The sequence below is a fragment of the Salvelinus alpinus genome, chromosome 15 (genome assembly GCF_045679555.1).
Source record: "Salvelinus alpinus chromosome 15, SLU_Salpinus.1, whole genome shotgun sequence".
NCBI classification, from domain to species: domain Eukaryota; kingdom Metazoa; phylum Chordata; class Actinopteri; order Salmoniformes; family Salmonidae; genus Salvelinus; species Salvelinus alpinus.
This window is the reverse complement of record NC_092100.1, coordinates 40,498,037-40,556,237: the sequence shown is the minus strand read 5'-3', so window position 1 is coordinate 40,556,237 and position 58,201 is coordinate 40,498,037. Positions and strand designations below refer to the sequence as shown.

The window sequence follows — 58,201 nt, the reverse complement described above, 5'->3', positions numbered from 1 at the left end:
CTACAATTTCTCCAGAATTAAGATCATGGTCGACATTAAAAACCAAGCGCCTACTACTGGCACTGCGGTCAGATGCCATAGTCCAATCGAAATTTGATAGTCTATTTATGAGCGATGTCTTCCCAAATGAGAGAGAAATGGTTCTCCTGATCCCACGTCCAATGCCAGTGCAAAATAAAATATTTGAAAACATTGTACAGAAAGGCCAAGGACTGTAATAGCAGGCGTGGGAACTAGAAACCCAATTCCCATTTAATTCGGAGCTGGATGCGGTATTGGTGACAATTCCACCACCTGCTCACCTTCATCCTGGACATCAGGCTGGGGAGCGCTGTGAACGATGGAGATATTGGGGGGGTGGGGTTAGGACATACAGGTGATTGTCAGTCACCGACCAAGAACTCAGCCTGGTCTCAGATCAAAACACCCCCCCCCCCCTGGGGCACCTAATGCCATAGTCCTGCCCTGAACTCAGATCAAAACACCCCCCCCCCCCCCCCCCGGGGCACCTAATGCCATAGTCCTGCCCTGAAATCAGCTATCCCTGGTTAATGATTGATCTCATTGAATCTAGCCCTAAAGCTCTACAAAGAACAGTTGAACAGAGTAAACATGAGACACAGGGTGAAATTCGTGAGTAAGCAAACTGACTGATAACACAGCTCACACTGTTCCAATAGGAGTCTTTATTATTACCACCTTTTCATCTCATGTCAAGCTCTTCACAGCAACAACAGTTATGCTGACAAACACACAGTTACGAGAGAATTCCACAACACCTGATCAGAACAATCTCCACCTCTTTTCCCTTTTACCTCACAATTATGAATCTCAACAGGCATGAAGTAGGGATACAAACAGGTATACAGTCGGTGGGTTAAGCTGCACAAAGTTCTTGAGCAGTGGTTCCCAACTCCAGTCATTGAGTACCCAACAGCACACTTTTTTGTTGTAGCCCCGGACAAAAACCACCGGACTCAACTCATTGAGGGCCTGATGATTAGCTGACAAGTTGATTCAGGTGTACTTGTCTGGGACTACAATAAAAATGTGTACTGTTGGGGGTGCTGGAGGACTGGAATTGGAAACCACTACTCGAGTGAAAGTGATCACACTTTAGACTTGCAGCATAATTGCAACCAGGGTTGGATGAAATTAAAACACGTTAGGTGGTCATGTAACTTAAAAGCAGAACACGGACACTGGCTAGACTGAAGTATGAGAAGTCAGATCATCATTAGACAAGAGACATGAACAGTCATGACAAAGGGGATGTGGTAAACGTACTACACTGATGGTTTGTCAAGGCACACTTGAGAAATTCACAATAACTGATAACTCCCATCTCATATTTCAACATGGATATTAATGAGTTAATGACAAATAATGTGTGTGGAGAGCATGAGTGTGATATTTTGCCACATTAAAGTTAACATTTTCAACTAGTATTTTCAAATGAATATGTAGTCATTCAAAAAGTTCAACTAAGCAATAGATCAAGCCAAATAAGAGCGCTTGACCTTGGAACATGAAACCAGACAACCACAATGAAACAATGTATTTCCACACATGTACAATGCACTGAACATTCAAGATTAGGCTACCTCAAATATTTCCTCTAAAAACAGTACATATCGTATAAAGTTACATTCATCACACAGAGGAGATACTCAGAGGTTGGCTTTTTCTGTTTGTATGGCTTAGTGAGGCATCATGTGCTCTTGAAAATCCCCAATAAAAATGTAATGGAACGCTTGGACATCAGTAATGGAGGCGATCATCTATTGTGTTTAGGCCTAATTGATATTGAATGGGTGAAACCAAACGGGAGGTTCAAAATAGTTGACGTTTTCTGTGGGTGGTCTCAAAAAGTATGTGCCACCATCTTTGACAAGCTGTATCTCATATGGAATTATACAATTACAACTCATTCTAAGTCTATGCTTGGAATGGTGTCCCTTGCATAAATTCCATTTATATGGTTTGCACAGAATGAGAGTAATCTTGACTATTGGCCCACGTTCTACATGAAGAGATCTGGTAGTATACACACCCCAAACTGTACACTGGATTTCAGTCCGACGTTTGAAAAATGATATACTGCATGGTATATAAAACTGAACATCTGTTATAAAAATACTATGTAATCTGACTCATGGGTAAGAAACTTTCTAAATTACATTTTTAAATGGAGTAATCCTACTTTTTCAAGACAGAATGTAAACATGAGTATATGGGAATCTAAGCAACAACCAAATGGTTCTCATTCCATCCGTTTGTGTCAATGGCTGCACTTAGACAGGCATCCCATTTGATGTCTTTTGACCAATCAGATTAGCTCTGGAATGATTGGTCAAAAGACCAATTAGTGGGGGCGGGGGGGGGGGGGGGGGGAATCTCAGAATTGGGCTGCTTGCATCTAAAGCAAAGTAGAGCAACATGGTTTAAAATGCATATTCACTTGGATGGATATGACAGAGGCAAAACTGTTGGGAGGAGAGTACCTTACACATGTACAGTGCTTTCCAATATTTGTATTATTTAAAGTTTGTAATTTGTACAAAAACAATGTTAATATTATCCATGAAAGCTGCATGAATTAAAATGAGTAAACCAATTACAAATGAGTAAACAAACATCTGGATATTTTAAAAATTGAACAAATATGACAAGTTTGAAAACAGGATACACTCCCCTCACACTGCCTGCTCACAGTTATCACTCCAGAAACACAATTCAGACTTTACCACAATATTAATATCAGTACTGTTGATGTGACATGAGTATAAATGTAAGTATAAACATCACATTAGAAGTGTCCATCACTGCTGCACATAGCACCATAGATAACTTGCCATAGAGATGGCTATTCTCATGTTTACACAGGCATCCAATTCTGACATTTTTTCCACTCACATCAGATCTTTTTCAGAGCTGATTGTTCAAAAGACCAATTACTGAAAAAAAATAGATTTGGGCTGCCTGTGTAAACGCAGCCTAAGTAACAGATTTTAGGCCAGATTCCAATGTCCATACTAGCATACCACAGAGTACATGCCCAAACCCAAAACATTGCTTTATAGTAAGTGGTATGGTAGTGTGGTTATTGTAGCAGAGTTTTTGTGTAGCAGTGAGTCCCTGGTGACAATGCACAGGACAGGTACTGTGTCCATTTCACACAGCTCTGCCCTGAACGCTGACAGTAGTGGTTCAACATCTGTCAGTACATGAACCAGAAACCAACCAAAAACTACACACACAAGACAAGGTAAAACACCAGCTGTTAACTTACACAGATTGTAAAATACAAGGTAAATAGTAGGCTACAGATAGCAATGTGCTGTACATTCTTCATAAAAATAACACGCATAAATGTACACACACAATGTATCAGACCAAAATAAAATTGTGTGTGGGGGTGTAGGCAGAGATATGAAAGCCTATGAATAGTAGCTAGTTACAATCAGACACACACCAAAACGAACAATGTATACTCGCTATGGGAATGACGGTATTGACAGAGACACTGAATGGACCACTCAGTATAAATAGGCTTCAGATGAACACTTAACAAACAATCTCATATATAACTCCAAAAATATAGTTAACGAAAAATGTATGAATGCATGGGTCAATGTGTTTAAATGGATACCTTGACAACTTAAATTTTTTTTTTTTTTTTTTTTTAAATGGACATCAACAAGTACAATGTGACTAACCATAGAAAGCCTATGGATGGATATAAGGATTTGCTGGTCACACAAAACAGTTTATAAAGTGCTTAATGTTTAAAACCACCATTCTATTCACAATGAACTGGAAAGACTTCCAAGTCCAACTCTAAAATCCCCCCAAACGAAAGTCGCACGACATATGCAAATAATTCAAAAACATGGAGAGCCTCTGTAACAATAAGAGATCACACGGAGAGGAGACTGAAATGTCAAAGCAACAGATATGACACTGACTGCTGTGTGACCAGATACACACACACACAGACTGCTGTGTGACCAGATACACACACACACACACAGACTGCTGTGTGACCAGATACACACACACACACACAGACTGCTGTGTGACCAGATACACACACACACAGACTGCTGTGTGACCAGATACACACACACACACAGACTGCTGTGTGACCAGATACACACACACACACAGACTGCTGTGTGACCAGATACACACACACACAGACTGCTGTGTGACCAGATACACACACACACACACAGACTGCTGTGTGACCAGATACACACACACACAGACTGCTGTGTGACCAGATACACACACACACACAGAGTGCTGTGTGACCAGATACACACACACACAGACTGCTGTGTGACCAGATACACACACACACACAGACTGCTGTGTGACCAGATACACACACAGGCTGCTGTATGACCGGATTGAAGCCTTGCAATCACAAACAAGACCAGGGCAGACACCTTTCTCTGGCCGCCCCTTTCCCTCAATAAAATCTCACCATCTCTTCTGTCTTTCTCTCTAGGTCCAACTTTCTGTATCCCTCTCTCCTTCTCCCTCCCTCCACTCTTAGGCCAGCAATAACACAGTACAGCATGAAAAAGAAGAACCACTGTATAAGTTAGACTGATGGATACAGGAGTTACTTTCCTCTGATTGAGCAAAAGGCGCAGTCACTCAACCAACTCATCATCACAGCGCCTGTCCGTCTGTATGAATGCATGTACAATCACATCAAAATATGAGCCAAGGGCACAAGAGTACATTTGATAAAAATCTTTAAAAACATCATGACATGTTCTTAGCTTAGGGGGCTCATAGCATAGTCAGACACCTCTATCCCATTCTCTGCATCTGTGGGGGGTTGTACTGTAAGCAGAAGACACAACCTGTCCCAGTCTAAGAGTGGGCAGACGTCACTAGAACCCCCAGCAATGTGTCTGTGGTCCCAGTAATGATCACTGCTTCTGTAGACTCTCCAGCAGGTCCTCCATCTTCTGGGAGGTGCTCATGGACGTCTGCATGTTGGTCTGTATGGCGTTCTGTAAGCTGGTCTGCATAAGGGTCGGCAGGCTAGTTTCTATGGCAGTCTGTATATTGGTCTGCATTGCAGTATGTGTGTTTGTCTGCATTGGGGTCTGTAGGTTGGTCTGCATGGGTGTGGCTGTCTGGGCCATGTCTGAGTCCAGTAAAGACTGGATGTGGCTTGCCTGCACAGGGTTGGCGTTCTGGGGTTGGCTCTGGGCTGACAGTGTTGGACCAGCGGACGTCATCAGCTGGGAGGAATCTGAGGAGAAAGAGGAGGATGTCACAAAGAATATTTTAACATTTAAAACAATTTATACAGTATATATACGTAAATATTCCTCCATTACAGTCCATGATGAGTACTGATCCTGTCAGGTAAAGCAGTCTCACCGTTCTGGAGGCCGAACACAAACAGGTTGGGTTGTCCTCCTGGCTGGCCGACATTCCTACTCACTCCCGTCTGGAACAGCTGCTCTGGGGGTCTCTGACCGGGGGAGGAGGCGGTACTCTGCAGCTCCACCACCCCCAGTCCGCTCTGCATCACAAAGATGGTCGCAGCTGCTGCAGCCTGGTGTTCTAGTTCCTGCGTAGCCATGTTGCTCTGCAGACCAGACAGAGAACCCTGTGGCAGGTACAGCTCCACCTGCTGGCTGTCAGGGCCACTGCCTGAGCTGGAGCTCACCTGCATAGGCTGCTGGCCCTGGAACAGGCCCTGCTGAGGGGGATTGATGGAGGCAGTGGTCCCCCCTACTGTGGAGCTCTGGTCCTGGAAGGACATGGGCTCTGCTGGGTCAGACTGGGCCACCCCTACCCTGATCCCAACCATGGTGGGCTGGGAGAACAGGAGGGGAGCAGGGGTGTCCTGGGGGTGAGGGGTGCTGCTGCCCATGGAGGGGCCCTGGGTACTGAAGAGGAGGGTTGGAGGCAGAGCCTGGGGGTTGAGGGAGGCGGTGCAGAGGAGCAGGTCTGTGGGCTGGGGCTGAGGGTGCTGGCTGGAGGACAGAGTGTTAGTTTGGAACAAGGAGCCTTGCTGAGCCATGGGACGCTGCTGCTGGGTTTGCTGTGGTTGTGTCTGCTGGGGGGACTGCTGTTGGTCCATGGGGGTGCTCTGCTGCTGCCGGGTCTGAGGCTGGAACACTGACACAGTCTGGGGCTCACTGGCTGAAGTCTCCATGGAGGACAGGAATGCTAGCTGCTGCCGACTACCCTGGCTAGAGAGTGTGTTGTGAGAGAGGAACAGGGTGGACCCCGTGACCTGCTGCTCATGATCTAGGCTACCACTGGTCAGCACAGTCAGAGTGTTCTGGAGCAGGGCGGCCTGGACCTGGAGCTGCGGGCTGGGGGATTCCGACAGAGGCCTGGGGGACTGGAGGAGCTGCTGGGGGGGGGGGGTGTGGGAGGGCGGCTGGTGGGGGAAGCTGGAGGTCTGGATGGTGAGCAGCTCCCCAGCCTGCTGGAGGAGAGACACAGGCTGCTGCTGGGGATGAGACGAGGAGTGGATCTGGGGCTGGAGGAGAGACACAGGCTGCTGCTGGGGATGAGACGAGGAGTGGATCTGGGGCTGGAGGAGAGACACAGGCTGCTGCTGGGGATGAGACGAGGAGTAGATCTGGGGCTGGAGGAGAGACACAGGCTGCTGCTGGGGATGAGACGAGGAGTGGATCTGGGGCTGGAGGAGAGACACAGGCTGCTGCTGGGGATGAGACGAGGAGTGGATCTGGGGCTGGAGGAGAGACACAGGCTGCTGCTGGGGATGAGACGAGGAGTGGATCTGGGGCTGGAGGAGTTCAGCCTGGAGCTGCTGCTGAAAGTTCTCCAACACCTGCTGTTGTTGTTGCTGTAAGTGTTGCATGTTGCCTACTGCTTGGTTTTGTTGTTGTAGGTTGCCCAGTACTTGTTGTTGTTGCTGAAGATGTTGATCCTGTAGCTGTATGTTTCCTAGGACCTGCTGCTGCTGTTGTTGAAACTGTTGATGTTGTAATTGTTGTAGGTTCCCCAGTATCTGTTGTTGCTGTTGCAGTTGTTGATCCTGTGGCTGTATTAATAATTGTGGTTGTAGCTGTATGTTGCCGAGGACTTGATGCTGCTGTATCTGCTGTATCTGTTGTTGCTGCTGTTGCTGTATCTGTTGTTGTTGCTGTATCTGTTGCATGTTGCCAAGGATCTGCTGTTGTTGCAACTGCTGTTGTAGCTGCTGCTGTTGTGTGGCCAGAGAGCCCTCAGCTCCCCCCAGTCTCAGGCTGTTCATGGTGTCCTGTACGTTTTGCTGCAGGGAGTCAGTGGAGGACGTGGGGCTGTACAACACTGAGTTGAGTTGCTGCTGAGCCACTGCTGCCTCTAGGACCTGCTGTACCAGGCTGCTGCCCCCCGCCTGGAGCTCCCTTACTGCCCTCTCCAGCTGGGCCACCCCGTCCTGGGGAAACTGGGGAACTTGGGGGGCCTGGGAGGGGGGCGCCATCTGGGACATTCCTACTACCATCACCCTGCCGCAGGAGTTGGAGGCCTCTTGAGGCAGACTCTCCTGGGGGTCCCGGAGGAACTGCTGGGGTACCTCTGGGGGGACAGGGGGGAGAGTGGTAGTGTCGCTGGAGACGGGGAAGGAGGTGATGGGGGCGATGTCCTGCTTCTGGATGGTGCTGAAGGGCTCCAGGGAGGGAAAGACAGGGGCATGGGGGAGGTCCACGTCCCCAGGCTGGAGGGGCATGGGGCCGGGGAACGACTCATTCCTAGGCGGGGTGCTGGAGCTCAGCTCAAGGGTCTGCTGGACTAAGATAAGGGCGTCAGAGGGTGGCTGAGGGAGGAGACAAAAAGAGAATAATGAAATAATTTTGAATAGAGGTATTTTCTAGAATCTACACACTTCCCTGCAAGTTGGCCAATGACTCTGGATCAAGATGTCTTCTTTGATTGATACAACTAATGGGTGATGTCCCAGCCAAACCATCTGATCTAAATGTACATACAAGGACCCTTGGTTAAATATGACCTGTATATTGCTCCTACCTTGAAGAGTACTGTGGATGGGGTATTGCTGGAGACCTCCATAGGGGTGACCTCCTGTCGTTTAACCAGTTCGCCAGCAGACTGGGCAGGGTCAGAGACCAGATAATTGATCTGGTCATGGAAGGTGCAGGCCTTGGCCAGAGAAGAACCCTCTATCTTCACAGACATGTTCAGGGACTTATCTGCTGTGGGATAAAACAGAAACACACACACAGTGTACTATATATACACACCACGCCATTACTGAAACCCATCTCTTACTCCCTTCTATCCAAACACTGAAGGAAAGTATCAGCACACACACCTGAGTCTGGGGTATACATGAAGGGCTGGTTGTCATGTGACCTCCCGGCATTGGTCGTGATGTAGACGCCCACAGAGACAGGAGAGGAGACAGACAGGCTGTGGTACGGCGGAACCTTCACCACCACATGGTTCTGGAGGAAGCAGAACATTGTCAGGATTAGAACAGTCAGCGCAGGGCCCGTATGCATTCCTCATGCATCAATATCAATCTGTTACCTGATGGAACAGCTCCATGTCAATCTCTGCCTCGGCCTGCCACGAGTCATCATCTGGAAAGAAAAGGAATCATTGTCTTCTCAACATGGTCACTATGAGGAGACGTCACAGACACCACCGAGAGAGGCAGAAAAGGATGCGAACAAAAGGAAAAGAGGACTGGGAAGAAAGGAGGAAGACTGGCAGGTTAGTGCTGGTACCTGCTGGGTTCTCCTGGAAGATGACCTTGGTTCCTTTGAGGAAGTTCTTCCCTATGATGAACAGCTCCTCTCCTCCTCTCACTGAACAGCTGTGGAGACTCTTCTTCAGGATCTCTGGCACCCCTGCTGGCTGGGCTGGGGAAGGACACGCACACAGCAGAGTGTGAAGAATTGCTGTTCACAAAACCCTACCATTGACACTACGTGGTTGGCCAGCTTTTGTTCCAGTCTGACAAGAACATACAGAATTTAATGAACATCAAACAAACACATACACATTGACATTCAAATGTACTTTTGACTGGGTAACCAGTTATTTGTGTTTGTATGAATAGGGCGATAGTTGGTTGACTCACTGCAGAGGATGGGTGACGAGGTGGTCTGTAGGGCTAGGACAGACCCATCAGGCTGGGGGATGTTGACCCTGAATGCCAGCCTGGCCCGGGTGCTCTTCTTCTTGGACCCGGCCACTCCTATACGAGCCTCCACGTCTGCGTTACGCAGCTTCAGGATCCCCACACAATCAACCCTGTCAAGATTCAACGTTACAGAACGTTCAAGATGATGAAACAAACAACATCACACTGATATTTCAATGTTCTTTAACTCAATGGATGAGTCCCTTACGCAAGTGACATGGCGCTGCTGGGCTCCAGAGGGACCTCTATGACGGTGGTTCCCTCAATGTCCACCTCCTTGCAGGCCGTGGTGTTGCGTCCTGTCACCCTGCAGGCCTGGTAGAACCCATGAGGCTTCACTCTGCCTGTGTCACTGGCCACAAACACCTGCAGCACCACCGGCTCACTGACGCCCTCTAACTGGAGAGAAAGGGGAGAAGATGGTGAGTAGAGGGCAACACAGCTCAACCCAACATAGCACAATTGTCTACGACTAACCAATGGTATATTTATATATATTTTATTAAGTGTCTCTCACCTTGACCGTGGGGAAGCCCTGTTGGGTGCGGTCTTTGACAGAGCCGCGGCTGCCCTCGGTCAGGTAGCGTGCCCGGTGCTGGGTCTCTGGCTGCACCAGGATCTTCAGCTCCTTGCCCTCACTCTTCTGGGGACACTGACCTGACAGCAGGCCTCCCTTCAGCAGACACCCAGCCTCCAGAGAACTGAAGAGCACACAACATACTTCACTCAGAGGACCTCTTTATTAGCTTTGCTGTGTGTGCAACAGAGTCAATGGTATGGCAACTTAAATCCTCATGCTCTTAGTAAAAGGCACCTAAAAAGGAGACTAGCATTCTATTCAACCAACCTGGGCTTGGGGCTGGCCTTGTCTGGGCCCAGCTGAGACAGTACAAAGTGTGGGGCCGTGGCGCTGTCTGCATCAAACACGTCCATGCTGTCCTCTGGGGGTGCAGGCTTGGCCCCGGGCCGCTGGCGGGGGGTGCGTTTACGGGACTTGCGGGGCACCTCTGTGTTGTCGTTGTAGGAGCTGGAGCTGATCAGGCTGAAGTTGGAGGCCGAGTCGTCAGCCCAGATGCTGCTGCTATGTTCTGAGTCTGGACCTGCTGGCCCGGCCGGGGCTGGATCCTCCTGGCAGGACATACTGCTGTCATCAAACAGGTCCTCTGGAGGGGGGGAGATGCTCAACACTGGCCTCCGCTTAGAGGGGGTGTTCTGGGGCTGCTGCTGGGATCCCACCCCCCCTGCCTCTCCTGGGTCTCCTCCTCCTGTTCCAGAGCTGGTCCCATTGCCGCCTCCACCTTCAGAGGCAGGCAGAGCTCCCTCCACCCCTTCCCTCTCTGATCCTTCTGGGGCTCCTGACCCCTCTCTGGCACCCCCACTGGGATGGTGGTGGAGAAGAGGAGGCTGGGACTGGTCCATGGCTGAGATAGAGGGGTCCGAGCTGGGGCCTCCCGTGGCCAAAGAGGATGGAGAAGGGCTGGATGAGGTGGCTGTATGGCGTGTGGACAGATCACATTGTTAGTATGGATGTCAATACAGAGCAGGCTATTCACGCAGCTGAATTTGTGCATGATTTGTCCAATGTTTTCCCTCTTCCCAACTCTAAATTCATTTTACGTTATTTGTGTGGCTAAATGCCCTCACTGTGCATGCCAGAGTTCTCTGGTGTCAGGCAAATTTTCTGAAGTTAAAGTTGAGAATGGTACAAATAGGCCCCAATTGAATGTTCCTTAATCAAAACTTTTTTTAAGTGACAAAACGGACATGCTTTGTTTACAAAAAACTAAAGCAAGCTTTTAAAATTGTTACATACATTGCCACAAAAAATAAAAACATCTGGTCAGTCAGACTTTCCTCTTAACAAATTTGCAGATTAATGATACGGTGCCAAATTAAATGTAGAGGGGGTCTAGAGCAGTTTGTGCATACAATAGTAGGCCTATACAGCAGCTGGTGCATACAGCATTGGGCCTATACAGCAGTCTGAGCATGCCAATTGGAGGATTGGGTTGGGACTGAGCGTAGCCATGGCAACAGAATAAACAAGGCTCTGACCTATGGAGCAGTGACCTGCAGGCCATTTTATATGCAGATGCCCCCTGCCTCAGAGGGAGGGAACTTCCTGCAATACAAATGAGACAGCCAATGAGCAACAAGAGAGCTGATCAGTCATGACTCAATTTCCTGGCAATCAGCAAATTGGGTCAATTAAATACTGTGTGAGGATAGCTGATCCTTTTTATTTTAAGTGTCTTTGGATAAAACGATGATGCATGTAGTGCTTGCTTGGGCTAGCATGAAGCCAGCTCTCCAACTCTGAAAATTAGCTTGTGGTAGAAGCTGCCCCTAACCACAGATCTATAATAAGATTACCCTAGCCTGGTACATGTATGGCATGACAAGAGTCAGAGGAGCTGGCTAAAACACATATAGATCTGGGACCAGTCTACCCTACACCCCAATCCTAACAGTAACCATTTAAGGGGTTGAGAATTATCTGAGCCTCTACCAGTGGTTATAGGGTCAACTTCAACCTAATCCTGTGTTACTGTGCACAATGACAGCAGCCACATGACTACTATGTTCAGTCAGTCAGCTTCCTCTGCTAAATGGTATGAATACTTTATCTACTTCCTCAGATGAACTCGTGGATACCATTTTTATGCCTCTATGTCCAGTATGAAGGAAGTTAGAGGTAGTTTTGCAAGCCAACACTAGCTAACTACTGTTAGAACAATGACTGGAAGTCTATGGTATCTGCTAGCATGCTTGTAAATACCCATGGACTTCGTCATTGCGCTAACGCTAGTTAGCAACTTCCTTCAAATCGCATGCTGATGGAACACTACATATTGTTTTTCTGATCTAATATAAATGACATCTCTTGAGATATTTTCTTTATGCTGGTCTACATGGTGTGTGCAATCTCATCTTCACAGAATGTCCATTGCAGACAGTTCAGATTCAGACAGGCGTGCTAATTCAGAAGTGCTAAAATGACACAATAATTGCTTTGCTAATTATAGCCTAGCTCTTTTCACCTCTTCTCATCATCTAAGAATAAAATTAAAACTAACAATAGAAACTGACAGTGAAGGTTGTCTCTAGTGGTGGGGCTAATTTACATCGCTCCATCTAAGAGAGATGAAAACGTAGGACAATGGAAAGAACACAAAACCATTTTTAATCCAATTTTGATTAGACACACGAGACAGATTGCAAGCAATACTAGCCTAATATGACTTTAGCTATAGGCTAATGCAAATAAAATTATATATATACACTGCTCAAAAAAATAAAGGGAACACTTAAACAACACAATGTAACTCCAAGTCAATCACACTTCTGTGAAATCAAACTGTCCACTTAGGAAGCAACACTGATTGACAATAAATTTCACATGCTGTTGTGCAAATGGAATAGACAACAGGTGGAAATTATAGGCAATTAGCAAGACACCCCCAATAAAGGAGTGGTTCTGCAGGTGGTGACCACAGACCACTTCTCAGTTCCTATGCTTCCTGGCTGATGTTTTGGTCACTTTTGAATGCTGGCGGTGCTTTCACTCTAGTGGTAGCATGAGACGGAGTCTACAACCCACACAAGTGGCTCAGGTAGTGCAGCTCATCCAGGATGCCACATCAATGCGAGCTGTGGCAAGAAGGTTTGCTGTGTCTGTCAGCGTAGTGTCCAGAGCATGGAGGCGCTACCAGGAGACAGGCCAGTACATCAGGAGACGTGGAGGAGGCCGTAGGAGGGCAACATCCCAGCAGCAGGACCGCTACCTCCGCCTTTGTGCAAGGAGGAGCAGGAGGAGCACTGCCAGAGCCCTGCAAAATGACCTCCAGCAGGCCACAAATGTGCATGTGTCTGCTCAAACGGTCAGAAACAGACTCCATGAGGGTGGTATGAGGGCCCGACGTCCACAGGTGGGGGTTGTGCTTACAGCCCAACACCGTGCAGGACGTTTGGCACTTGCCAGAGAACACCAAGATTGGCAAATTCGCCACTGGCGCCCTGTGCTCTTCACAGATGAAAGCAGGTTCACACTGAGCACATGTGACAGACGTGACAGTCTGGAGACGCCGTGGAGAACGTTCTGCTGCCTGCAACATCCTCCAGCATGACCGGTTTGGCGGTGGGTCAGTCATGGTGTGGGGTGGCATTTCTTTGGGGGGCCGCACAGCTCTCCATGTGCTCGCCAGAGGTAGCCTGACTGCCATTAGGTACCGAGATGAGATCCTCAGACCCCTTGTGAGACCATATGCTGGTGCGGTTGGCCCTGGGTTCCTCCTAATGCAAGACCTCATGTGGCTGGAGTGTGTCAGCAGTTCCTGCAAGAGGAAGACATTAATGCTATGGACTGGCCCGCCCATTCCCCAAACCTGAATCCAATTGAGCACATCTGGGACATCATGTCTCGCTCCATCCACCAACGCCACGTTGCACCACAGACTGTCCAGGAGTTGGCGGATGCTTTAGTCCAGGTCTGGGAGGAGATCCCTCAGGAGACCATCCGCAACCTCATCAGGAGCATGCCCAGGCGTTGTAGGGAGGTCATACAGGCACATGGAGGCCACACACACTACTGAGCCTCATTTTGACTTGTTTTAAGGACATTACATCAAAGTTGGATCAGCCTGTAGTGTGGTTTTCCACTTTAATTTTGAGTGTGACTCCAAATCCAGACCTCCATGGGTTGATAAATTTGATTTCCATTGATAATTTGTGTGATTTTGTTGTCAGCACATTCAACTATGTAAAGAAAAAAGTATTTAATAAGAATATTTCATTCATTCAGATCTAGGATGTGTTATTTTAGTGTTCCCTTTATTTTTGTGAGCAGTGTATATAAACCAGGGCCATGTTCGTTCATTCAAACAAAACAATATTTATTCCCAATCTCTCGCACCTGTCCTGTCTACAGTAACCATGGCCCACAATTGAAGACTCAATTTCCCAGAATACACCACCACTAGCACTAACTGCCCCACAGGCACTCAGCAGGAACGGTGGAAGTAGACTAGCGTGAAGTTGTCCACTAGACACTGAACTAAGGTCAGTCTTATGTTCTGCTCCCTAATGATCTAGGTGAGGATACAGACAGAGTGAAGAGCTTACCTGAGGCCATGGCTGCAGAAGGGGGCGGTCCGGCCTCTCCCCCACTCTTCTGGCTCATGGTGGGTGTGTCTGTCTGGGAGGAGGATGACTGCAGCTGGAGCTCCTTAGGGAGCAGGTCATACACAGACTCTGGTGAGGAGGAGAGAAATCATGGGGTTTGTTAGTGCACCAAAAACCACCAGCAACCAACTAGTTACTGATTTAATAGTGGTAGGTCACCTGGTTGCTAAGAAACACAACCCATAGACACCCTGACATAGATATATCTGTCGTGAATGTGCAGTTTATCCATCCATCATATGCAGCCTATCAAGCAGTCATCTAATCTGCCTGTGATACAGTCAACGCCAGCAGCATAGTGAGACGGACACAATCTCTGGCTCTGGGATGCTAGAGAGACACACACACACACACAAAGAGCTGCACTACAACCACTGCGGGAGGGGGGGGGGGGGGGGCGAGGACTTCCAGCCAGCATATGGTACAGTACAGCACTCATGTTCTGCTTCATCCAATTCATTTTTAAAATGTCTCGACTACGCTCACGAGACGTACAATGGCCTACATTAGGATTAGCCTGTCTGCTGCCGGTCAAGTGGGACTTTTTTGTAACACCACCCTCTGTGGTCATGGTCTCTGTTGGTATGTGTCTTTTGTAGAGGTCGACCGATTAATCGGAATGGCTGATTAATTAGGGCCGATTTCAAGTTTTTATAACAATCGGAAATCTGAATTTTTGGACACCGATTTTTAAAAATAAGATTTTTTTTCTCCCACCTTTATTTAACTAGGCAAGTCAGTTAAGAACACATTCTTATTTTCAATGACATTGACAATTATTTTCAAAACAATCCATCTTCACATAATCACTAGTTAACTACACATGGTTGATGATATTACTAGTTTATCTAGCGTGTCCTGCGTTGCATATAATCGATGCGGTGCCTGTTAATTTCTCATCGAATCACAGCCTACTTCGCCAAACGGGTAATGATTTAGCACTGTCGTTGCACCAAACCTAACCATAAATATCAATGCCTTTCTTTAAAAATCAATACACAAGTATATATTTTTTTAAACCTGCATATTTAGTTAATATTGCCTGCTAACATGAATTTCTTATAATTAGGTAAATTGTGTCACTTCTCTTGCGTTCCCTGCAAGCAGTCAGGGTATATGCAGCAGTTTGGGCCGCCTGGCTCGTTGCGAACTGTGTGAAGACCATTTATTCCTAACAAAGACCGTAATTAATTTGCCAGATTGTACATAATTATGACATAACATTGGAGGTTGTACAATGTAACAGCAATATTTAGACTTAGGGATGCCACCAGTTAGATAAAATACGGAACGGTTCCGTATTTCACTGAAAGAATAAACGTTTTCGAAATTATAGTTTCCGGATTTGACCATATTAATGACCAAAGGCTGGTATTTCTGTGTGTTATGTTATAATTAAGTCTATGATTTGATATTTGATAGAGCAGTCTGACTGAGCGATGGTAGGCACCACGAGGCTCGTAAGCATTCATTCAAACAGCACTTTCGTTCGTTTGCCAGCAGCTCTTCGCTGTGCTTCAAGCATTGAGCTGTTTATGACTTCAAGCCTATCAACTCCCGAGATTAGGCTGGTGTAACCGATGTGAAACGGCTAGCTAGTTAGCGGGGTGCGCGCTAATATCGTTTCAAACGTCACTTGCTCTGAGACTTGGCGTAGTTGTTCCCCTTCTGCAAGGGCCGCGGCTTTTGTGGAGCGATGGGTAACGATGGGTAACGATGCTGTTGTCGATGTGTTCCTGGTTCGAGCCCAGGTAGGGGCGAGGAGAGGGACGGAAGCTATACTGTTACACTGGCAATACTAAAGTGCCTATAAGAACATCCAATAGTCAAAGGTATATGAAATACAAATGGTAGAGAGAAATAGTCCTATAATTCCTATATAATAACCTCAACCTAAAACTTCTTACCTGGGAATATTGAAGACTCATGTTAAAAAGAACCACCAGCTTTCATATGTTCTGATGTTCTGAGCAAGAAATGTAAACTTTAGCTTTTTTACATGGCACATATTGCACTTTTACTTTCTTCTCCAACATTATTTGCATTATTTAAACCAAATTGAACATGCTTCATTATTTATTTGAGGCTAAATAGATTTTATTGATGTATTATATTAAGTTAAAATGGGTGTTCATTCAGTATTGTTGTAATTGTCATTATTACAAATACTTTAAAAAATTGTTTTATTTATTTTTTATTAATATTTTTAAATCGGCATCGGCTTTTTTTGGCCCTCCAATAATCGGTATCGGTTGAAAAATCATAATCGGTCGTTCTCTAGTCTATTGTGTTCTGTTCCACTGAGTTAAGAGTGAGAGAGTGGGCCTTTGTGAATGCTGATGGAGGGATGACGATCTAGCATGACCTCAGCCTTGTGTGAGTCACACTAACGACTGTCAGGTCAGGGCCCAGTGCAGGAGCTGCTCCACTGGCTCTCTCTCTCATTTACTCTCGCCTACACTTCCACACTCACCTCTCTCCTTTTCCATAGTAGCTGGAGTCTGCTAATTTTCTATGGAAATTAGACATTTGTAAAAGCCACACTGTTTGCATAAGACATCAACAGGAAAAAAATGTGATTGGTGAAGATTTTGAAAGAGAGAGATCGGCTAAGCCTATTAATACACTACCCTACGTATTTATTTGGACAGTGAAGCTAAAATGTTTAATTTGGCTCTACTCCAGCATTTTGGATTTGAGGTCAAATTTTTCAAATGAGGCGACAGTACAGAATGTCATACATATTTTGTTTTACTATTTAGAAATGACATCACTTTATGTATCTAGTCCACCCATTTGCAAGTGTCTTAAGTATTTGGACAGATTTACTTAGTGTACTAAAATATCAAAAGTTTAGCATTTGGTCCCATATTCCTAGAACGCAATGACTACTTCAAGCTTGTGACTACAAACCTATTGGATGCATCTGCAGTTTGTTTTGGTTGCGTTTCGAATGATCTTGTGCCTAATAGAAATTAATGGTAAATAATGTATTGTGACACACCATGGGACCACGCAGCCGTCATACCGCTCAGGAAGGAGACGCATTCTGTCTCCTAGAGATGAACATATTTTGATGCGAAAAGTGCAAATCAATCCCAGAACAACAGTGAAGGATCTTGTGAAGATGCTGGAGAAAATGTATACAAAAGTATCTATATCCACAGTAAAACGAGTCCTATATCGACATAACCTGAAAGGCCGCTCAGCAAGGATGAAGCCACTGCTCCAAAACCGCCATAAAAAAGACAGACTACAGTTTGCAACTGCACACGGGGACAAAGATGGTACTTTTTTGAGAAATGTCCTCTGGTCTGATGAAACAAAAATAGAACTGTTTGACCATAATGACCATCGTTATGTTTGGAGGAAAAGGGGGGATGCTTGCAAGCCGAAGAACACCTTCCCAACCGTGAAGGACGGGGGTGACAGCATCACGTTGTGGGGGTGCTTTGCTGCAGGAGGGACTGGTGCACTTCACAAAATAGATGGCATCCTGAGGCAGGAAAATTATGTGGATATATTGAAGGAACATCAGTCAGGAAGTTAAAGCTTGGTCGCAAATGGGTCTTCCAAATGGACAATGACCACAAGCAAACTTCCAAAATTGTGGCAAAATGGTCAACAATGGACAACAAAGTCAAGGTATTGGAGTGGCCATCACAAAGCCCTGACCTCAATCCCATAGCAAATTTCTGGGCAGAACTGAAAAAGTGTGTGCGAGCAAGGAGGCCTACAAATCTGACTCAGTTACACCAGCTCTGTCAGGAGGAATGGGACAGAAATCACCCAACTTATTGTGGGAAGCTTGTGGAAGGCTACCTGAAACATTTGACCAAAGTTAAACAATTTGAAGGCAATGCTACCAAATACTAATTGAGTGTATGTAAACTTTTGACCCACTGGGAATGTGATGAAATAAATAAAATCAGAAATAAATCATTCTCTCTACTATCATTCTGACATGTCACATTCTTAAAATAAAGTGGTGATCCTAACTGACCTAAGACAGGGCATTTTTACCATGATTAAATGTCAGGAATTGTGAAAAACTGAGTTTAAATGTATTTGGCTAAGGTGTATGTTAACTTTCGACTTCAACTGTGTGTGTCTAAAGTTCTCTCATCATTATTCACATTCCTTCATGACTGATTATCTGTAATCATGATAGCATCCACATTAATGTAGAAGTGTTCAGGAACATATTCTATTTGTATTTACAATTAAAGTGACTCAAATGACAATACATTACCATTAATTTATATTGGGCACAATAATAAATAAGAAGAGGCATAAATATTAGAGGCATAAATTAGAGGCATAAATATCATTACCCCCCCAAAAATGCTAACCTCCCCTGTTATTGGTAACGTGAAGAGGTTAGCATGTTTTAGGGATATGATCTTTGTGCCTTTAACTTTCTCACTCATCATTATTATTCACGATTCATTCATGATTATCTGTAACCATCGTAGCATCTCGATTAACGTTCAAAAACATATTATATTACAATAAAAGTGACTCCAAAATGACAATACATTATTACCATTCATGTGTTTTGGGCACAACATAATCCGACACACAACCAAAACAAACTGCATATGAATCCAACAAGTTAGCAGAGTCACACGCTTGACGTAGTCCTTGTGTGCTAGGAATATGGGACCAAATACTAAACTTTTGACCAAACTTAATACACTATATGTGAATTTGTCCAAATACTTATGACGCCTTGGAGACTAGACACATAAAGTGCTGTCATTTCTAAACGCTTCACCCCATAAGAATGAAAATTCACTCAAATTAAAGCTGACAGTCTGCACTTAACCTCATAGTCATTGTATCATTTCAAATGAAACTGTTGGAGTACAGAGCCAAAAACAACAACAAACTGTCAAAATACTTTTGGACCTCAATGTATTTAGGGGAGTCTACTCTATGTGAAGCAGTACGTTATAACACTTCTCTGATTAGCCTAGGCCTACAAGTCAGCCAAGTCCTGCATACATCCCCTATTACAATCCGATTACCTCACCACATACTTACTGTATGTTATGTAGTTGGCTACACACTGCTCACATTACGTTAGCTTTGAAGCTGTGCCAAGCCAATGGTCAGACTTTATTGTTCACAGCTGGCCCTTTGCTTTGATGACACAGAAATATGTTGGCCCACAAGCAGACGCCAAGAATCCACCACAGTCTCTTGCAATGCCCCGGCTTCTAACATGCATCTTAAACTATTAGGTAATCTTGCATGCTAGACTTCACAGCTACAGAGTATGCAATATTTAGACACACGTCTGGATCTATGAGATTAACGCAGAGTAAAGACAAAGATCCTATCCACTCCGCAGTTTATACTTACATGGCAAAATCAAAGCCAGACATTGAAATACAAAAGGCTGCCTATGTCATGGATAGCATAGCCTTGATCAATCCGTGATGATGATATAAGATGTAGCCAGTCTACAAACAGTAAACCACTTGAGATGTGTTCATTAGAAGTGTTTAAGAAGCAGCAACACTGCTATCGGCCTCAGCCAATTACTGTCATATAAATAGGCTACACACACCTCATCACGTCAGACAGCAGCACCATATGGCCAGCTCCTGTTAGCATGGCCACTAATAAACTGGCTCATTAGTGTAACACACAGTGTCCGGGCAGATGTCTGAACCATTGTCAGGAGGCAGGTAGTCAATGCACAGAGCATCTGTGAACTCTGGTGAGGGACCAAGTTCAGAGAAAACAAAAATAAACATTTTGAGTTAAGCCTGTCAGCCTACATGTGTGGAAAGAAAACAGCAGTAGTGCGTCGCTGCAAGCCCAGCTAGGCTGAGATGACTAGCCAACGACTAATTAGAGAGCGTTCCAAAACCACTAGCAAACCTCATGCACTAAGACAGCGCAGTGTACATTTTTACTGAAAAGTTTTGCATGGCAGCCATATCTGCCACCTGTAGAAGGTCTTTAAACTGAAACCCCCCAGGCTTTGATCACTTCCAGACACAGCTGGACTGAAAGAGTAGTGGACTGAGCAGAGAGGACAATGGAGCCTGTTCATAGCAGTGTTATCACAAGAGCAGCCATGACTCAGTCAGCACCAACCAGCCACCACATCAACTGGCCAAGTAGCTAGATAATATGGCTACTGTATCATGTTTCATATAACTCATTCTGGGTAGATCATGATTTAAACATTCCATCCACGTCACTCTACTTCACTTGGCAAAAACACACCCACCCACACGACATGTGTAAGCACACAAAGATGATTCTTTTTTAGATGTGATACGTTTTATGACTGCTGCAAGATTAATTGCATCTGAGGACATTCAAGTTTTCTGAATCTGATAAGGCCACTTTCACTCATCTGAAACAATCAGAACCTGCTTATAACCTGCTATGTGCCCAAATGCTTGCCAAAGTTCTAGTTTGATTCTCAGTATTTGGTTTGCCTAAGGCAATGGGGGTGGCTAAGGATAGCAGCTAGCCTGCAGATCCAACCCGCTTGCTTACAACTGCACTAGGGTCGGACAGACTTCCTGAGTAGATTAAGACACCATAGAGCTGACGGGAGATGTATCGGAAAATGTACACCAATCCAGGGATGAAAATGCATTGTGCTGTAGCATTATCCTAACTGTTACATACTGTCCTTCTCGTCCTCATACTAGGCGGGAGAGGCTATATGGACACGCCTGGCTCCCAAAATGAATGGTGTATGTTGCGAAGCTGAGAGTTGAGTTTGGAGACGAATAGATTCAGATCAGTCAATCGTCCTGATAGTCTCTTCTCAAGCTAATGTATGTTGACTAGCTGACAACAGCAGCAGCATGGCGCTAGTTAAAACTTGTAAAAGAAAGTGATGTTTATTTTGATGGGCGAGGAAGAAATAACTAAATTCACCATCTGGATTTGGTCACCATCTCCAATGTTCCATCCCACTTGATTTTATTTCAAATAGGATAGCAGACTACACGAGAAATAACCTGTAATATTGGTAGTAGTCATCTAGAAGTCACCGCGATACAGTCTACACTGCTCAATGGGGAGTTTGCGCTGCAAGCCGACAACACTGGGCACCGTCCTTCGCTCCCGCTTTTTGCTGTAAGGAGAGGGAAGTAGCTAGATATTGTAGCCAATATCAGGCCAGGGTGACAGGTAAAGCACGTGTATTGTAGTGATCGTCACCGAAAATGTATAACTACGGCATTAATGTCTAACATCGCTGATAAAAACGATTCTGAACACTCTCAAGTCCCAATTTCGGCAGACAAGTTTCAAATTCTTGATGTTTCTAGACACAAGCCTAAACTAGCTAGCTGGGAAGGGCTCATGAGGATGACTGACTGAACTGACTGGACCGAATCCGTTCGTCTCCACTCTCGCTGTGCAACAAACGCCATCAATCTAGGCACCAGGCATGTCCGTGTAGCAGCAGCCACAGCAGAGATTTTGGAATGGCAGTGTCAGCCAAATCAGCTCCTTTGTTGTTCAACGCCATGTGCCATTCAAAATGGCTGCTATGGTTTCTGCCATCTAGCACGAGGACGAAAACGGCAGTTTAATTAAACTAGCAGTCGTTCAGTCTTGGTGTAACAGTTGGGATAATGGGACAATTCAGAACACAACGCATTTCTCAACTTTTTCCAAGACATATCTCACGATGGCTCTGTGGTGTCTTGGTGTTTTCACACTTGGTCCTTTTCAGCTAAATCGGTTCCCTTTTTAGTGCGATGTGAACACAAAACTGTCCAGGTTCACTTGTCATTATTTCCACACCAAACACTATAGGCTACTGCAGAACCATTTCCCCTGCCACAGGCCCTCACATTAGTCCCACAAACTAAAAACTAAAATGTTCAATTAAAGCATTATTAATTATGTTTATCCGGTTACCAGTCATTTATACATGTAAATATTATAAGTTTATTCTAATTAGTATGTCTTATTTTGCAACTAAATGTAAACTATTAGCTATTAACTACATCCCTGGTTGTCCGATAACAGGTTGTGATGGTATGGCTTGTCCAGCACTGTGCATTTACCCAGAGTGCATTGAGTGAATGTTGGAAAAAGATCTTGGTTCCTTTCGAAACATAGCAACGTGAATGCAAAGAGGACTGTCCACAAAAATGTTGAACTGTCAAGAAAGTCCTAATTCAAAGGCAAGAGCAGTATGGATATAAAGAGTTATTTCGCTTTTTTTTCACACTTGAGTTCACTTTAAACAGGACTGAGATCAGTTATTTTAAAAAAGAGGACTATATCTGAAAACACCCTAATTTACACAGAAAGCCTGTCCGACGCTAGTGCAGCTGTATTCAAGCGGGCCGGATCTGCTGACTAGATAGCTAACTAAACAGCTTAACTAAAGACTGCTAGCTAAATAGCTAGCTAACGTTCGCGAACAATCGTGACAAATTCAGCAAGCAATCGAGGGGTTTGTGACAATGCAACCTGTACCTAACGTTCAGATACTGTAACCATGGCATAGTCATGGGGGACCGAACCACGAGTGTACCGGGGGAAAACAATAACACAACACGCCTCCTGCTGCTCCCTAACGTTAGCTGCTAGTTGGTCCATCATGCACTCATTAGTTAACTAGCTAGCTATAAGCAAAACTAGCTGCTAGCTAACGTGAGCTATCTAGCCAACTAACGTGATCTATCCGTTCATCAGTCCTAGTCAAAAACAATGGCAATACAATACAAAGGCAGCCATGTCATAACATGTATAGAAGTCTTACCTTTAGAGTAAAGGGATTTGGGGGAATTAAGGTCGAGATCAGCGCTGAGGAGGGATATAAAATCAGAGGGCATCGCAGCGCTTCATGGAGGGATGCGTAGCGGACGCCCTCTAACAGTACTATGGATCAGAACGAAGCCAGCTAACGTTAGTGAGCAATGAATAAAAAATTAAAAAATGTCTACAAACAGGCAATATTGCGTATGGGGGGGAAATTGTGTTAAGCAATAAAAGTTTAATAGCCCCAAATAACCGTTTATTAGCTCGAAACACGTTTGTTATGTTGTTTTTTATGCCTAGACTCACAATTGCTATGCTAATGCCGCGTTCACGTGTTATCAGAAATTCTTAGTTCCTACTGAGAAGGGGGAAGCTGAAGCCCAATATGGCGACCGGAGTACAGATACAAGGCGAGGCGTGGCTTAACATGGTCACGCCCCCAAGAAGGGAACAGAGATGAGTACTCCCTTTACTCCCATGTAATTAATAATGTAATTACTTTAGGCATCATCCGAAGCAAACTACCAAAACTTTTGTCGTTTCAATAAACGTTTTCAGCAGCATCACGTGTCGTTATTAACATACTTGGCTGTCACAACACATTATTTGCATGATACTTATCCTGCCACTCTGTGTTACCCGACCTGCTGACACTGACAGTAAAGCTGTCACATTTAACTTATGTCACTGTTTGTTTACCCCTAGCTTTTTCGCTGGTTAACTTATGTTAGATGGCTGGCTAGCGAGATAAGTTAGTCTCGATCTAATTCACAAGTCTTTGATATGTCACGTAATTACTTCCATTCTTTGCCTACCCTTGAACAGTCATTTAGAAAACTTGATTCTTGTTGGCATGCCTATATGTCCTTTCAACTTGCCGGAAACCAGTTGTGCAGACAACCCTACCAAATTGTCCAAAGTAGCCTGTGGCGATATCTACACTTACTTAGTAGAATCTCCAGGTTTATACGGTCAATTCACATAGCGAGTTAGATATAAACAAGTGTTAGCTTGCAATTTACTCTGAATTCAGTGCTTCGAACACACAAATGTATATTTTATTTAATTTCATCTTTATTTAACCAGGTAGGCTAGTTGAGAACAAGTTCTCATTTACAACTGCGACCTGGCCAAGAATAAAGCAAAGCAGTTCAACACATACAACACAGAGTTACACATGGAATAAACAAACATACAGTCAATAATACAATAGAAAAAGTATACATACAGTGTGTGCAAATGAGGTAGGATAAGGGAGGTAAGGCAATAAATACGCCATAGTGGCGAAATAATTACAATATAGCAATTAAACACTGGAGTGATAGATGTGCAGAAGATGAATGTGCAAGTAGAGATACTGGGGTGCAAAGGAGCAAAATAAATAAAATAAATAACAGTATGGCGATGAGGTAGTTGGATGGGCTATTTACAGATTGGCTATGTACAGGTGCAGTGATCTGTGAGCTGCTCTGACAGCTGGTGCTTAAAGCTAGTGAGGGGAATATGAGTCTCCAGCTTCAGTGATTTTTGCTGTTCGTTCCAGTCATTTGCAGCAGAGAACTGGAAGGAAAGGCGGCCAAAGGAGGAATTGGCTTTGGGGGTGACCAGTGAAATATACCTGCTGGAGCGCGTGCTATGGGTGGGTGCTGCTATGGTGACCAGTGAGCTGAGATAAGGCGGGGCTTTACCTAGCAACGACTTATAGATAAACCGGAGCTTTCCATCATCATCATCATCATATCATCATCACGGGGTATAGCCTGAAACCATGAGGTTTGCTTAACCTGGTCCTTGTGTAGTTTAAACTTAATTTGGCGGTCTTTTCTCCTACTATTGTTCAAACAAAACGGTATGCAACATCTTTTCAGTATCTTGGATATAAAAGCGGGGTTAGATAGCTAATGTTAGCTAGCTGAAGAAAGCCCATTGGAATCGTCTCTTTGGCTGATAATCGTGACATACATTCCATGAGACAGTCTCTGTTCATGCTAACATTTTTACCTTTAGAATCAAGTGATTTTAGGTATGATGTTGACTGAATAAAAAGAAATGCAACGTGTTGGTCCCATGTGTCCTGAGCTGAAATAGAAGATCCCAGAAATGTTCCATACACACAAAAAGCTTATTTCTGTCAAATTTTGTGCAAACATTTGTTTACATACCTGTTAGTGAGCATATCTCCTTAGCCTAAATAATCCATCCACCTGACAGGTGTGGCATATCAAGAAGCTGATTAAACAGCATGATCATTACACAGGAGCACCTTGTGGTGTGAACAATAAAAGGCCACTCCAAAATGTGAAGTTTTGTCACACAACGCCACAGATGTCTCAAGTTGAGGGAAAGTGCAATTGGCATGCTGACTGCAGGAATGTCCACCAGAGCTATTGCCAGAGAATGTAATGTTAAATTCTCTACCATAAGCCGCCTCCAACGTCATTTTAGGGAATTTGGCAGTATGTCCAACCGGCCTCACAACCGCAGACCACGTGTAACCACGCCAGCTCAGGACCTCCACATCAGGCTTCTTCACCTGCGGGATCATCTGAGACCAGCCACCCGGACTGCTGATGAACCTGAGGATTATTTCTGTCTGTAATAAAGCCCTTTTGTGGGGAAAAACTCATTCTGGTTGGCTGGCCTGGCTCCCCAGTGGGTAGATTAGGGCCTAATGAATTTATTTCAATTGACTGATTTCCTTATATGAACTGTAACTCAGTAAAACCGTTGAATTTGTTGCATGTTGCGTTTATATTTTTGTTCAGTATAGTTTGTTGATTTAAATGACATGGAAGTATGTTAACGACCAACCAAGCATATCCAAAATGTTTATCGAATGATAAAAAAAAAAGAATACAGCCATTGTCGGGTTATGAGTAAAGTAGGAAATTTAACATGGGAGTAAAGGGAGTACCCTACGGCTGTACCCTACTCGTGGTGTGGTCATGTTAAGCCATGCCTTGCCATGTGTATCTATGGGCGAGTGGGTGTGTCGAAAGGAAAGGAGTGGGTTTGTCAAAAGTAAAGCAATGGGGTGTGGAAAGGAGTGGGTGTGTCAAAAGGAAAGTAATGGGGTGTGGAAAGGAGTGGGTGTGTCAAAAGGAAAGTAATGGGGTGTGGAAAGGAGTGGGTGTGTCAAAAGGAAAGTAATGGGGTGTGGAAAGGAGTGGGTGTGTCAAAAGGAAAGTAATGGGGTGTGGAAAGGAGTGGGTGTGTCAAAAGCCACTGCTATTGCCAATGTTTAAAGGGTAGGTAGCATATACTTAACCATATGTAACTTATGGATTTGCATTAGTATATGCAACAAAAAGTCGCAACTCAAAGTTATACCTCGCTTTTGTATCTTTTGAGTTATTACATGAAACTGATCAGAATTCCGAATATTTTTATATATTTATTTTCGGGATGTGATGTAATATGGAGGACTCTGCAAGCCAGCCTATTCCCTATAATGTAAACTCCAACAGATTTTTACTTCAAATACAGTGCATTCGGAAAGTATTCAGACCCCTTCCCTTTTACCACATTTTGTTACATTACAGCCTTGTTCTAAAGTGGATTATCATCAATCTACACACAATACCTCATAATGACAAAGCTAACAGATTTTTAGAAAAGTTTGCAAATTTATTAAAAATACATTATTTACATAAGTATTCAGACCCTTTGCTATGAGACTCGAAATTGAGCTCAGGTGCATCCTATTTCCATTTATCATCTTTGAGATGTTTCTACAACTTGATTGGAGCCCACCTGTGGTAAATTCAATTGATTGGACATGATTTGGAAAAGCACACATTTACATTTACATTTAAGTCATTTAGCAGACGCTCTTATCCAGAGCGACTTACAAATTGGTGCATTCACCTTATGATATCCAGTGGAACAACCACTTTACAATAGTGCATCTCAGTCTTTTAAGGGGGAGGGGGGGGTTAGAAGGATTACTTTATCCTATCCTAGGTATTCCTTAAAGAGGTGGGGTTTCAGGTGTCTCCGGAAGGTGGTGATTGACTCCGCTGACCTGGCGTCGTGAGGGAGTTTGTTCCACCATTGGGGTGCCAGAGCAGCGAACAGTTTTGACTGGGCTGAGCGGGAACTGTACTTCCTCAGAGGTAGGGAGGCGAGCAGGCCAGAGGTGGATGAACGCAGTGCCCTTGTTTGGGTGTAGGGCCTGATCAGAGCCTGAAGGTACGGAGGTGCCGTTCCCCTCACAGCTCCGTAGGCAAGCACCATGGTCTTGTAGCGGATGCGAGCTTCAACTGGAAGCCAGTGGAGAGAGCGGAGGAGCGGGGTGACGTGAGAGAACTTGGGAAGGTTGAACACCAGACGGGCTGCGGCGTTCTGGATGAGTTGTAGGGGTTTAATGGCACAGGCAGGGAGCCCAGCCAACAGCGAGTTGCAGTAATCCAGACGGGAGATGACAAGTGCCTGGATTAGGACCTGCGCCGCTTCCTGTGTGAGGCAGGGTCGTACTCTGCGAATGTTGTAGAGCATGAACCTACAGGAACGGGTCACCACCTTGATGTGAGTTGAGAACGACAGGGTGTTGTCCATGATCACGCCAAGGTTCTTAGCACTCTGGGAGGAGGACACAATGGAGTTGTCAACCGTGATGGCGAGATCATGGAACGGGCAGTCCTTCCCCGGGAGGAAGAGCAGCTCCGTCTTGCCGAGGTTCAGCTTGAGGTGGTGATCCGTCATCCACACTGATATGTCTGCCAGACATGCAGAGATGCGATTCGCCACCTGGTTATCAGAGGGGGGAAAGGAGAAGATTAATTGTGTGTCGTCTGCATAGCAATGATAGGAGAGACCATGTGAGGATATGACAGAGCCAAGTGACTTGGTGTATAGCGAGAATAGGAGAGGGCCTAGAACAGAGCCCTGGGGGACACCAGTGGTGAGAGCACGTGGTGCGGAGACAGATTCTCGCCACGCCACCTGGTAGGAGCGACCTGTCAGGTAGGACGCAATCCAAGCGTGGGCCGCGCCGGAGATGCCCAGCTCGGAGAGGGTGGAGAGGAGGATCTGATGGTTCACAGTATCAAAGGCAGCCGATAGGTCTAGAAGGATGAGAGCAGAGGAGAGAGAGTTAGCTTTAGCAGTGCGGAGCGCCTCCGTGACACAGAGAAGAGCAGTCTCAGTTGAATGACTAGTCTTGAAACCTGACTGATTTGGATCAAGAAGGTCATTCTGAGAGAGATAGCAGGAGAGCTGGCCAAGGACGGCACGTTCAAGAGTTTTGGAGAGAAAAGAAAGAAGGGATACTGGTCTGTAGTTGTTGACATCGGAGGGATCGAGTGTAGGTTTTTTCAGAAGGGGTGCAACTCTCGCTCTCTTGAAGACGGAAGGGACGTAGCCAGCGGTCAAGGATGAGTTGATGAGCGAGGTGAGGTAAGGGAGAAGGTCTCCGGAAATGGTCTGGAGAAGAGAGGAGGGGATAGGGTCAAGCGGGCAGGTTGTTGGGCGGCCGGCCGTCACAAGACGCGAGATTTCATCTGGAGAGAGAGGGGAGAAAGAGGTCAAAGCACAGGGTAGGGCAGTGTGAGCAGAACCAGCGGTGTCGTTTGACTTAGCAAACGAGGATCGGATGTCGTCGACCTTCTTTTCAAAATGGTTGACGAAGTCATCCGCAGAGAGGGAGGAGGGGGGAGGAGGGGGAGGAGGATTCAGGAGGGAGGAGAAGGTGGCAAAGAGCTTCCTAGGGTTAGAGGCAGATGCTTGGAATTTAGAGTGGTAGAAAGTGGCTTTAGCAGCAGAGACAGAAGAGGAGAATGTAGAGAGGAGGGAGTGAAAGGATGCCAGGTCCGCAGGGAGGCGAGTTTTCCTCCATTTCCGCTCGGCTGCCCGGAGCCCTGTTCTGTGAGCTCGCAGTGAGTCGTCGAGCCACGGAGCAGGAGGGGAGGACCGAGCCGGCCTGGAGGATAGGGGACATAGAGAGTCAAAGGATGCAGAAAGGGAGGAGAGGAGGGTTGAGGAGGCAGAATCAGGAGATAGGTTGGAGAAGGTTTGAGCAGAGGGAAGAGATGATAGGATGGAAGAGGAGAGAGTAGCGGGGGAGAGAGAGCGAAGGTTGGGACGGCGCGATACCATCCGAGAAGGGGCAGTGTGGGAAGTGTTAGATGAGAGCGAGAGGGAAAAGGATACAAGGTAGTGGTCGGAGACTTGGAGGGGAGTTGCAGTGAGATTAGTGGAAGAACAGCATCTAGTAAAGATGAGGTCAAGCGTATTGCCTGCCTTGTGAGTAGGGGGGGAAGGTGAGAGGGTGAGGTCAAAAGAGGAGAGGAGTGGAAAGAAGGAGGCAGAGAGGAATGAGTCAAAGGTAGACGTGGGGAGGTTAAAGTCACCCAGAACTGTGAGAGGTGAGCCATCCTCAGGAAAGGAACTTATCAGGGCGTCAAGCTCATTGATGAACTCTCCAAGGGAACCTGGAGGGCGATAAATGATAAGGATGTTAAGCTTGAAAGGGCTGGTAACTGTGACAGCATGAAATTCAAAGGAGGCGATAGACAGATGGGTCAGGGGAGAAAGAGAGAATGTCCACTTGGGAGAGATGAGGATCCCAGTGCCACCGCCCCGCTGACCAGAAGCTCTCGGGGTGTGCGAGAAATCATGTAGTAACCAAAAAAGTGTTAAAAATCAAAATATATTTTATATTCTTCAAAGCAGCCACCCTTTGCCTTGATGACAGCTTTGCACACTCTTGGCCAACTAGTGGTTCACTATGCTTTAGGTGCCTTTTGGCAAACTCCAATCGGGCTGTCATGTGACTTTTACTGAGGAGTGGCTTCTGTCTGGCCACTAAAATAAAGGTGTGATTGGTAGAGTGCTGCAGAGATGATTGTCATACTGGAAGGTTCTCCCATCTCCACAGAGGAACTCTGGAGTTCTGTCAGAGTAACCTTTGGGTTCTTGGCCAAATCCCTGACCAAGGCCCTGGTCAGGGATCAACCTTTGGGGGTAGAAGCTGTTCAGGGTCCTGCTGGTTCCAGACTTGGTGTATTGGTATGGTTTGTCGTGCGGGAGCAGAGAGAACAGTTATGACTTGGCTGGCTGGAGTCTTGGAACATTTTTGAGCTTGGAAGGCACTATGGTGTTGAACGCTGAGCTGTAGTCAAAGAACAGCATTCTGACGTTGGCGTTCCTTTTGTCCAACTGGGAAAAGGCAGTGTGGAGTGCAATAGAGATTGCGTCATCTGTGCATCTGTTGGAGCGGTATGCGAATTGGAGTGGGTTTAGTGTGTCTGGGATGTGGTGTTGATGTGAGCCATGACCAGCCATTCAAAGCTTCAAAGAAAAATTGCAATCTTTTATAAAACATTTTTAGAAGACAATCATGGTACCAATAACTGCTTTTAATACACCAGATGTATGTCTTTGAACCGATTATTCAGAATTAAAAAAAATTCACACAGAAGAAGTATAAGGATAATTAATTTAGTTGCTAATGGCAGCCTGCATTAACCCGGTCGGCCTTTAACTTGAGTTACTCAATGAGAGGGGGCAGCGCTGAGCTAGACTGCAACGTCACTTCCTGGAGTAGCTCAAACTGTGCATGTTATGGGAGATTCTCGTTTGACAAAAGACCATCTTCTCTCCTCTGTGACCCAGAAACCGATGAGTGTGTCAATTCATCAGTAGGCAAACAGAAGAGTGTCCTCCCCTCCTTGAAAGCCACCTTTCATTGAGGATACTTATCTGTATCCTAATAGCAAAGAGTTTAAAAATCTGCCACCCCCCCTTTGAATCAGTGTTTGTTTTGTCAGAGAAAAACATGCACACGTTTAAAAACAATATGCTTTTGTTTTGAGCCGACTTCCCCGTGGGCTTTGAACGGGTCACCTGGCTCACCCCTAGGAGGCAGCCAATTCCAAAACGAATGCAATCACCCTTCCCTTAAGAAACTCCTCACAAAATTGGTAACCCGGGGCAGATAATCGAATCACCTCACTTCACTCTTGCAGGACTTCATTACCCAAACACTTCGCAGACATGAGAATCGTCACAGTATTGATGCGGAAGTGCTGAGGCAGGCTTATAATAACGTGTATTTTGGTTTTCAAGGCTCCTTCGCTTCTGCAAAAATATAGATTTGCATTTCTTTTGGAATTTTTTCTGTAGCTCTGTATTCGTAAGGAACACGGGCGATGACAGCTTTAAAGTATGCTGGAATGGATGATACAGACAGTGAAGATGAGTTGCCTCCAGGATGGGAAGAGAGATCTTCGAGGGATGGATGGGTTTACTATGCGAAGTAAGGGAAAATTAACTATTGCGTAGAGTTTCAATGAACCATTCTATTTCTACGGTCTCAACCACCACCAGCGCCGCTTGCTTTTATGGCAGTGTTATCCTTGCCATAAACCAGTCCTTGAACATACTAGCCTTATCTATTCAATATCGCCCACAACAATAGGGCAGAGAAGCTTTGTTTTGATGCAGTTAATTACTAACGGCAACAGTTAGATAGTTTGATGGACCCCCCCTCTACATGTCTCCCTCTCAGTTACTACACAGCAACAGTTAGATAGTTTGATGGACCCCCCCTCTACATGTCTCCCTCTCAGTTACTACACAGCAACAGTTAGATAGTTTGATGGACCCCCCCTCTACATGTCTCCCTCCCAGTTGCTAACAGCAACAGTTAGATAGTTTGATGGACCCCCCCTCTACATGTCTCCCTCCCAGTTGCTAACAGTAACAGTTAGCAAGTTTGATGCCCCCCCCCCCCCCCTCTACATGTTTCCCTCTCTACACAGTCATGAGGAAATGAAGACTGTGGGATCATCCCAAGACAGGGCAGAAGAGGCACTGTGCTGGAGGTTTCGGGTAACTGTCCAGTCTGACCCCATTCCCAACTGTTCTCTTATACCCACCCACCTCTTACTGTACATCCCACCTTCAATAAGCCTTTTTGCAAGCGTGTGTGTAATGGTCATTACTTGTGCACATTGGACCCAACTAAGGATGTTAACGGTTAACCGTTAATGTATTAGCAACCGAAAATAAATTTGACCCGTAATGCTTATCGGTCTATAGGTTAATTTCCACAATTGTGTAGAATGAAATTGGCGCGTGGGTATTTTCGTTAATCGTCACGCATTTCAGGTATCACGCGCACAGCATACAGAGCATAGTTTGCTACCATCTGTCAGACAGCGTGAGAGTAACTACTCAAAAAGTCTGTAGGCTACTGGAGTGAAACCTGCTTTTGTAAGACCAGCCATTGCGCAACAAATAACAATTTCGAATGCCATGATTAAAAATTTGTTATTTTTATTTCTCAACTCGTAAAGCGCGCCTCCCATTCGGATGCATATGCTATAGCCTGCCAACCGTTGACTATCAGCACGTCACCCACCACTTTGCAATGTGAGTTTGAGGCAGTATAATTGTTTCAAACCTGAACGCCTTACCTTGCAAAAATCCATCCATAGATACGTGGAGGCAATTATTTTATAAAGACTTCCTCTTGCCATTAACCAGCATTTCTCTCCTGTTATATTGGTTTTCATATGAACTTTCTTTCGTTGTCCAGAAGCCAAATCCTTGTCATATTCGCAACCGATCATAGTAGTTGCTATTAGATTCCCCCTCTTTCTAAATTTAACGGAGATTTTCATCTCACATATGGAACTGCTCGCATTTAGTGCGCGGTTTAGAACCGTGTTTTCCGCGATTGCATTTTTGGCAAATGTTTCAAAATGACATTTTATTAGCGGCTTCATTACAGGAGTTGCATCTTCAATTATAGCCTGTTGACAGTAAGACGATAGGCTTACTATTGTTGCATGTTTTCATTACGCTCTTATTAATGAAAAATGCCCGGTCCTTGTATGCGTGCAGAGAGGAAGAGGCGAAGCCAGAGGTTTCACTCCCCAAAAAAGTCCAATGCATTTCTATGGGTTTATTTTGGGCCTACGCTTGTCGCCCATTCTTTGGGCGGAAACGTAAGCATCTCGTCATTATATACAGATCTCTGATAGTGTTTTCTGTTGGTCAAGTTATTTTACCGTTTGAATTTTTTTTAACCGTTTGTTGACCGGTTAATGAGGATCAGATAATCCGCAGGAAAATTGACCGACATTTGCATCCCTAGACCCAACCTAATGTGTCCAAGACTCACCAGATTTTCTTATGGAACTGGGTGCACTTGAATGTTCATAGTGAGAGGTTAAAACACTGATAAATATCATTCTGCAATTGTAGAGTTATCCGAGTTATCCTTCTGTTAGGATGGCACTCAGTAACAGATATTGAGTTAATGGTATGAATATTGCTTCTGAATGGCTTGAGGAGTCTAACAGGAGGGTTTTCTTCCCCACAGATCCACCATGTGGATGGGAGCAGGAGACAGACGATAAAGGACAGATCCTCTTTCCTGATATCCTGAACAACTAGCAAGCTAAGACGTGGCAGTAAAAAATGAAAATAATCACTTTATTTGACAGTACATACATTTACCAGGCATTTACTAATAAATTACAAGGTAACATGATAATTACACAGTGACAACCTAATTACTTGTTTGTTTCTTTGGGATTCATTCCAATGAGCACCATTTCATATAAGAATGTACCAGAAAGTAGCAATTGTTTGTGCATTTCCTATTTAATACCAGGTAAATAGCAGTGTAAAGTCTTTTGACCCATGGCTGTGAGCAGCCTATCTATGCCCCACTGCCTGCCTGAGACTGTTCATGAGGCCTTGTTTCAGTAGAGAGAGACCTCTCGGAGCATGCTTACAACCACTTAGCTTAATAGTTATCGCAAGTTCATACAACATGAAACTTACTCCCCGCCCCTCATTCTCTCTCTCCTTCATGCTTCCCTCTCCCCTTCCCCCTTCCCTAACAGTCACATTAACAAGAGGAATACCTACTTTGACCCACGGCAGGCATTCACGGTGGAGGATGTGCTGGTGAAGCCGAAGCGTTACGATAGTAACACAGCAGCCCTGGAGATCCTGCAGGGTTGCAACCTCTCAGACAGGGTGGTCCTCATCACCGGGGGCAACTCTGGCATCGGTGAGTTTAGCACTGTGTGTGTGCAGTGCACATGTGTCTGTGTGTAATTAACTTACTGTATTTATGCCTTGATAGTTAGGAAGTGCACCTTCATTATTTCACCAGTAGGTGGGGGTATTGCACCGCAGTCTTTTTAGTCCAGTCCCGACAGTGCTTCTCTGTCTTCCCCTGCAAGCCAAAGCTTAATTGTATCTCTTTAAAACCAGGCATTCATCAACATTAACCTCCAAAATGATACACTTACACTGAACAAATCATTCCCAACATGATTACCCAACATGATTGTATTGAAGTTCATTAACTGAGCTGAATTGGATGTCATTGTTAACTGTAATGAATGACGGCCATTTGTGGCGAGCAATTGCATGGCTCACTGTATAATGGCCTTGGAAACAAATGCATTTCCTCCTCATCTCTGTGTAAATTAGCACAAGTAGAAGCTATTCATCCACAGTCACCGCTTCAGTTGCAGGGAGATAATGACAGCGCAAGGGAAATTAAACAAACATAAAATCGTTAATTGTCTTTATATTCAAATCATTCCTCTTCCTAAAGTTCTGGCTTTGCAAATGGAGTGAGTATATCACTACAGTGTTGTTGTTTTCAGATTTATAATGGTCAACACTTCCGACTGACTGAACAGGAGAGGTTGCAGACTTTCTCAGCACTTAGCTTCCCATCCTTAATGACTACCCATCCTTCCTTCCTATCCTTAATATATATATATTACTTTGGGCCAGGGGTTCTGCACCACTGTCAAGTTTGTACCCGTTGTTCTCAAGATGGAACAAAACAACAAGGAACACATAGTCTAGAACAAAATACAAGACTCTGGCTATCACGTTGAAGTCATTCGAGGGAAACAACTTTTACCACGTAAGAATGGACTAGTCAAATGCAAAAACATATAGGCCTACTGTCACAAAATACCTATTGTCAACTGGATAAAGCTGATTTAGTTTATAGTCCTCTTGCCAAGACACTTTCCAGTGAGTGAGATGGTGTTTTTTTTTTTGTCCACAAGAGGGCACAGAAGCTCTTTCAGATGGAATGTGGCGATCAGAATAGTACACTGAGCTTTACACACGTCGGTCCTTTTGTTTCTCTTAAAGGGGCAATCTGTGATTGGTACATCCATTTTTGGACATATGAATTATTGATATATATACCCAGTACCTCTTGATGAATATAACTTATAAATGCTTAATGACCTTAGTTTAACTGTTGTACCCCATCAGAACCCAAAATATAAGCCTGTTTTATTTTGTTTTTGTTTTGTAAACAATTTAAATATAAACAAACACTGTATAGCCTCAAAACATGGTTAAAACTATACATTTTAAATCATGAATGGTCAGTCCTTGTGTCCATAGCTCTATCTATGAATTTGAGTGGTTACATTTCTCTACCCCCATCCCTCAGATGTTTACCAAATCAGTGGCTGGTGGCATCGTTATTGTTCGAACTGCAGATTGCCGCTTTAAGAATATATAATCTATCAAAAACACACTTTGATATTTTAACTATAGGTTTCGCTGTTGGTCCATTGATTCTGAATAACTGTGATGCATTGAGCCCTGTCTCTAGTTTATTTTCCTCAGTGACGGGGAGTTTTTGTTTTTCAGTTAAAATTATCAAAAAGTATCAGACACAATTCTAAACAAAATAACCTATTGATATTATTATTATTACTAATATTGTCTACAGTTCAATGTTTTTTCTGAAGTGTCAATGTCTAATGAACACACATTTACATGTACCTTTATCCTCCACTTTTCTCCCAGTGTACTGTATATTAATTAATCTGCTATAATGAACAGTATGCCAATAGTAATTGCCACCAGTAGCGAGCTCTCTTGACATCCCCATGGCCTATGTGTGAAATGTGCTTATGCCAATTGACTAGACACAGTGGGAATTTTAATTGCATCAATAGTGCCCATTCATTTGGTCAAGGGGATTGTTTCAACAGGCAATACGATGACATTTATTTTTCACTATAACGTTAGCGGGCTTTTATTTAAATTACATGTTTCCATTTTACTGTGTTAATTTAGCTCTTAATGCATGGGGAATGTACATATACGAGGCCATTTATGCATGAAATGTAATGCGGTATGGTTTTGTGAACAGGCCTGAATAGGCGCTGGTAATATTGCTGGAAGGTGATACAGGACTGTGGTGCGTCTCGTTAATGTGATCACTGTTCTGTATTCACAGCATTAGTCTTCTTTTCTCCCTCCCTCCTTTGTAATTTAAAAACTAGTAAGAACCCCTATTGTGTCTTTAATTGCAGTAATGGAAATGAATGGTCACTGTCTCTCTCTCTTTCCCCCTATCTCTCTCTCTTTCTCTCTCTGTGTAAAGGTAGTGTTCTCTAGCCCTCCGGTCCACCTGTATGTGTACCATTGATCCTGTAGTGACTGTGATCCTGACTCAAGCATCCCATCCATCCCCATTAATAGCCCTTGCTCTAGCCTTCATTATCCTCCATTCAACTAACTAACTCTACACAGTTACTGTAATTACAGGCCGAGGCTCCACTGTACTGCTTGTCTTTAAAGGGTAGGTAGCATAAACGTAACCTCATGTAACATGGATTTGCATAGTATATGTAACATAGTATATCCATCAAAAGTCCCAATGCGAAGTTACACCTCACTTTTCTATTTTTCTAGTTATTACATAAAACCGAAGAATGCCGAAGTCATGCCGGGAAAATGTTTTTTGCTGGTTGTGACGTACTATGGAGGACCCGGCAAGCCAGCCTATTCCCTGTAATGTAAACTCTAACAGAAATAACTTCAAGTGTATAACTTCAAATTAAACTAAATCATTAGTACTATTAGTACTAATGCTTTTTCACTTATTAGCACTTAATGCACTGTTTTCAATCAAATTGTCAGCCAACTTACAAGCGAATACTTTCTGAATTTCTTGTTTCAAATCAGCTTGCATGGTTGCCAGCCAACTAGCCTGGTAACGTTAGCCCTACTAGCCTGCTAACATTAGTCCTAACAGCCTGCTAACGTTACTTTCGCACTGCATGAGTCAGCCAGTTGCTTACCACCACATTAGCATAAACCAACGTTTTGGAAATACATAACACCATCTACCCAGTTAAAACAAAATAATGCTACCAGTATATGCAGTTATCTTAGCAAGCCAGCCAGCCAGCTAAACTTAGTTATTTTAGCCTGCTAGCTAGCCTAGCCAGCTAACTAGGCTAGTTGGCCAACTACCACGGTTGACATAGCTACAGTTGAAGTCGGAAGTTTACATACACTTAGGTTGCAGTCATTTCAACCACTCCACACATTTCTTGCTAACAAACTATAGTTTTGGCAAGTCTGTTAGGACATCTATTTGTGCATGAAACAAGTCATTTTTCCAACAATTGTTTACAGACTCATAATTCACTGTATCACAATTCCAGTGTGTCAGAAGTTTACATACACTAAGTTGACTGTGCCTTTAAACAGCTTGGAAAATTCCAGAAAATGATGTCATAGCTTTAGAAGCTTCTGATAGGCTAATTGACATCATTTGAGTCAATTGGAGGTGTACCTGTGGATGTATTTCAAGGCCTACCTTCAAACTCAGTGCCTCTTTGCTTGACATCATGGGAAAATCAAAAGTAATCAGCCAAGACCTCCGGATTTTTTTTTGTAGACCTCCACAAGTCTGGCATGAAGGTACCACGTTCATCTGTACAAACAATAGTGCGCTTGTATAAACACCATGGGACCACGCAGCCGTCATACCACTCAGGAAGGAGACGTGTTCTGTCTCCTAGAGATGAACATACTTTGGTGCAAAAAGTGCAAATCAATCCCAGAACAACAGCAAAGGACCTTGTGAAGATGCTGGAGGAAACAGGTACAAAAGTATCTATATCCACAGTAAAACGAGTCCTATATTGACATAACCTGAAAGGCCGCTCAGCAAGGAAGAAGCCACTGCTCAAAAACCTTCATAAAAAAGCCAGACTACTGTTTGCAACTGCACACGGGGACAAAGATCAAACTTTTTGGAGAAATGTCTTCTCGTCTGATGAAACAAAAATATAACTGTTTTTAGGCCTCCCGGGTGGCGCAGTGGTCTAGGGCACTGCATCGCAGTGCTAGCTGCGCCACCAGAGTCTCTGGGTTCGCGCCCAGGCTCTGTCGCAGCCGGCCGCGACCGGGAGGTCCGTGGGGCGACGCACAATTGGCCTAGCGTCGTCCGGGTTAGGGAGGGTTTGGCCGGTAGGGATATCCTTGTCTCATCGCGCTCCAGCGACTCCTGTGGCGGGCCGCGCGCAGTGCGCGCTAACCGAGGGGGCCAGGTGCACGGTGTTTCCTCCGACACATTGGTGCGGCTGGCTTCCGGGCTGGAGGCGCGCTGTATTAAGAAGCAGTGCGGCTTGGTTGGGTTGTGCTTCGGAGGACGCATGGCTTTCGACCTTCGTCTCTCCCGAGGCCGTACGGGAGTTGTAGCGATGAGACAAGATAGTAATTACTAGCGATTGGATACCATGAAAATTGGTGATAAAAGGGGATAAAAAAAATAAAAAATAAAAATAAAAATAAAATAGAACTGTTTGCCCATAATGACCATCATTATGTTTGGAGGAAAAAGGTGGAGGCTTGCAAGCCGAAGAACACCATCCCAACCGTGAAGCACGGTTGTGAAGCACAGCATCATGTTGTGGGGGTACTTTGCAGCAGGAGGGACTGGTGCACTTCACAAAATAGATGGCATCATGAGGACGGAAAATTGTGGATATATTGAGGCAACATCTCAAGACATCAGTCAGGAAGTTAAAGCTTAGTCGCAAATGGGTCTTCAAAATAGACAATGACCCCAAGCATACTTCCAAAGTTGTGGCAAAATGGCTTGACAACAAAGTCAAGGTATTGGAGTGTCCATCACAAAGCCCTGACCTCAATCTTATTGAAAATTTGTGGGCAGAACTGAAAAGGCGTGTGCGAGCAATGAGGCCTACAAGCCTGACTCAGTTACACCAGCTCTGTCAGTAGGAATGGGCCAAAATTCACCCAACTTATTGTGGGAAGCTTGTGGAAGGCTACATGAAACGTTTGACCCAAGTTAAACAATTTAAAGGCAATGCTACCAAATACTAATTGAGTGTATGTAAACTTCTGACCCACTGGGAATGTGATGAAATAAATAAAATCTGAAATAAATCATTCTCTCTAATATCATTCTGACATTTCACATTCTTAAAATAAAGTGGTGATCCTAACTGACCTAAGACAGGGACTCTTTACTAGGATTAAATGTCAGGAATTGTGAAAAACTGAGTTGAAATGTATTTGGCTAAGGTGTATGTAAACTTCCGACTTCAACTGTATGTAGTAAGCCAGAGAACAACACCAACTAGTCTAGCACAGGTAGGAACCCACAGAACACACACAAAAAAGCCAGCAGATATAAGCTATAGAGAGCGGAGACTTACCGATTGACGGCTGAGTTAGCTACCAAAGAAGCGCCAAGGAGAGAGGGGCTTCAGAAGGAGAGGCCATTTCACAGGCCGAGGGAGGGCCAGCTAATCCAGTATAGTGAGGTAAATCCAAAGTAGATTGATTCCAGAGGCAATAATCCAGAGGCGGCATTGGGCACAGGTAACGAGGGGAAGCATCAACAATAAGACAGAGATTGGAGGAAGGCTCCAGGCAGATGGAAATTATCACAACAGCACAGTTAGTCAGCTACTGTAGCACGCTAGTACTAAGCCAAGGTTGAAAAACTCTGGTAGCCTATTTCACAGAGAACAGGCCAAAAAGTTGACCAAACAAATTGGAGGATGAAAAATAAACGAAGAGCAGCTGAGTTACTAAACATTTAGAGCAGGCAGGAAAACATTTTCCACGTTCCTTTTGAGGCAAAGGCAAGCTTGCTGGTGCAGGAGCAGAGCAGCCGAGCAGGATCATGTGGCCCCCACGTGTGGGAAATCTGATTGGTTGTTTACATCACACCTCCTTGTGATTGGTGGATTGAAGCTCACCTCTGCCAACACTCGGTCTGCATGGCTAGTGGCTAACATTAGCCAGCTCTAGCTAGCTAATGCAGAGTAGATTTTCCATATGACGTTGATAAATAGTGCATTGTGGGTAGTTTAGAAGATCTCTAGAAATAAGTTAATATATATGTAAAACCGCAACAAGAAGGTAACCAGATCGTGACTACAACCAAGTTACTAAGTCTTTGACCACATTGTGTTCAAACATTGTGTGACTCACTTTGGTGAGTAAAAACTCATGCTTCCTTTAAAGGGCTACAGTCACTGGGAGCAGAAAAGGAGAACTAGAGGGTAAACACAAGTATACACACTTTAAACACCTTTTGTTTTGCCCAACAGTTTAACCATCTTTTGTTTTGCCTAACAGTTTAACCATCTTTTGTTTTGCCTAACAGTTTAACCAGCTTTTGTTTTGCCTAACAGTTTAACCATCTTTTGTTTTGCCTAACAGTTTAACCATCTTTTGTTTTGCCTAACAGTTTAACCATCTTTTGTTTTGCCTAACAGTTTAACCATCTTTTGTTTTGCCTAACAGTTTAACCATCTTTTGTTTTGCCCAACAGTTTAACCATCTTTTGTTTTGCCTAACAGTTTAACCACCTTTTGTTTTGCCTAACAGTTTAACCATCTTTTGTTTTGCCTAACAGTTTAACCATCTTTTGTTTTGCCTAACAGTTTAACCACCTTTTGTTTTGCCTAACAGTTTAACCATCTTTTGTTTTGCCCAACAGTTTAACCATCTTTTGTTTTGCCCAACAGTTTAACCATCTTTTGTTTTGCCCAACAGTTTAACCATCTTTTGTTTTGCCCAACAGTTTAACCATCTTTTGTTTTGCCTAACAGTTTAACCATCTTTTGTTTTGCCTAACAGTTTAACCATCTTTTGTTTTGCCCAACAGTTTAACCATCTTTTGTTTTGCCTAACAGTTTAACCACCTTTTGTTTTGCCTAACAGTTTAACCACCTTTTGTTTTGCCCAACAGTTTAACCATCTTTTGTTTTGCCTAACAGTTTAACCATCTTTTGTTTTGCCCAACAGTTTAACCACCTTTTGTGGAAAAATCCATTGAAAGTATGGGGAGCGTTACTTTCTTCACTGCAACCAGTGATCAGTTTACCCACCTATATATATATATATTTTTTACCACTACATCACTGATTGTTAGCATTATTTGTAGCGGTTCTGCATGGTCCAGGGGAAGGTAGTCTCCTCTGTTCAAATTCTGAGAGCCCATCAATATTGTTGTCACCTTTAAAAAAAAACTTTTATTACAAGTTTTATTGATAGTGCTTCATAATACTAAACCTGACAACTGTCAACACTTTGTCCTCTGCATGTTCACACCTGTTAAGGCTATTCTCATCCATACTGAACATTGTGACAGGTTCTGTTTCTATCATATCTTCACTACTGACAATAAAACATGTGAATGAGGCGAAGCATATATGTGTATGGAATATCTACATCCATACACAGTGTTATATGTGTATGGAATATCTACATCCATACACAGTGTTATATGTGTATGGAATATCTACATCCATACACAGTGTTATATGTGTATGGAATATCTACATCCATACACAGTGTTATATGTGTATGGAATATCTATATCCATACACAGTGTTATATGTGTGCGCTAGATACTCTGTAGGGCCTGTGTGTGCTCATGGGTGGAGTGTAGGTCTCTGGGGTGTCATGTTATTAACTTGATAATATGACATATGGTTTAGTAATGGTTAGTTATGGTCCTAGTGACCCTCTCTGTCTCACTACAGCAGGACTACATGCAACCCATCCATATCCATCAGGACGGGCTCCACAAATAAGACTTCTGTAAAAGGATTATTGAATTCTTATTATTTTTTATCAGTTTGATTCATTTATTTTTTATTAAGATGTACGTTTAATTTCTAACGTTTGCTGAACATTTCATTTCACTGGGATAACATAGATTTTTTGTGTGCATGATTTGTGGTTTGATTTCAATTGGACATGAATTGCAAGATTTTATAGAGGACATTTTAGATTGCTGGTTTACAGTTGTGGTACTTTGTCTAAAGTGTCTGAACAAGCTGAGAATTGTATCTAAATAGCTTTCCCCAGTCGCGCGCGTGTGTGTGTGTGTGTGTGCGTGCGTGCGTGCGTGCGTGCGTGCGTGCGTGCGTGCGTGCGTGCGTGTGTGTGTGTGTGTGTGTGAGAGAGACCTGGGAAAGCCCCCTGTCTCATTCATGCTGTGAATTTCACATGGTGTTGGTGGTGGATCAATGTCACAGTAAGAAGCAGAGGAGAGTTAGAAGGAGGGACAACTAGTGAATAACAAGGTATTAGGGACTGAAAGATGTAGCATATATCTCTATCTCTGAACATCATTCCCTTAGTGTTTTAGGTCTTTAAATGTTATTTGTTATTCATGAAAGAGTGTCATTGTTCAGTGTTTGTGTTGATCCCTGTGTTGTGTGGATTATGAGCTAGGCCTGCTTTCTCCTCTCTCTGGAAGGACATATCACTAAACTGATGCAGCCAGTTGCGGAGCAGAGAGGAGTGAGGCTCAGTGTGCAGATTAAGCCCAATGCCAGGCTTTGTGATGGAGCATTAGATTGAGGCAGATTTGTCAAACATAACTGCCATTAAATTGGCAGCAAAGCCCTGGTATTTACTGCACCACTGCTGTTTGTGAATAAGGAGCCCTTAAAGAGTGGCCCAGCCATGCGTTAAACCCACTGCTTGGTAAGGAGGGGATTCATTATTCATACTGGGATTGACTAGGAGGAAGTAGATGCATAAGAAGATGCTCCTGGAGACGGGGGCATGCAGTGCAAGTTTGTAATGGGTGTGGGTCTGTGTGTGTGTGTATACACTGTATTTGTGCAAACAAGCTTGCGTGTATGTATACATCTTCACTGTGGGACAATCTCTTGTGTAAAGTCCTCTGTCTCCTCCTTGGAGATAACTGGTGTTATTCTAACTGAGGAAATTGAGCTTTACAACAGGCATTTCATGTCCTCTCTGAGGAAGATGTTTATTGGCTTCATAATGAGAACCAGTTATGGTTGGTTAGTCAAATTATTCAACTTTATTAACCTTGGATCAAATTCACAACGCAGACCCAAACTGGTGTAACATGTGAGGGAATTGCGCTGGAGGCCAGGAGGGTTCGATAATGATTACAGCTCTAATATAATTTAACTGGAATGGTTAGAGAGAGGATGGAATACATATATGTGCTTAAAGCCCCTCAGTGGAATCAAATGAAAGGCTACTGGGTTATTGTGTGTAGTCAAGTAGTTTATAGACCCATCGGGTTTACGGTGTGGGGATGATGAGATGAAAGCTACGGGAAGGGGAGGGCGGATTTTGATGACAGTGATGTGTGTGTGTGTAACCTGTTACCGTAGGGACAGGGTTGACCGGTGTTATTGGAGGCCATGATGAAGTCTGTCTGTGTGTGTAAAGGTAAAGTAAAGGCTGAGGTGACCAGTGTGATGGGAGGTCTTGATGAGAGATTGCGGTGGGAGTTGTAGGTGGTCACAGGGGGAGTGGGGAGGGGTCATGGAGGTGTGTGTGAAAGGCCATGCAATGTGGAGCATGAGGGGAGTGTGTGGGGCAAGGTGGGGGTTAAGAGGGGCCAGGCCAGGGGTAATAGAAGCACTCCAGGCCTCTCAGTTGGAACAACTCACCCCTGGGCTGTAATTACAAACCATACATCCCACTTTTGGGGTGACACCACCTCCCTGGGACTAATGGAAGGGCTGCAGTTGGAATGGAGGAGAATTAGAGCGCTCATAAGAGCAGGTGTGGAGGAGGCACCAATCTGTTTGAGAGGGAGGGAGGGAGAGAATCTGATTTGAGCTCTCTTTGCCCAAATCAACACAACTCATTTTACTTAAATGCTCCTTTGGAGCAGAGTTGTTTTTCCATTTGCCAAATAAACAGGTTTACTGGTAATGATCTCATTAGGCTGAGCCAATACACCTGTGTACGGAGGGAATATGGACAAACAGAGCGTTAAATCACACTCATTATTGGGGATATCAGGATGGCCAGGATCCTAATGTACCATGCAGAGCATCCACCCACTGGTTCATAGAGATTTCACACTGGTTATACAATACAGTAGTAATACAGTATTATAATGATGGAGGCTGTGAATCTGAGCAAAGTTGCTGTAACTCTCTGGTCCTCATTTGCTGGTAGTCTGGATTATAAGCACTGTTAAGGAAACTTCTCCATTGAGAATGCTTTTTAATCCTGGAGTAGGCTTCATCTGGGTCTGGGTAACCAGCCCGAAAAATGTGCTTTGTGTTTCCCTCTAAACGCTTGCTGAGGAGTATTACATGGCCTCTTTATATCCCTGAGTAGAACACACCTCAGCCTGACCTCCTGTCATGTTCTACAGTCTGGGTGCCACGCTAAATAACCTCCCCTGTTGTTCACCTGACCAGGAACTAATCTCGGCACCAAGGGAAACACAGGCGTGAGGGCGGGAAGCCTCTGTAAACCAACGTCATTCTCGTTATTTCACAATTAATGTCAAGTCCTTGTTATTTGTCATGAAGAAAACACAGCTCCCTCGCCCATGTTGTTGTTGTTGCTGCCAAATTCTAATTTGTACTCCATTATGGAAAACACTGGTGTCGATTAATTTCACTTTCATGCTTGGTACACACAACAAGTGAGTGTGAGGTGGCGTTGTTTACCCAGCTGCCAGTGTTCTTGTTCAATTTAGACAGGATGGAATAATCGTTGTTTAAGCTGTAGCATGCCTGCCTGCCTGCCGTCCTGTTCTGATTGCTGTTTATAATTTGTAAGTTTATGTCCAACCTTGGGTTTGTTGCTTTCCGGTTCTTTGTTTAACGTAAATCAGATATTGTTTGAGAAACTTTCACATATTATGTAATAATTCTCACATTGTATTTTAACTGCAGGGGGGGTGGAGGAGAGAAATAGATAGAGTACACTTGGTATGTAAGTATGCCTGTTCAAACACTTTTTCAAAAGTGTTTATCTACTATTTTTATCCAAACGTCAGAGTGCAACTCTTCTACTTCTTTCATGTGGTTATTATTGTGAGGGGACCATTAGCACAGGCAGCGCTCTCTCTCTCTTACTCCTAGTAAGGTGTCATATCATTTCATTCCATGCTTCAGTTGTCAGAGAGCCCCTCCAATCCCACTCCAATTTACAGTTTTAATAGATATTACTATTTAACACTCCACTCACAATTAGGCCTCCTAGGTCTCCACTTAATGAAAATCAGATTAAGACCTAATCTAATTACCGGTTGGTTTTAATCCACGCTGGCTGTGATACTGGCTGTCTGCCGTGCCTCCTCTCTGCTCCTCTCCGCCACAACCACTTAGTGTGCACAAACCTGCCCTATCGGTCTGTCACTCACCACTCTACGTGTGTGTGTGTGTGTCTGTTTCTGTTTATTAAAGATGTGTAAATGAGTGGATACTGAACGGTTTATTGCACGCTGTTAATATCGACTTCTTAACAAGAAATAAATATATGATTTAAGGAAAAGTTAATCTTGTAAATGAATTCTACCTCTGGGTTGAAATGACCCATTTAGACTGCAAACTTGGAAAATAACTTCTGTCTCTATCTTGTTTTTTTTGTTCGTTTTATCGTGACTACATGAGTTGGATAAATCCAGTTCCTATCAGAACAACTTTTCATGTCAAAAATGTTCTTATCAGTCAGTCTTTGAAGTGCTAGAATATCACACCAAGGTTTGATATGGAAGTTCTTCTCAAGTCATTTGAATGGTTCTGATTTTCTAGTTGTCTTCTCTATAACTTCCGTTGTTAACCATATCATCAACATCATTGTTATTATTGCTAGTATAATTAATACCACATTACCACTCCAACCAATATGAATCTCGATGTTTCTCTCAGTACAGTCAGTGGATAGTGATACCTTCTGAGATGGCTTGTGGTTGGTTTCCTATAACTGTATCGGGGACTAGCGGGTGAAGCCCTGAACCACATTAATTCAATCAGTGTCATCACTTCACAGAGACATGATTAACTTTCCCCAGTCGACCCTTTGGCTCCCTCCTCAGTGATATAAATTATATGCAACATAGATATGGATTCTAACCCATCTTTTACCCCTTCACAGTCAACTGCCCTGAGTATCTCCACATTATCTCCCAAAATAACTCATCTTTAAAGCATTACTCTGTCTCCCTCCTCTCCCTGTCTCACTCTTTTCCTCTCTATGTTGCTCCCTCCCTCCCTCCCTCCCTCCCTCCCTCCCTCCCTCCCTCCCTCCCTCCCTCCCTCCCTCCCTCCCTCCCTCCCTCTGTGTGTAGGTTTTGAGACAGCCAAGTCGTTTGCCCTCCATGGGGCCCATGTGATCCTGGCCTGTAGAAACGTCTCCAAGGCCAGCAAGGCTGTCAGCCTCATACAGCTGCTAGAGCTTTATTAACCTACACATACAGTACACACTGCTGGAGCTTTATTAACCTGCACATACAGTACACACTGCTGGAGCTTTATTAACCTACACATACAGTACACACTGCTGGAGCTTTATTAACCTGCACATACAGTACACACTGCTGGAGCTTTATTAACCTGCACATACAGTACACACTGCTGGAGCTTTATTAACCTACACATACAGTACACACTGCTGGTGCTTTATTAACCTGCACATACAGTACACACTGCTGGAGCTTTATTAACCTGCACATACAGTACACACTGCTGGAGCTTTATTAACCTACACATACAGTACACACTGCTGAAGATTTATTAACCTGCACATGCACATACAGTACACACTGCTGGAGCTTTATTAACCTGCACATACAGTACACACTGCTGGAGATTTATTAACCTACACATACAGTACACACTGCTGGTGCTTTATTAACCTGCACATACAGTACACACTGCTGGAGCTTTATTAACCTGCACATACAGTACACACTGCTGGAGCTTTATTAACCTACACATACAGTACACACTGCTGGAGCTTTATTAACCTACACATACAGTACACACTGCTGGTGCTTTATTAACCTGCACATACAGTACACACTGCTGGAGCTTTATTAACCTGCACATACAGTACACACTGCTGGAGCTTTATTAACCTACACATACAGTACACACTGCTGAAGCTTTATTAACCTGCACATACAGTACACACTGCTGGAGCTTTATTAACCTGCACATACAGTACACACTGCTGGAGCTTTATTAACCTACACATACAGTACACACTGCTGGAGCTTTATTAACCTACACATACAGTACACACTGCTGGAGCTTTATTAACCTACACATACAGTACACACTGCTGGAGCTTTATTAACCTACACATACAGTACACACTGCTGGAGCTTTATTAACCTACACATACAGTACACACTGCTGGAGCTTTATTAACCTACGCATACAGTACACACTGCTGGAGCTTTATTAACCTACACATACAGTACACACTGCTGGAGCTTTATTAACCTACACATACAGTACACACTGCTGGAGCTTTATTAACCTACACATACAGTACACACTGCTGGAGCTTTATTAACCTACACATACAGTACACACTGCTGGAGCTTTATTAACCTGCACATACAGTACACACTGTTGGAGCTTTATTAACCTACACATACAGTACACACTGCTGGAGATGTATTAACCTACACATACAGTACACACTGCTGGAGCTTTATTAACCTGCACATACAGTACACACTGCTGGAGCTTTATTAACCTACACATACAGTACACACTGCTGGAGATTTATTAACCTACACATACAGTACACACTGCTGGTGCTTTATTAACCTACACATACAGTACACACTGCTGGAGCTTTATTAACCTACACATACAGTACACACTGCTGGAGCTTTATTAACCTGCACATACAGTACACACTGCTGGAGCTTTATTAACCTGCACATACAGTACACACTGCTGGAGCTTTATTAACCTACACATACAGTACACACTGCTGGAGCTTTATTAACCTGCACATACAGTACACACTGCTGGAGCTTTATTAACCTGCACATACACACTGCTGGAGCTTTATTAACCTACACATACAGTACACACTGCTGGAGCTTTATTAACCTACACATACAGTACACACTGCTGGAGCTTTATTAACCTGCACATACAGTACACACTGCTGGAGCTTTATTAACCTACACATACAGTACACACTGCTGGAGCTTTATTAACCTACACATACAGTACACACTGGTGGAGCTTTATTAACCTACACATACAGTACACACTGCTGGTGCTTTATTAACCTGCACATACAGTACACACTGCTGGAGCTTTATTAACCTGCACATACAGAACACACTGCTGGAGCTTTATTAACCTACACATACAGTACACACTGCTGGAGCTTTATTAACCTACACATACAGTACACACTGCTGGAGCTTTATTAACCTACACATACAGTACACACTGCTGGAGCTTTATTAACCTGCACATACAGTACACACTGCTGGAGCTTTATTAACCTACACATACAGTACACACTGCTGGAGCTTTATTAACCTGCACATACAGTACACACTGCTGGAGCTTTATTAACCTACACATACAGTACACACTGCTGGAGCTTTATTAACCTACACATACAGTACACACTGCTGGAGCTTTATTAACCTACACATACAGTACACACTGCTGGAGCTTTATTAACCTACACATACAGTACACACTGCTGGAGCTTTATTAACCTGCACATACAGTACACACTGCTGGAGCTTTATTAACCTACACATACAGTACACACTGCTGGAGCTTTATTAACCTGCACATACAGTACACACTGCTGGAGCTTTATTAACCTACACATACAGTACACACTGCTGGAGCTTTATTAACCTACACATACAGTACACACTGCTGGAGCTTTATTAACCTACACATACAGTACACACTGCTGGAGCTTTATTAACCTACACATACAGTACACACTGCTGGAGCTTTATTAACCTGCACATACAGTACACACTGCTGGAGCTTTATTAACCTACACATACAGTACACACTGCTGGAGCTTTATTAACCTGCACATACAGTACACACTGCTGGAGCTTTATTAACCTGCACATACACACTGCTGGAGCTTTATTAACCTACACATACAGTACACACTGCTGGAGCTTTATTAACCTACACATACAGTACACACTGCTGGAGCTTTATTAACCTGCACATACAGTACACACTGCTGGAGCTTTATTAACCTACACATACAGTACACACTGCTGGAGCTTTATTAACCTACACATACAGTACACACTGGTGGAGCTTTATTAACCTACACATACAGTACACACTGCTGGAGCTTTATTAACCTACACATACAGTACACACTGCTGGTGCTTTATTAACCTGCACATACAGTACACACTGCTGGAGCTTTATTAACCTGCACATACAGTACACACTGCTGGAGCTTTATTAACCTACACATACAGTACACACTGCTGGAGCTTTATTAACCTGCACATACAGTACACACTGCTGGAGCTTTATTAACCTACACATACAGTACACACTGCTGGAGCTTTATTAACCTGCACATACAGTACACACTGCTGGAGCTTTATTAACCTACACATACAGTACACACTGCTGGAGCTTTATTAACCTACACATACAGTACACACTGCTGGAGCTTTATTAACCTACACATACAGTACACACTGCTGGTGCTTTATTAACCTGCACATACAGTACACACTGCTGGAGCTTTATTAACCTGCACATACAGTACACACTGCTGGAGCTTTATTAACCTACACATACAGTACACACTGCTGGAGCTTTATTAACCTGCACATACAGTACACACTGCTGGAGCTTTATTAACCTACACATACAGTACACACTGCTGGAGCTTTATTAACCTACACATACAGTACACACTGCTGGAGCTTTATTAACCTACACATACAGTACACACTGCTGGAGCTTTATTAACCTACACATACAGTACACACTGCTGGAGCTTTATTAACCTGCACATACAGTACACACTGCTGGAGCTTTATTAACCTACACATACAGTACACACTGCTGGAGCTTTATTAACCTGCACATACAGTACACACTGCTGGAGCTTTATTAACCTACACATACAGTACACACTGCTGGAGCTTTATTAACCTACACATACAGTACACACTGCTGGAGCTTTATTAACCTACACATACAGTACACACTGCTGGAGCTTTATTAACCTGCACATACAGTACACACTGCTGGAGCTTTATTAACCTACACATACAGTACACACTGCTGGAGCTTTATTAACCTACACATACAGTACACACTGCTGGAGCTTTATTAACCTACACATACAGTACACACTGCTGGAGCTTTATTAACCTACACATACAGTACACACTGCTGGAGCTTTATTAACCTACACATACAGTACACACTGCTGGAGCTTTATTAACCTACACATACAGTACACACTGCTGGAGCTTTATTAACCTACACATACATTACACACTGCTGGAGCTTTATTAACCTACACATACAGTACACACTGCTGGAGCTTTATTAACCTATAGATACAGTACACACTGCTGGAGCTTTATTAACCTACACATACAGTACACACTGCTGGAGCTTTATTAACATACACATACAGTACACACTGCTGGAGCTTTATTAACCTGCACATACAGTACACACTGCTGGAGCTTTATTAACCTACACATACAGTACACACTGCTGGAGCTTTATTAACCTACACATACAGTACACACTGCTGGAGCTTTATTAACCTACACATACAGTACACACTGCTGGAGCTTTATTAACCTACACATACAGTACACACTGCTGGAGCTTTATTAACCTACACATACAGTACACACTGCTGGAGCTTTATTAACCTACACATACAGTACACACTGCTGGAGCTTTATTAACCTACACATACAGTACACACTGCTGGAGCTTTATTAACCTACACATACAGTACACACTGCTGGAGCTTTATTAACCTGCACATACACACTGCTGGAGCTTTATTAACCTACACATACAGTACACACTGCTGGAGCTTTATTAACCTACACATACAGTACACACTGCTGGAGCTTTATTAACCTGCACATACAGTACACACTGCTGGAGCTTTATTAACCTACACATACAGTACACACTGCTGGAGCTTTATTAACCTACACATACAGTACACACTGCTGGAGCTTTATTAACCTACACATACAGTACACACTGCTGGAGCTTTATTAACCTACACATACAGTACACACTGCTGGAGCTTTATTAACCTACACATACAGTACACACTGCTGGAGCTTTATTAACCTACACATACAGTACACACTGCTGGAGCTTTATTAACCTACACATACAGTACACACTGCTGGAGCTTTATTAACCTACACATACAGTACACACTGCTGGAGCTTTATTAACCTATACATACAGTACACACTGCTGGAGCTTTATTAACCTACACATACAGTACACACTGCTGGAGCTTTATTAACATACACATACAGTACACACTGCTGGAGCTTTATTAACCTGCACATACAGTACACACTGCTGGAGCTTTATTAACCTACACATACAGTACACACTGCTGGAGCTTTATTAACCTACACATACAGTACACACTGCTGGAGCTTTATTAACCTACACATACAGTACACACTGCTGGAGCTTTATTAACCTACACATACAGTACACACTGCTGGAGCTTTATTAACCTACACATACAGTACACACTGCTGGAGCTTTATTAACCTACACATACAGTACACACTGCTGGAGCTTTATTAACCTACACATACAGTACACACTGCTGGAGCTTTATTAACCTACACATACAGTACACACTGCTGGAGCTTTATTAACCTGCACATACACACTGCTGGAGCTTTATTAACCTACACATACAGTACACACTGCTGGAGCTTTATTAACCTACACATACAGTACACACTGCTGGAGCTTTATTAACCTACACATACAGTACACACTGCTGGAGCTTTATTAACCTACACATACAGTACACACTGCTGGAGCTTTATTAACCTACACATACAGTACACACTGCTGGAGCTTTATTAACCTGCACATACAGTACACACTGCTGGAGCTTTATTAACCTACACATACAGTACACACTGCTGGAGCTTTATTAACCTACACATACAGTACACACTGCTGGAGCTTTATTAACCTACACATACAGTACACACTGCTGGAGCTTTATTAACCTACACATACAGTACACACTGCTGGAGCTTTATTAACCTACACATACAGTACACACTGCTGGAGCTTTATTAACCTACACATACAGTACACACTGCTGGAGCTTTATTAACCTACACATACAGTACACACTGCTGGAGCTTTATTAACCTACACATACAGTACACACTGCTGGAGCTTTATTAACCTACACATACAGTACACACTGCTGGAGCTTTATTAACCTACACATACAGTACACACTGCTGGAGCTTTATTAACCTGCACATACACACTGCTGGAGCTTTATTAACCTACACATACAGTACACACTGCTGGAGCTTTATTAACCTACACATACAGTACACACTGCTGGAGCTTTATTAACCTGCACATACAGTACACACTGCTGGAGCTTTATTAACCTACACATACAGTACACACTGCTGGAGCTTTATTAACCTACACATACAGTACACACTGCTGGAGCTTTATTAACCTACACATACAGTACACACTGCTGGAGCTTTATTAACCTACACATACAGTACACACTGCTGGAGCTTTATTAACCTACACATACAGTACACACTGCTGGAGCTTTATTAACCTACACATACAGTACACACTGCTGGAGCTTTATTAACCTACACATACAGTACACACTGCTGGAGCTTTATTAACCTACACATACAGTACACACTGCTGGAGCTTTATTAACCTATACATACAGTACACACTGCTGGAGCTTTATTAACCTACACATACAGTACACACTGCTGGAGCTTTATTAACATACACATACAGTACACACTGCTGGAGCTTTATTAACCTGCACATACAGTACACACTGCTGGAGCTTTATTAACCTACACATACAGTACACACTGCTGGAGCTTTATTAACCTACACATACAGTTTGTTAACCTACACATACAGTACACACTGCTGGAGCTTTATTAACCTACACATACAGTACACACTGCTGGAGCTTTATTAACCTACACATACAGTACACACTGCTGGAGCTTTATTAACCTACACATACAGTACACACTGCTGGAGCTTTATTAACCTACACATACAGTACACACTGCTGGAGCTTTATTAACCTACACATGCAGTACACACTACGTACACACTGCTGGAGTTCTTAACCTACACATACAGTACACACTGCTGGACTTATTAACATACACATACAGTACACACTGCTGGAGCTTTATTAACCTGCACATACAGTACACACTGCTGGAGCTTTATTAACCTACACATACAGTACACACTGCTGGAGCTTTATTAACCTACACATACAGTACACACTGCTGGAGCTTTATTAACCTACACATACAGTACACACTGCTGGAGCTTTATTAACCTACACATACAGTACACACTGCTGGAGCTTTATTAACCTACACATACAGTACACACTGCTGGAGCTTTATTAACCTACACATACAGTACACACTGCTGGAGCTTTATTAACCTGCACATACACACTGCTGGAGCTTTATTAACCTACACATACAGTACACACTGCTGGAGCTTTATTAACCTACACATACAGTACACACTGCTGGAGCTTTATTAACCTACACATACAGTACACACTGCTGGAGCTTTATTAACCTACACATACAGTACACACTGCTGGAGCTTTATTAACCTACACATACAGTACACACTGCTGGAGCTTTATTAACCTGCACATACAGTACACACTGCTGGAGCTTTATTAACCTACACATACAGTACACACTGCTGGAGCTTTATTAACCTACACATACAGTACACACTGCTGGAGCTTTATTAACCTACACATACAGTACACACTGCTGGAGCTTTATTAACCTACACATACAGTACACACTGCTGGAGCTTTATTAACCTACACATACAGTACACACTGCTGGAGCTTTATTAACCTACACATACAGTACACACTGCTGGAGCTTTATTAACCTACACATACAGTACACACTGCTGGAGCTTTATTAACCTACACATACAGTACACACTGCTGGAGCTTTATTAACCTACACATACAGTACACACTGCTGGAGCTTTATTAACCTACACATACAGTACACACTGCTGGAGCTTTATTAACCTGCACATACACACTGCTGGAGCTTTATTAACCTACACATACAGTACACACTGCTGGAGCTTTATTAACCTACACATACAGTACACACTGCTGGAGCTTTATTAACCTGCACATACAGTACACACTGCTGGAGCTTTATTAACCTACACATACAGTACACACTGCTGGAGCTTTATTAACCTACACATACAGTACACACTGCTGGAGCTTTATTAACCTACACATACAGTACACACTGCTGGAGCTTTATTAACCTACACATACAGTACACACTGCTGGAGCTTTATTAACCTACACATACAGTACACACTGCTGGAGCTTTATTAACCTACACATACAGTACACACTGCTGGAGCTTTATTAACCTACACATACAGTACACACTGCTGGAGCTTTATTAACCTACACATACAGTACACACTGCTGGAGCTTTATTAACCTATACATACAGTACACACTGCTGGAGCTTTATTAACCTACACATACAGTACACACTGCTGGAGCTTTATTAACATACACATACAGTACACACTGCTGGAGCTTTATTAACCTGCACATACAGTACACACTGCTGGAGCTTTATTAACCTACACATACAGTACACACTGCTGGAGCTTTATTAACCTACACATACAGTACACACTGCTGGAGCTTTATTAACCTACACATACAGTACACACTGCTGGAGCTTTATTAACCTACACATACAGTACACACTGCTGGAGCTTTATTAACCTACACATACAGTACACACTGCTGGAGCTTTATTAACCTACACATACAGTACACACTGCTGGAGCTTTATTAACCTACACATACAGTACACACTGCTGGAGCTTTATTAACCTGCACATACACACTGCTGGAGCTTTATTAACCTACACATACAGTACACACTGCTGGAGCTTTATTAACCTACACATACAGTACACACTGCTGGAGCTTTATTAACCTACACATACAGTACACACTGCTGGAGCTTTATTAACCTACACATACAGTACACACTGCTGGAGCTTTATTAACCTACACATACAGTACACACTGCTGGAGCTTTATTAACCTGCACATACAGTACACACTGCTGGAGCTTTATTAACCTACACATACAGTACACACTGCTGGAGCTTTATTAACCTACACATACAGTACACACTGCTGGAGCTTTATTAACCTACACATACAGTACACACTGCTGGAGCTTTATTAACCTACACATACAGTACACACTGCTGGAGCTTTATTAACCTACACATACAGTACACACTGCTGGAGCTTTATTAACCTACACATACAGTACACACTGCTGGAGCTTTATTAACCTACACATACAGTACACACTGCTGGAGCTTTATTAACCTACACATACAGTACACACTGCTGGAGCTTTATTAACCTACACATACAGTACACACTGCTGGAGCTTTATTAACATACACATACAGTACACACTGCTGGAGCTTTATTAACCTACACATACAGTACACACTGCTGGAGCTTTATTAACCTACACATACAGTACACACTGCTGGAGCTTTATTAACCTACACATACAGTACACACTGCTGGAGCTTTATTAACCTGCACATACAGTAAACACTGCTGGAGCTTTATTAACCTGCACATACAGTACACACTGCTGGAGCTTTATTAACCTACACATACAGTACACACTGCTGGAGCTTTATTAACCTACACATACAGTACACACTGCTGGAGCTTTATTAACCTACACATACAATACACACTGCTGGAGCTTTATTAACCTACACATACAGTACACACTGCTGGAGCTTTATTAACCTGCACATACAGTACACACTGCTGGAGCTTTATTAACCTACACATACAGTACACACTGCTGGAGCATTATTAACCTGCACATACAGTACACACTGCTGGAGCTTTATTAACCTGCACATACAGTACACACTGCTGGAGCTTTATTAACCTGCACATACAGTACACACTGCTGGAGCTTTATTAACCTACACATACAGTACACACTGCTGGAGCTTTATTAACCTGCACATACACACTGCTGGAGCTTTATTAACCTACACATACAGTACACACTGCTGGAGCTTTATTAACCTACACATACAGTACACACTGCTGGAGCTTTATTAACCTGCACATACAGTACACACTGCTGGAGCTTTATTAACCTGCACATACAGTACACACTGCTGGAGCTTTATTAACCTACACATACAGTACACACTGCTGGAGCTTTATTAACCTGCACATACACACTGCTGGAGCTTTATTAACCTACACATACAGTACACACTGCTGGAGCTTTATTAACCTACACATACAGTACACACTGCTGGAGCTTTATTAACCTACACATACAGTACACACTGCTGGAGCTTTATTAACCTACACATACAGTACACACTGCTGGAGCTTTATTAACCTACACATACAGTACACACTGCTGGAGCTTTATTAACCTACACATACAGTACACACTGCTGGAGCTTTATTAACCTACACATACAGTACACACTGCTGGAGCTTTATTAACCTACACATACAGTACACACTGCTGGAGCTTTATTAACCTACACATACAGTACACACTGCTGGAGCTTTATTAACATACACATACAGTACACACTGCTGGAGCTTTATTAACCTACACATACAGTACACACTGCTGGAGCTTTATTAACCTACACATACAGTACACACTACTGGAGCTTTATTAACCTACACATACAGTACACACTGCTGGAGCTTTATTAACCTGCACATACAGTAAACACTGCTGGAGCTTTATTAACCTGCACATACAGTACACACTGCTGGAGCTTTATTAACCTACACATACAGTACACACTGCTGGAGCTTTATTAACCTACACATACAGTACACACTGCTGGAGCTTTATTAACCTACACATACAGTACACACTGCTGGAGCTTTATTAACCTGCACATACAGTACACACTGCTGGAGCTTTATTAACCTACACATACAGTACACACTGCTGGAGCATTATTAACCTGCACATACAGTACACACTGCTGGAGCTTTATTAACCTGCACATACAGTACACACTGCTGGAGCTTTATTAACCTGCACATACAGTACACACTGCTGGAGCTTTATTAACCTGCACAGACAGTACACACTGCTGGAGCTTTATTAACCTACACATACAGTACACACTGCTGGAGCATTATTAACCTGCACATACAGTACACACTGCTGGAGCTTTATTAACCTGCACATACAGTACACACTGCTGGAGCTTTATTAACCTACACATACAGTACACACTGCTGGAGCTTTATTAACCTACACATACAGTACACACTGCTGGAGCTTTATTAACCTACACATACAGTACACACTGCTGGAGCTTTATTAACCTGCACATACAGTACACACTGCTGGAGCTTTATTAACCTACACATACAGTACACACTGCTGGAGCTTTATTAACCTACACATACAGTACACACTGCTGGAGCTTTATTAACCTACACATACAGTACACACTGCTGGAGCTTTATTAACCTACACATACAGTACACACTGCTGGAGCTTTATTAACCTACACATACAGTACACACTGCTGGAGCTTTATTAACCTGCACATACAGTACACACTGCTGGAGCTTTATTAACCTGCACATACAGTACACACTGCTGGAGCTTTATTAACC

General features: G+C 43.6%; 2 protein-coding genes across 3 annotated transcripts; one reads left to right on the top strand and one right to left on the bottom strand.

Annotated features, from left to right (window-relative positions):
- Window positions 1–666: 666 nt before the first annotated feature.
- Window positions 667–23,476, bottom strand: LOC139540057 (nuclear factor of activated T-cells 5-like). 2 transcript variants are annotated; one of them, XM_071343596.1, is made up of 12 exons: window positions 23,103–23,476; window positions 14,285–14,413; window positions 10,011–10,653; window positions 9,681–9,864; window positions 9,372–9,562; window positions 9,101–9,273; window positions 8,745–8,879; window positions 8,545–8,597; window positions 8,327–8,459; window positions 8,023–8,207; window positions 5,410–7,810; window positions 667–5,278 (listed from the first exon to the last, which is right to left on the bottom strand). In XM_071343596.1, the coding sequence occupies exons 1-12, from the start codon at window positions 23,173–23,175 to the stop codon at window positions 4,950–4,952; spliced, it is 4,629 nt and encodes a 1,542-aa protein (XP_071199697.1). In that variant the 5' UTR covers window positions 23,176–23,476; the 3' UTR covers window positions 667–4,949. The 2 variants fall into 2 exon arrangements, with proteins under 2 accessions (XP_071199697.1, XP_071199698.1); XM_071343597.1 differs by having other exon boundaries at window positions 8,023–8,204.
- Window positions 23,477–33,754: 10,278 nt separating this feature from the next.
- LOC139539330 (WW domain-containing oxidoreductase-like) lies at window positions 33,755–46,597 on the top strand. The gene is made up of 3 exons (XM_071342153.1): window positions 33,755–33,819; window positions 33,961–34,130; window positions 46,482–46,597. The coding sequence occupies exons 1-3, from the start codon at window positions 33,755–33,757 to the stop codon at window positions 46,595–46,597; spliced, it is 351 nt and encodes a 116-aa protein (XP_071198254.1).
- The last annotated feature ends 11,604 nt before the right edge of the window (window positions 46,598–58,201 follow it).

What these genes read in the sequence shown, in the direction of transcription:
- LOC139540057 (XM_071343596.1), bottom strand. Translation starts at nt 23,175, where the DNA reads ATGCCCTCTGATTTTATATCCCTCCTCAGCGCTGATCTCGACCTTAAT. An exon ending in TTCTGCAGCCATGGCCTCAG is followed by an intron (nt 10,654 to 14,284) that starts GTAAGCTCTTCA and finishes CACGCCATACAG; the next exon opens with CCACCTCATCCAGCCCTTCT. An exon ending in AAGGCCAGCCCCAAGCCCAG is followed by an intron (nt 9,865 to 10,010) that starts GTTGGTTGAATA and finishes TGTGCTCTTCAG; the next exon opens with TTCTCTGGAGGCTGGGTGTC.
- LOC139539330 (XM_071342153.1), top strand. Translation starts at nt 33,755, where the DNA reads ATGGCTGTGAGCAGCCTATCTATGCCCCACTGCCTGCCTGAGACTGTT. An exon ending in GTTCATGAGGCCTTGTTTCA is followed by an intron (nt 33,820 to 33,960) that starts GTAGAGAGAGAC and finishes CTTCCCTAACAG; the next exon opens with TCACATTAACAAGAGGAATA. An exon ending in CGGGGGCAACTCTGGCATCG is followed by an intron (nt 34,131 to 46,481) that starts GTGAGTTTAGCA and finishes CTCTGTGTGTAG; the next exon opens with GTTTTGAGACAGCCAAGTCG.